The sequence below is a fragment of the Chenopodium album genome, chromosome 17 (assembly GCF_948465745.1).
Source record: "Chenopodium album chromosome 17, dcCheAlbu1.1, whole genome shotgun sequence".
NCBI classification, from domain to species: domain Eukaryota; kingdom Viridiplantae; phylum Streptophyta; class Magnoliopsida; order Caryophyllales; family Amaranthaceae; genus Chenopodium; species Chenopodium album.
The window spans coordinates 17,872,242-17,944,330 of NC_137850.1; the positions used below are offsets into that span (position 1 = coordinate 17,872,242).

At 37.9% G+C, this 72,089-nt stretch overlaps 2 pseudogenes; one reads left to right on the plus strand and one right to left on the minus strand.

The window, feature by feature from the left end:
- The first annotated feature begins 18,230 nt into the window (after nt 1–18,230).
- Nucleotides 18,231–20,212, plus strand: LOC145588720 (epoxide hydrolase 3-like; annotated as a pseudogene).
- Nucleotides 20,213–20,479: 267 nt separating this feature from the next.
- On the minus strand, nt 20,480–41,619 carry LOC145587657 (lanC-like protein GCL2; annotated as a pseudogene).
- Nucleotides 41,620–72,089: the final 30,470 nt, after the last annotated feature.

Below are 72,089 nucleotides of genomic sequence, written 5' to 3' on the forward strand. Positions count from 1 at the left end.
AAATCTTATTCTTTTGAGCACCATAAACGACGCTCATCACTACTAATAAATCAACAAGTGGTATGCTCATAAGAGAGGTTAGGTGAGGACCATTTGGAGAAGGTGGGACCAAACTTGCTCCCCACTCCTCTCCCACAGTCGGCCAACACATAACCCTCAAGCCCATTATTTTGCGCCACGTGGCACCCCACCACTTGGGCACCAAGGCACCCAAGGTGGGCTGCTAGCCGCTGCTTTACCCTTCGGGCCAGCAGGCCACACACCAAGTGTGCGGGCTGCTTGTGCCGATGCCTGCTGCTAGCATGCCACGTACCTTATGCGGGCTGCTAGTTACAGCCTGCGAGCATGCCTCATACTTTGTGCGGGCTGCAAGCCGCAGCTTGCTGGCATGCCATGCACCTTGTGCGAGCTACCTGCCTCGGCCAGCTGCTAGCATGCCTCGCACATGATGCGGGCTGCTAGCTGGCCTTGCTAGCCAAGGTGCGCTAGCACGCATTGCTAGCCACCTCGCTAGGCCATATGCCCTTAGTACTCGGTTTTCTTTGGGCATTCCGATGTTAGGGGTATTTTGGTTATTTTGTTGATTTATTAGTAATTTTCTTGTCTCGTCTTTCATTATTTTCGACTCGACTTTCGACGCTCGGTTTCGACGCTCTAAGCTCGAATTTTCGACGTCTAAATATTAACTACTCGGGCGACTCATTAATTTCTTCCGATTTAATTCATCACATCGATTCGTTAGTTGTTTGGGTGTGACCCGAAGGGTTCATTCAAGATTAGGCTATAATATTAATTAGACATTAATATTACTGATCGGAAGCGGCCTTCACCTAAGCATTCTGATCACTTGACCTCACTGAATAATTAGCTTTCTATTAATTCCAAACCCTCTATCGGAATAATACACTTGTTTGAAGGACACCATTCCTTTTAAGGTGATCTTCTAGGTTGGAGGTACCATCATAGGTCCCTACCAACACATTTTTAACCTTAACCGGCTGTTCGGCCTCGGTTATCTCCTTAGAGAATGCAGAGGGTTGTTCTCTAAGGTTTTGTAGCCGAAGCTGCCAGTCCATAAGCTGATAATTGTATGCCACCTATCCTCCAAAGAAGGTAGGCTGGATGTAGGGCAAAGCAGGGGGCCTGTATAATGGCTGGGCCACATACTGTGCCGAGTTGATTACATGGGGTCCCGTGTGAACGGAAGGGCCGCCTGACGGAGTCCCATGTACAGATTGCGAATTCCTCACCGAGGTATTCTTGAAGCTATCTTGATAAGTCGACGTGGATGCCGACTTAGACAGCTGCTAGTTCTTCTTTTTCACAATGTAATGTCGAGCATCAGATAGGACTTTTTGCTTCCGTTCAGCTGCACATGCCGAATGGCCTTTCTCTTTGTCGTTTCTGGGAAACGGAGTGTGGTTAGATCAATCTAGGGTCGAGCCTTCTCCTTCGTAGCAGGGTGAGGAGTGGGCTGTCGGTCCCTGACTAACTTTGCTTTCTTAGCCTGAGCTGGTTTTTTGGTCGACTGTTCCTTCCTAGGGTGATTAATTCCTTGATTTCACCCTTGAAACTTGTCATGAATTTCATGAGCTCGTCTCGGGTGACTGGGGCTGATCCTGCTGTCTGTGTCTGATCAGACAGCTGTCTAGGGGGCTTGCTTGTACCCGCCTGGTCAATGTTCCGGTCCCATTTCTCTTTGTTACGGATGCGCCTTGAGATGAATGACCCATCATAGGCCACATAGGTTTTGACTTCACAGTCGTCACCAGAGTCATGGTCATGAATGGACCTCTTCATCAACCGTAGGCCGGTTGTTCTTTGGAAGTGGTACAGGTTCTTGTGAAACCATCTTTGAGGTACTCTCCCCACAGATGGCGCCAAATGTTTTGGATGTTTTGTGTCCCTTGGGAGAGTTACAACTCGAAGACTGGGTCTAATGAAGCCGTTGTACCTGCAAAAGAACAGAGCTCCGGATGTTCGGAGGTCCGCCTCCGAAGATTAAGTTAGTACGGATTCAGAGTAAAACGTGCGGAAAGTAAATATCTTCTCGGATTCCGAGATCAGGTGTTCTCTGTTTTCGAGAGCAATAATTGATGGAATGATTTAGACCTACCCCAATGAATGGGGGAATCTCCTTATTTAAAGGGTCCTAGAAAGGTGTGCCTTGTCCTAGGGTTTGATGACCTAGGATTTAGGGCAGCGCCGTTTTGCGGCTCCCTTGGGATTTGGGCCTTGAAGGTCGCCGTTCCCAGAGGCCATATTTTCGTGACACGTGTCAATTATCTAGGAAGTCCATTTGGACACCTCTTTTAGTGATACGTGTTGCGCTCTCATTAGGCCACTTGGCGGGGTAGAAATGCCCAAATTAGTAGGTGTCTTTCGATGTTCCTATATCGATCCGTTATAAGATTGCATATTTGTCTTCAATTTGTATCGACAACTGTTGGGATTATTCGTAGCGTAAGTACTTCTGTTACCGTTTCAAGCAAAACAAATGTCCTTGTCTTATTATGCATACCATCACCCACTTATCGGTCGTGTAGGACATGCTCTTACTCATTTGCGTTTGTGTGCACCAAGCTTCATCAATAACGGATTCACAATAATCATTTCATCAATCTCCATGTTTTCGTAACAATAGAACATTTGAAAGGTCCTAATACAGTAGTACTTTGGTTTTTAATAAATGTACCACTTACTTAAAAAAGGGACATTACACAACATGAAAATGTGCCTTCATTCATGTGAGATTAAAGGGTACCACTGCACTAGATTAATATAGTTTAGGGTACCGCTGGTACTTATTAGACTGTAGTGGTATATATATGTCTAACTTTTTTCAAGAGGAGAAATTCATTCGGTTTAGTGAATACCGGGCCCATAGACGAAAATATGGCGGGTAAAGGCACTATATTTCCCCCCATCAACAAAGACTACCCTTCGTTATATATACCCCGAGAAAGAGGGAAAAAGGGACAAACATAATTAACAAGCTCCTTCTAAATTCCCAAATTACCGTAAACTATAAATCTCAATGTCAACTATGTCTTCAGCCTCTTCTGGAAGCCGGTTAATTCGGCATCCGTATGCTTCTCCGGATATCTTGTGGATATCAGCCAAAATTTGTAACTGCTTGGGGGATGACTCAACCTTCATGGAGTTTTTCATCTCAATGTCGGAGATGAATCTGAAGAGACTGTATTACAAATGTGGCCAATGCGGGTACTGGGAATGGGCTCTAGAATCAAACCTCGTCAAGGATGGTCCACCTAACAACATTGGTGGCGTTGTCCATAGGGTGGAGATGTTAGAGAAACAACACGTAAACATCGTTAAAATCGAGCTTACAATCTTAGTAATTATTGTATTCCTTTATTTTAAATATTAAAGTAGTAGGAGACTTTATGTTAAACTCGTAGTAGGTTTGTATTGGATATTGTAAAAATTATGAAGTTTTTAATTGTCGACTTCATGCGCGCTAATTTGTTAGTTAGTTTAAAGTTGGCATGGGACAAAGGATTTAGTACCAGCTTAATGGCAGAACAGGACATTTGTAATGGTACATTCACAGAGAGGTTAATGTGCCACTGGGAATGAAAATAGTACATAAGCATTAATAAAACCGCAGGGGTGATGTACAACCTAAAATTGGATGATACATAAAACAAAGTTACCTGACTAACAACGAACTACATTTAAAAGACAAACTAAATAAAGAACCTTCCAAAGTAATTAGTATCAAAAAGCAGTAACATTAACTTCAAAAGCAGGATGATGGAACACAGTACTGCATAACTAGAAAATGCAGGACATATCAGCAATCAGTCGTCGTCCAACCCGAAATCATGGTATCCATTCCAATGATCCACGTATGAGTCACCGTAATCAGGCTCATGTCCGTCCCAAAAGTCTCCGGAATCTGGATTGACCTTGTTATCGAACCTTTGCTTCGCCGCGGTCAACCTATTAACATACCATTGTGGGTAGTCGTCGTACTCAAATAGCTCCCTAGTAATGAGATCCAAGTGTTGCATCTCATCGTACCCATTTTCAGCCAACACCTTGCTTCTAAAATACATGCATTGCTCCTCACTCGAATGGATCATATCATTAGGATCCTCATGAAAGAAATTCATCCACTCTACAGTGACATGAACCACGTCTTTGTCATAGTGGGATGTGAAATCATGGCCAAGTAGTAGAAGACAAAAATTTTCATCTTCCTTACAGTGGTTGTTCAGCATGTACTCCAGATTTGCACACTAATCATAGTAGCAAATAAACAACTCCCAAAACCTAAGCCAATGCCTGTAGTAGTACGAAGATCGCACGCAATCTATCATTCTTTCATAGAATTCTCGAAGGTTAACACTTATCGCAATCTTGGGAGCATCCATAAGGTAGTGCATGAAACAATATGCCTCTTTTCGAAAGTTTCCGAGACCTCCTATTTTAAACGGCGTTAGGAAAGGGTACTCGGGATGGAAATCAATCCCACTTATGGGATTTTGAAGCCCACCACGAGCAATCGTCGCCGATTGGTGCGAGAACATCATCCCTTTACCTCTTTTAGGGAGGTAAAAGTCTCGAATGATGCCGTTTGGATCGTGATACCCATTGTTTTTCATAAACTCCAACCGCTTCATTAGTCCCCTTGGGGTCTTATGATGCACTACTTTCTTGTCATCCCTCACTCTCTTTTCAGCGACCACCCTCTTGCTCCTATTTCCCACCATATTTTTATTTTTTGGAAAAATACTAGTATATACACTGAGTTACCAAGGCATGAATGAACTAAATAGTCCTCTGTCAACGTTTGTTATACTCTAAAGCGACAATAAATTATCCCCTAACTACTTTCTCAATTTAAACATTTTCTATCTTTCCCCAGTGGAAGAGTAATTATACCACTAGGCTACAAAAAAAATAAAATGGTAGAAGTAATTTTATTTGATTATACAAAAGTGTACCACTAGATTCCACACACTGACCACGCAATAAATTGTTCAATTAGCAAAAGGGTAAGTCAGAATTCGGTAGTTGGATAATAACTGCAAAAAATAACACCCCTTAATGTTGTAATTTTAGTCTCAAAGTCAAAGCGGATAAGATTAGATACATAATCTTACAGTAGTACTTTAAAATCCCTTTGGTCTATATAATATTTAGGATGGTACATATTTAAATCGTCCTAGAGCACTTGTGTTTGTTATGACAAGACAGCTCTGTCCCCCAGTGCCTGATAGATGAACCTCTGCTACGTAGAGGTGGGTAAAAAGTTGACCGTAATTCGAGGTTAATAAAAACATACCGGGGGGTTGGCCAAGGTAAATCCATGTTCCAGTGATGCATATATATAACACAAAGTTGTACTTATGTTCTAGTGGTACATATATATTCCATAGAAATGCCAGTGTGTTAGTTTTGACATCACAACAGGGCAAACAAGTGCTCATGGTCTATTTCTCTTACGAAGGGGGTGAAACTTGAGGACAGTAAATCATTGTAAATTAAATCCCCATGGTTTTCAAAATTTAAGTTTTCCCTCCATTTTTTTTAAAGGATATCATTTGAGTAAATCCCCTACAACAAACAACACAAGCTACCTTCAACCTCTAGCTCTCCAAAATCGCCTTCACTACAATGCCCACATTTCGAGTTCCTATCATAAACCACAAGATAATAGTCCATCCACGCCAACCTATTATGTACTTTCAAAAAGTAGAGAGGGATTTCAATGAAATTAACCTGAATTTGGTCAAATAATTCAAGACCACCGAACACTTCTTAAATGACGTGTACCACCCTATGGCAAACCTTAGAGCTAGGCTGCTATAAATAATGTGTGCCCCTACCGATTTCATGGTGTTAGAAGAAGGCAACCCTGTTCTAGCTCATCTTCCTTTACTAGAGGATTTGGTAGGTTGCTATAATGAGGGGGCAGTGGTGGCCATATTTTGGATGCTATAGGCATTCTACTCATCTTCTTCTGGGGATACAATACCAACTGAATTGGCTGAGTTAATTGACATGAAGCCCACACTCAACTACGACTCCGAACCAATCTTTAGTTTCCCCATGGCTGGGCGGTACATCTTTGTTGGTTCGTACACGGACACCCTCCACCTTATGAGGGTATGTGATCCTCATACCCATATTAGTCTGCAAGTGTCGGGCAAAACCATAACCCCCATTATGGATAAAATACTCCCTATTCGTAAACTATACCACATTGTGAGTTATAGAGGACAGTATCTAGTTGGTAGGCGTCACTACAAAGTGATCGATCAAGGCACGAGCGTTATTTGTTGGAATTCTAGGGGATGCACAACGGAGTCATTTTTTGGGCACTTCACTACGCTGTATCAGATTTATAGGCCAATTTTGATTATCATATTAGAAGCCCGTATCCGGAGCCACATTGCAAAAAAATTGGCTTTTCAGTGATCTTCTAGGGTCTTATGATGTGGAGTGTTGTGGTCCTGATGGAAACCCGGGAGGGGTGTTATTGTTCTAAAAGGCTACTGCTATCACGCCAAACTTCCTGCAGAGGGTTATTGTCCGCAATGGAATTGTTTTGGATGTTGTATTCGAGGTGTGTTGGTGTCTCGGATTTATATAATTGAGTTGAAATTTTAATGTTATTATTTACAACTTTGTTTTGTGATTTTGAAGGCAAAGATCCCCATGGATTGGCCACAATCCCAGTTCCGCAGCCACATGAGTACAACAATGACCCAAACTCATCAGACGAGGAGGCCGAGCCTGGTAGCTTCTACTTCAAATCAGGATTGGGTTTTCATGGATCGAACCACCACATCGGCCATGGGAAACCTTTGATGATGATGAAGAAGGACCTACACATGGAGGAATTGAGGGTTGTCCGTGTTCTTCCTCCTAATTAATGTCCATGTTTGATTGTAGTTTAGGTTGTGTTGGTAAGACTTATATTTTACGCTATTTATTATGTCATCGTATTGAACTTTTTATTTTGATGTTTAATATCTATGACTTATGGATTGTAATGTGTAATTTCTTCTTGTGATCATGGTAATTGGATTTCTGTTGATTTAGTATATCATCTACCTGGACTCCGTTTACTATCAAAACCTAACATTTGGCACTTGCATTGTACCATTTATAACTAAATTTTACCAAAAAGCATGACGGCGTACATTTGGCACTTGTAATGTACCATTGGAAACAAATTTATACCAATAGCATTCAAAATCTGCCTTTGCTATTTTCAGTGTAATAAAAACATAATTAATCTACCTTTGCTATTTGCACTGAAATAAAAGCATTAATAATCTACCTTTGGTACTTGCACTTTACTAAAAGCATTAATAATCTACCTTTTCGTACTTCCACTATACCAATGGAAACAATAATGTACCAATATCATTACATGTCTCCCTGTGGTAATTTAAATGTACCACTTTATATCAAATTGCACCAATGTTAATCTTATTATACTTTAAATTATACCAGTGTAAAATAATTCGTACCAATGGCAAGTTAATTTGGCCACTTTATGACCCAAAAAGAACCTGTTTTATGATAAACCTTTAAAGAAGAAACAATCACATGTAGCTTAATCTACAACAGTTGCAAAATACTTGACATATATTTACATGACGGAAACAGATATGTGCACTAATAATCCATCAGACCAATACCACCTTGAGTTAATACTAATAGACCACGCCACCGGCGTTTTATAGTTTAACCCTACAAAAATTACAACATCATAAGTTTAACCTCTCAAAACATAAGAGCATCATCCCCTGCAATCTAAGATGACTTCAGCATCTCTGATTCCGCGTTTCCATCCTAGAACCTGCAGTCATATCCCCCAGGCCCTCTTTCAGCTCGTTAAATTCACACTACACGTCGTCCAAAAACAAATTCTCCCGAGCATTAGAGATCTTCCCTTGTAATGTAAGATGACACCCAATAAAAACTTTTCACAAAACTTCACATAAAACACATATATTAAACTACACGACTTACCACACTAAACCTAGTGGTGAATCTTCTAGAAAAGAACTTGATACATGCCAGCATCAAGACACCACAATATGCGTTGCACCATTGGAGGACCAAAATCAACATACAAATAAATCATAACTTTCACACTATCGACCAAATACAGACACAAGTGCTTACTTATCCCGGGACTCTAAGATCTCAACAGTGCATCTTGTCCACGATTTGAGCTGACCTGTCTTCCACTGTGGATCACAAATTTGAAAATGTACGTCAAGACCACTAACCTGTAAATTTGTAAAACAACTACCATTAACCAATACAATACCATCAAATAGCATGTGCAATTATCATGAGACACATTATTATTAGTACCAGAAGATTAAAGACTTGGTCATGTGTGCTAAATGGGTCTGGGTATATAAAATCTGTTATCCACAACTTTTTACCCTTCATATCTAAAGCCAAGCACCACCAATGGGAGTCGTCCGGGGAACCCTTGGGAACTTCCAGCACAGGAATAAAGACCTAATGCGATGTGAATGCCATAATAAAGTTTAGAGTAAGTACTTAAAACAAAGTTGAAGCTACATAATCAAATTATAAGAGCAAATAAGTTACCGATCAAATCTGCGATAACTTATAGCTTAGAAGAAGTTTGCACTACTTGTCAGCAGTATATTCTTCTTTCCCTTCATTTAACATTAGTCGATTCTACAAAATTTAAAAAACCGTTAAAAGTGGATTCATATGTAGTGGCTGCTATGTATGATTAACCACAACGCGAACAATAAAACACGTACTGCAAAGCTTGGATCAAGCAAGATACGCTTGCTTTTGTTGACAAAGTCTCTGGTGCCCCATTGCTTGGTGTATAACACACTGGCCATTCTTACATAATCAGTAGGAACCCGCGATTTATAGTGCACCACTTCATAGCAATCCCTCTGACTGGCTTCTTGGTGGTCACATTTTATCCACACATTACCAAGGCTACGAACCAGAAACATAACATCAAATATACAGATAAACATATAAAAATTTTAAAGTAACACCTCCTATTAAGAATAGGAACATCAATAACATAATTTCAACATCATTAAGGGGTACTTAATTACCTAAGTGAATCCTTCAGGTCCTTCCACCGCTTAACAAACTGGATCAATCGTGCCTCAAGCGACGTATGCCTTCCGGCCATTGACGTGTTGTTGAACATGGCTGAATGTGTAGGTTTGATCACCCTTTTATCCCCAGTTCCCTCCCCAATCTCAGTAGACTCATCTTCCTCATCAGATGAAGTATAGGTTGCCAAACTACACTCAGCATCAACCAAAACAGTTGTTCTCCTCATCCCAACCAAACCCACAACTATTTGAGGTCCAGGATCTATGTAATCATTTTACTCATCTTCCAATTCCATCTCGGAACAGCTTTGGAACTTTGGAACAACACCTTAATCGACCTTTGCCTCAACAACACCCCCTTTGGCTTCTGCCCCAACCTCCTTCACCGGAGGCCCCCTCTTTACAAACTTTGGATCAATTGAAATCGTTCCAATAACAGTATCCAGGTCATACTCACTTGAAACTGATTCACCATCATTTGCTTGCAAACCCTTCTCATTCAAAGAATTATCTACCACCTCTGCTGCCGCTTCAACATTTTTAGTCAAAGGGTTCACCGACCCCTCCTTTGCAGCCCCATTCTCTATACCAACAACTTGTACTTGCCTGACAACTTCATTGGACATGTTTTCTTTTCTTGCACTTTCGGCGTTGTCAATACACATAGAAAAAATCCCATTGAACTTTTTGAATAGCTCATCAACCTTGCTGTCTATAATAGACAACAGCTTTGGAGTAACCCTTTCAATCACCTATCAAGGAACGTAATAAAAAAAAAAGGGCAAGACTCAAACTTTGCATTCACATATCAAAACTTATCTACAAGTCATATCCAAATAATTTACAAATAACAAGCATTAGTAAGTCATACCTGCTTAGTAACCTGGTTCAAATGACTACCATCTGATGGGACATCCTGAATGTCCAATGGGTATTTTTCTCCATAAGCAATATCCAGCGACTTTAAAACAAAACCACACAATGTTAAGACTCTTAATTTAACTTGCTGCTGGAATAGTAAATCTAAACACTAAAAAGATATAACTGACCGGGAGCCGCCCATAGTCCCTCGTTTGTTTTTTGTCATTAGCAACAACTTCATTTATTTTTTACTAACACAAGCCTTCAACCTTGGTCTCAAATCCCATGACACAGGGACGCGACTAAGGTGATCAAGATAAAAAATCTGTAAAGTACACAAAGATGAACAATATTTCAATCAATCCAAGACACCTTTTAGAAATGCAAAACAAAATTACATAACCAAGTAAGGACTAACAACTCAATTTAAACAACACACATTACTTACTAAGACGAACAAAATGCATCTGCCGGATCCTGCAATATATCCCTCTTCAACAAATTTCTTCTGGAAATTCCTTACAGTAGTACACATCCAAATCTGCACAAAAGTGCACCAATCATACTCCTCTGTTTCATCATAAACAAGTAAAGCTGGATATAGCTTCACTCCTAGATTACTTGTGTTTGTCGTAGCACACAACAAGTAACCCAAAACCACAATAAGAAAAGCAACCTTGAAATTAGCCTTCTCTGTATCTTACAGAGGCATCACATACCCTTCTGTATCCCTACGAATCAATGCAGCCAACGCATTGGCAAGTGAAACGCTTTCTCCCTTAGCATACAACCCCCTTAATCTTCTCGACTCTGCTTGCTTCTCCATATTATCCTCAGGAATAGTAGTAAGGATCGCCTTGGACCCCATTGGAATCCCAAGACACATTGGATTGCAATAGCACTCAAGGGTAACACATACTCATGTCCAATGTTATGGAATCATCAGCCATCACCCTTGTCAACAATCAATATGAAAATTTACGGGGCAAAGTCGTTAGCGGAATGCTTAACAAACCTCCAAAACCCATCTCCGTCATAACCTTTCTTCCTAGAAGAGTCAAACAACTTTACCAAACTTGCAACAGCCTTCACACCATTCAGGTTAGGGGCCTACACAGGTTAAAAAACCAATCACCTCAATACAACCATTAACCACAACCATTCACTAATTTATACATTAATTAATTTAAACATTCACTAATTATAACCAAATCAAAGCAAACAATTAGCTCAATACAACTATTAACCACAACCACAACATACTAGTTACCACACACACAAAATATGATAATACCTTCCGCGTTCTTTGTGATTGGGTTTTAACCACAACCCCTTTCTCGATCACCATCTCTCCCTTGCTCTTCTTTACATGCTCATAACATAACATTACAAATATTAAATCGTTGATATACTCAATATCACCAATTCAAGCTAAACTTACCATGAACATGATAGCCATACCTTTTGCTTTTGCTTCCCTTTACTTTTACTAAAAGGACCTCCCTTCTGCTTTCCACTTCCAATTTTGTCTTGCAACAACTTCACCAGCAAATTCTCCCACCCCTCTTTTCTTGAATCTTCCTCCTACGCCTTATCTGACATTAAGGAATGCATATAGGTGCATAGCTGCTATATGCATGCTAAGCATATAGGAGGGCAAAAGCAGAAAAAACCATTCTTTGGTGGAATTAAAAAATAGGTGACTTGCACGTGACCCCGTTATTTTTTGAATTGTAACGGATCCTCGTTTTTGGCAATTTGAATATTGAATTGTTTTATTTTGTCTTTCATAGTTAGTCAAATATTATTTTCTCTCTGTTCATTTTTCTTCTTCATCTCTCCTCTCTTATCATCTCCTCTGTCTGTCTTGTCATCTTCTCCAGTCCGTTGAAGGGTGATCGTTGGGTTTTGGTGCTAAATTTGCCGGCAGCGAAGTTTGGTTGTTTCCGGACAAAGAAATTCCCAAGTCAGAATTTATTTGCATTGTTTTGTTGAAAGGTATGAGTAAAATTTTATTACTTGAATGACGAAGGATTATATGTGTTTGTAGATGTAATTGGAGTGGTTATTTAGTAGGAATTTATATGAAATTGCAAAGGTATAAGTAAATTAGGGTTACGGGGAAGTATAACTGATTCGATTTAGGGTTTATGTTAAATGTATTGAAATCACGGTTTTGTGCGGGGTGAGATTGTTGAATTTTTGTTTTATATTGAAATTAAGGTATTGTGCGACTTAAATTTAGCGAATTATTTTAGTTGGCTTGTGTTTTGAAGTTATGGTTTTATGCGAGTTGAATGTAGTGAGTTTTTGGTTTATGATTTCTGTATGATTTGAGGGTTAATGTAATTGTCTATAGTGTGGTTTGATTTCCGTATGATTTGAATTTAGTTTATGCAACTGTGGGAAGTGATTGTGTGAATTTAGTTCTATTGGGGGTAATATTTTATCAATTTTGTTGGATTGTGAATAAGTTTTGCTTTGTTAAACATATGAAAGTTTGGTTTTGGAGAGGAATTGATATTGTTTAGTCATAAGGATAGTCCCTGTAATTGTAATCATTATATTGTGTGCATGTATAATTTTATGATTAAGTGAAAATGATAGATTGAACTAAGTGAGAGAAATACTCATTGATTTATACATGTAATCAGATTTGAATGTGGATATAATATATGTTTTGCTTCTTTAAGTGTTTAGGTTGGTGTGTTTTTGGAAGTTCATTAATCTTAGTTATGGAGACAATGCAGGATTCACAAAAATGAAGAGGAAGCAGGGATCTGATTTGGTAAGTTACATTTTGAAATATCACATAGTTGTAATAAAATGTTTGTCTAGTTTAGTTCATTAAACAAGAACTTGTATGTGTCGAAGTAGTGGAAAATAGTAACAGTACCTTGCATATGGCTTAATCACGTATACACCTATTTAACAGTATATTCAATTATTCATCTAGTTAATATTCTATTCATTTGTTATTGACTCAAACTCGCTACATGTAGCACCGTGTAACAGTAGAAAATATTCTACTGTTAGAAAATATAGAAATGGTCTAATCCAAGACTAATATCACATGTCAGCTTTTACGTGCTAGTATGTAAAAGTATATGATATTTAATGAGGATTATAGCAGAGTACATATTATATACACTACCATAATATCAGAAGTAGAAATAGAATATCCTAGCTCTTCATATTACAAATTTACAATCATAATAATTATAATACTAGCAGCTAATTACAAACGAAACTTAATGCAAAAATTAAAAAAAAAAATAAAAAAATAAAAAAATGTAGCTGTATCTACCTAAACCTATTAGCCTAAAAATTGTGTAAAAACTTATTATTTGATAAGTAATGTTAATATTAATCCAATGTAATTAACCAATGTTGGGATAATGATAATCATCAAATAAACAATTAAACTATCAATGTGTGCTAAAATATTGAAATCCAAATAAATATCCACAAGTAATAAACAATTACTTTAATGGTGGATATGAGACGAGGTGGTAACATAATATGATTGTAGGAGATATACTTATATCACATTAAATAGATATCATATAATCCTAATTCACATTCTAGGATTTATAAAAGTTATACAGTAGATAAATCGCAAAATTAGTTTTGTATTATATGAATATAGGCTATAACGCACTACTACTCAAAACAAAACAATAATATAAAGTTTCAATATGTATTAAAACTAAACATAAATAAATCAAAGCATAAAAGTCACACTTGGTGTAGAGAGTAGGTGTGCCTTGTAGGTGATATTACTTACGAAGTTTTCAAAACCAAAAATTAAAATTAATCTAAGTGGAGAGTATGTAATTATTTGGGAATTAGAGCAAAGCAAAGTATTTTTAACACTATATCACTATAAAGATATAAATAAACGTATACATGAATCATATGAGATACAATTCATACAAATCTAATCTATACATGGGTTCTAATTTATACATATCCAGAACAAGAGATAATCTTTTAACACATTTATTAATTTATTTATTTTCTATTGCTCACAAGAACCACAAATGCATTAAGTAAAAATAAAAATATGCAATAGTAGATAAAATCAAGTTAATGGCAGACCATGGATGAATTTTCGTGCAAACATAGTAAACAAGCAAAATCCATTTATTTATTTTAAGGCATCTGAACTCCACAAAATAACTAATCAATTATATACAATTTGCAGCAAATCACAATAAAAGAATGAAAAGGAATTAGGGCATACAATTAACTTAATCAATTAAAAGAAAATATAGGGATCCAACCAAAGCAGTTAACAGATGCCCAAAAAAAGAAAACATATATATATATATATATATATATATATATATATATATATATATATATATATATATATATATATATATATATATATATATATTCGGATACAAGTACATATTCATCAAAAACAACAAAAAAAAAATGTAGTACATAATCATTTGATACGAAGAGGATTTTGATATCATTTGATACCATTAATTTCATTACTCCCTCCGTGTTACATTTTAACCAAACATGCATGCCAAGACACGACTTTAACCATTAATTTATCTAATCATTTGTTAATAAAATTATAGGAAAATTCATATTATGAAAGTAAATATTATAACAAATCCAACAATGTATTATACAATATCATTTGTTTTTAATATATTAGTGAATTAATCAAGTCAAAACCATTATGTGAATAGTGAAAAAAGTCAAATTGTAACACTTATTAAAACACGGAGGAAGTATACCACTTTAATCTCTAAGATAGATTCATCTATATAATACGTATACAATTTAACAAAAGCGTACCTGATTACGAATTTACGGCAGATTCCCCTAGTTTGTTATGGTGCTATTAACGTATTATAAAATTAAAGAGAAAGAGGAGAAAGTAGGGGAGGGAATAGATCGATATTCTTATAGAATAATATGTGGGAGTATACATATATTTATACATGGGATACAAATAGGGTTTGCTTGAGGAACAATAGTATCTAGAATATTCCTGAATAATCCTAAGGATAAAATGGGCATCCACTAATACATATATTATATAACAAGAATCAAATATTAACAAAAAAAAAGGGTTAAAAAGGGAAGGGGAGTTTTGGAGGGATAAAACAAATTGATTAAATATGTCAACTTATGGTGATCATTCTCGTTTTTTATCACCCTAGCATAAGTAGAACCCAAAAAAAGCCCATTATGCGTGTAACCTTGTCAGCGAGACAAAATAATACTAGTAACATGGAATCATAACCAACAAGTGTTGGCTCAAGCAGTGAGGAGCTTGATATCCCTTTAGGGAGGTCTCAAGTTCGAACCTTACAGAATGCAAAAGACTCTTGTTGGGAGACTCACACTCCCAGGTGATACAAACTAAAAAAAATAAAAAATCATTACTTCAGAGTGAGACAAAATAATACTGACATCCTATAAAGATAGAGATTTGATTAAGTTTTAACTAGGTTAGGTCACGTGCTGTGCATGGTATATTTTAATTTTCATTATTAAATTAGCATTATATTTAATAAAAAAAATTCTAGAACTATTGTGAACAAATTTTTACCAAAATATAGTTATTTTAGTCTTATTTCATGTCTTTATAAAAATTTAAATATCGAATTTCATGTGAAAGCGTTGTTTAGTACTTTAGTCAAATGAGTATTTTATGACTGCTTTTTAAAACAATCGGTCATAAGCGATCGTTTTTAAAATCATTTCCTAATATTTCATTTTACCGACTGGTTTGACGTGAGAGGTTGTTATATACACCCGGTGTACCATACACCCATAAATATTTGTTTTCATTGTGATGGTTGTTTTTTATTTTGTCATCTATAAAGAGCAATAACTAAGGTTAGTTAGGTATACAGTACACCCGAGTGTATATAACAAATTCTAGTTTGACGCACGTCGTTAATATTGATCGCTAAAAACGCGTTTTCTTGTAGTGGTCTTTGATCGTATGGTAATTTTAAATTTTCAAAGATAAAATTGATGCATCCTTTTTATTTCTTACTTAAAATCAAAGAAGTATTTATATTCATATATAAGCTTTTTTTTCCTAATTGAATAATTATTATTGTAAAGTATATGAACATTATATATTCTTAAAAAATGATTCTCAAAGTTTTCATATTTTAAAGTAATTATATGTTGCCAAATAACATCTTATAGTAGTTGCATATCATCTATCTATAGAATGTAAAAAAATTATACTTATTTTATACCGTTAACTATTACAATTATTGTTGTACATAATACTTTTTTAATTTCCCATAATATAAAAGTTTTATAAAAAGATTCGTTTTTTTTAAAGAAAACAAAAAACTAAAGACACACCTTAAATTGACACGTGTCATTGCTGGTGTGTTTTTTAGTATATACTAGTTCTTTACACGAGCAACGCTCAGATATTCACTGAAAAGAAAATATAAATTACTCTAAGTTTGTACTCCGTATTTGTTTATAGGTTTTGTATACATTGTTTACATAATCAAATTATTATAGATAGATGAGACACGTTAATACATGGAATCTCTATTTTTGTAGTTCGCTGACAAATTATGAATTTATAATTGAGTTATAATCCTTTTTTTTAAAGGGAAATGAACAATTCATTAAATAGATTAATGTAGGAATATTTAAGGGATCATAGAAGGTTTTCTAATATTAATGTATAATTAAAACCTTTTTAGTTTGATGATTTTCTATTTGCAACAATAAATTTTAGTTGAATTGATTTTAGAAATAAGAATGGTAAAAAGTCATTAATTTACTATGACTTTACATTATTCATTATTTTTAATCTTTTGTAATCATTTATCCCACTTTTCTTTTTATTTATAAAGCAAAGAAAAAAAAATTTATTTAAAGTTATTGTTATTGTTCTATTTTTGGGGTGTTTAATTTGTATATTAAAAAAAATTAACTTTAGTTTTTAAGGAAAAAAATGACAAAAAAAAAGGTTTTTGGCGGAATTTTTTTTAATGAGGACGCGACACGTGTACTTTAGGGATAATTCTGATGATTACTTTATTATATAGTATTGATTGATGATTGATAAAATCATTCTGATAGTTTTGGTGGTTAATAATTTCATATAACCTACAGGTTAGAAAGTACTCTCTCCGTGTTTTAATAAGTGTTACACTTACCAAATCCGGCCGTGTTTTAATAAGTGTTACACTTCCTTTTTTGGCAAAAAGCTACATTTAAATACTATATATTTCTCCTCTCATGGTCCCCACCCAAACCCACTACTACTTTTTTATTATATCTTTCCGCTCACATTCATTACTTTTTAATAAACTATTAACCCCACTATCTTTATTTTACAAATTTTTAATACTCCAAGTACCCCACTTACCTCTTATTTTATTTAAGTCAATTGTGAAAGTATAGTCATCCCTATCACTTGCCTAATCAGCATCAGAGAATGCATGTAGTATAGTTGGAGAGTCTCGATAACTAATTACTCCTTTATCTAGAGTACCACTTAAGTAACGTATTAAGCGTTTCATAGCTGACCAATGGTCCAAAGTGGGACGATGCTTGAATTGGGAAAGTTTGTTCATGGAAAAAGCTACATTTTAATGAGATATTGAAGGCCTCCAACTGTTGTCCTGTAGTCTTTAGGTTCATCAAGTACAACCCCGGAGCTAGCGGACAAAATTTACGTGACTATCATAGGAGTAGGAGATGGTTTAGTTTCAAGCATGCCCATTTTTGCAAGTAAGTCAGTGATGTATTGTCTTTGGCTTAAAAATAAACCAGTAGGAGTTGGCATTAGCTACACACCAAGAAAATATGAAAGATCATCCAAATCCTTAAGTGAAAAACATTGAGCAAAGCTTGTGACAAATGAGTTGACAGCCACCAAGTTTGGTCCGGTGATGATGTCGTCCACATATACAATTAAGTATATGAGGTTGCAGGAGTGATGTAAGATGAATAGAGATGCATCTGAAACGCAACGTTTGAACCCATGGCAAAGCAAGACATTTGTGAGTTCAGTGTACCATGCCCATGGTGCTTGTTTGAGGCCATAAATGGCCTTCTTCAGTTTACACACATGAGTAGGAAGTTTGGCATCAATAAATCCAGAAGGTTGAGACATGTAAACGGTATCATGAAGTGTACCTTGAAGATAGGCTTTATTAATATCGAGATGCCAGCCTTGTGAGACCGCGAGGCTTAGTAAAGTACGAATGGTGGCCGGTATGACAAACGGACTAAATGTCTCCGTATAATCAATACCGGGTCTTTGTTGAAAGCCCTTTGCCACTAAGCGAGGTTTGTACCATTCAATTGAACCTTCTTTCTTGTATTTAATTCGAAATACCCATTTACATTTGACAGTATTGTATGTGCTAGTTGAAGAAACCAAATCCGAAGTACCAAGATTGTAAAGTGATGCAAGTTCATCTTCCGTTGCTTGACGCTAAAGTGGATCTTTTAGAGCTTATGCAACAGTAGTTGGTGCAATTGGTTTGTTTTGAGTGGAGGTATGATGTGCATATTTTAGGTTTGGTTTAAAGATATTATTTTTGGACCTAGTTATAATGCCAAGTTGTTGGTTGGTGTCAAGAGTGGGATGTAACTCATGTGAGATAAGAGTGCTTTAGGTGATAATGTTAGTGTATGTAGACAGTGATGTGCTTTCCTCAATAGGAGATGAGTTTAAATTGTCACTAAAATGTGAGTTTTGGGAAATGGGTTGTGAGTTAGTGGAGGCTTCAAAGGTAGAGTGTGCATTGGTGGAATTTGGGAAGAGGGAGTAGCAACGTGTGAGGTGTTCTGATTTGGGGATAATGAGCTGCTATGATTTGGAGTTGGTAGGCCTAATGGATTATTAAGTGCTGGCATGTGTAGTGGATTTTATAAAATGGGTAGACTAATTGAGCACCAAGAATCAGGATGAGGAATGGAGGAGGCAGAATGCTTTTCAGCTAGTTGGGATACACGATTTCCATTTCTTCCTAACACTAGTACTTTTAATTTCATCAAGTTCATTTCTCCAAATCATTTTACAATACCCATGACAGTAAAATTTGTCTCGTCCAAATAAATGGTTAAACTTTCCTAACCGGCAAATTGAGGCCAAACATAGAGGATCAAACAGAGAACATTTGAACTTTTGATCTTCTCATGCTTATTTGTAAAATCTCTAAAGTGCAGGCCTTTTACTTCAGTCCATTTGCAAATAAAGCTAGAAGTTGAATACAGTGAGTACTTTGGAGCTATCATAGTGAGTCTAGTAGCCGTACTACACCCTGAACGATTGTCTGGCTTCATAATCTTAGGAGTTCCTTTCATGCTACCTGGACCAACTACTGTCAATTCAAATCATTTCCCTAAAGGATTCTACGTCATACCGTTGAAGGTAACTAATAATCTATTAAATGTAGCAAAAACAACCATTCTATGCTCAACTATGTGACCGAACATCTTGTATTTCTTGTAACAGGAGCCAGGGCAGAGGCAGATTTTGGTAGGTTTGACGTTAAGACAGTGATAAGAAATATCTACATACTGTTCAGGGAGCGAGCTTCCTCTAGCTGGAGATGATCAGGAAATAATGGACCTAGTTGCTCCAAGTGTTCCACTACCCCCCTAAAACAGGACCTTTCGACTTATGCATGATTATATCAAAAAATCTGGATTCCGTACAGCCATGCAAGTTCCATATAGGTAAATTTGCATAACCATAAAGTTTACCCGTGGTTCTGGCTCTAAAGAGGGCCTTTCAACTTATGCAAGATTGTATGAAATTTCTAAATTCGTTACACCCCTGCAAGTTCCATATAGGTAAATATGCATGACCCTTAAATTATACAGCAAATGATCAGAAATTATTTAGTGATGGATTGAACAGGTATCAAAAACACTAAAAGGTTGGAGCACCATTAGCCTTACACTTATTCAAAAGCATCATACTAGTTTAGTGTTTAAATGTAGGAGCATGCACCAAAGTATTGAAATTCAAAATCCACGAGTTAAAGTTCCAGCATTGCTTATCATGGGCGAAAAAGATTATGTCTTAAAATTCCCAGGCATGGAGGAAAACTTAAAAAGCCAAGCAATTAAGAAGTGTGCCTGACCTGGAGATTGTCTTCATGCCGGAAGAAAGCCATTTTGTTCAAGAACAATTGCCCAACAAGGTTAATGAACACATCATATCCTTCATCAACAAACACACCACCGAGTACAATAATTAGTTTTTCAGATATGCTATATGTACCGTGAATCCATGATGCAGTGCTTAGTAATAGCTATATTACTTCTCTTTGGTTTTGATGTTGTACTGCCTGGTGTTGTAAGCTATGAGACTAAAGAAACATACTGATACGATTGAGAAAGCTTTCCCAGCAACAAAGGCTTTTATTCTATGATGAAACAATTATTTTTCGTGAAAAGTGTATATACCACAGTTATTGCAAATAACAACATCATTAGAGTGAAATCAGGGAAGTAAAGGGAAATACTGATAAAAACAAGTCTGGAAATTTCAAATACAAGAGAACTATACAGGACAAAGGATCTACTTGTTTCTTACAATGGAACAAAAGACTTTAAAGACAACCTGGAAAGCTTGGAAACAGATCTTATTTGCTACAATTACCATCTGAAACATGAGAAAAGCCTAAATTTCATTCACGCCCAGAAGTTCCGAGTTCATACGCGGGGAACCTTGCAGATGTTGGTTCTTTCATATCTAGAAACAGGTAAGCCATACCTCCAATCCCTTCAAACAAAGAGTAAGGATTGTACCCACCGTGCATCTCTCTAGAAGCAATTAGTTTCAAGGCATTATCAAGAAGAAAGGACGCAAAGGCTTTGGCTTTATACAAGTAGCCCAAATTTCCTGTTTACCGGTATAGAGACAGGAAAACATATGCATTAATTTCCACTGATTCCATGGCAAATTCCAACCCTCTTGAACAAACCACGTCTCCAAACCACCTCAACAGCCTCTGAGGCTGCCTCCAGAAATACTTTATCTCCGAATACCTAAATATTTGTAAAATAATTTCATTAATAATCAAGCCTAATATCAACAGAGAAGTTTAAAGAGCACCTAGTATTTTAATAATGTGTTATGGCAGATATATTAAGGAGTAATAATAATAGAAATATTGTTAGAATTTCTGTTAGAGTTTGGTAGTGGAAGAATTAGTTAGTTAGTGGGAAGTTAGTTACTCACAGCTAGCTAAAGTGGGAAATGACGTGGACTCCACTACTATATAAATGTTGTAATAAATTTAGCTATCATCATTAATAAAAAAGAAATCAATTCTTATTCCTCTCAATTTTTGTTCTCTTTCTCTCTCTCTTCTTTCTCTTTTTAGACCTAGAGTCCACCATTAGAGAAGCTTTGAGATTCCTCCCTTATCATTGGTATCAGAGCTTCCTTACTATTTTCTTTCATTAAGAGATTATGGCGCCTCCACCTTTTACCAGAAGAGTAACTGCAATGGAGCAACAACTCAAGAACCTTGAACAGAGAATTTCGGATCAGAATTCCAAATTCGATCAGAAATTCGAAGAAATGATGAAATTGATGCAATCTATTCAAGCTGAGAAGGTTTCAAGTGGTTCGCATTCTTCCTTTGAACCTTCTTCACCTACCTCTTCGTTCAACAGTTTGAGCAGGTCCAATCCCACCAAGACCTTAGGTATGAACCTTAAACTTGAATTTCCAAAGTTAAATGGATCGAATCCAAGAACTTGGGTCAAGAAATGTTGCAAATATTTCACTCTTTGTAAAATTGCTGATGATTAGAAAGTCGATTTAGCTTCTTTGAATATGACTGATAAGGCTGAGAATTGGGTTATGAATTACTTGTCTGTAAGACGATCTGTGGTTGTTGATTGGAATGATTTTGTGGTAGATTTGTATGCTCGTTTTAGGGATAATTCTGCTTTAGATGTGGTTAAGCAGTTTAATCGATTGCAACAAGTGGGATTGATTAAGGATTATATTGATGATTTTGAGAATTTAAGATATGTAATGTTGATGAATAATCACATATTGCCCGATTGTTATATTCTTGAGAGCTTTGTGGGAGGCTTTAGGCCAGTTGTTAAATCGTTTGTTAAAACCTTTAAACCTATGACAATTGCTCAAGCTGTGGAATGTGCAAGATTGCAGGAAGAATCCCTAAATTCTGCTTTTGTTAACTTCAAGCAAACCAAACCCTCTACCTATCCTTCAAAAACACAAACCTCAAACACATTACCCTTAAACACATTAAACCCAAACACTTTACCTCCCCTTTTACCTATACCTAAAACTAAACCTATCTTACCAACTTTAACAAAAACACCTCATAATAACAGTAACTATAGGCATATTCCTGCTGATGTCAGGCAGGAGAAATTGCTAAGGGCCTATGTTACTACTATGACCATCCTATTCTAGGGAACACCAGTGCCAATTTAAGAAACCACGGTTGTTTACAGTAGAGATACCAAATTCTCAAGAGTCTGATGAGGAAGATGAGTTAGATGCAACTAATGAGTCTAGCCCAGAACCTCAGAATTCTATAAATGCCCTTGCTGGAATCAGTCTTTTCACACTATGAGGGTTAAGGAAGGGTAGGGTTAATGGCAAAGATTTGCACATTCTGCTTGATTCTGGTAGTACACATAATTTTGTTGATGTGAATGTGGCAAATAAGTTGGGATGTAGCTTAGATTAGATACCCTTTCAAGCAATATCAGTGGCTGATGGGAATCATATTCCATGTCAACATATGTGTAAGGGATTAACTTGGGAGATGCAGGGACATACTTTTGATGCTGATTTTCTTTTGATTTCCTTAGGTAGCTGTGATATGGTTTTGGGTATTCAATGGTTGAGACTATTGGGGCCTATTCAGTGGGATTTCCTGAAGTTGAGAATGGAATTCAGTTTGCTTGGGAGACAATTTGTTCTTCAAGGAATCCCTTCTCAGAAGTTGTTAGTGATAGAGGGTAACCCTTCTATTAAAATGCTGGATTCTGCAATACAGTTATGTTTGTTACAAGTCACTGAGGCTGCAGGATCAATAATGCACATGGAATAGGAAAATCAAGATATTCTTTTATGTCCTGAATTTATAGCTCTTAAGCAAAAGTATGGGGCAGTCTTTGAAGAACCTACTACATTGCCTCCAAAGAGGGGAGTTTTTTATCATTCTATTCCTCTAATGCCTGGGAGTACTCTAGTGAATATTAGACCTTATAGGTATTCATTAAAGCATAGGGACATCATTGAACAGCTTGTTCAAGGGATGTTGGATAGGGGAATCATTCAAAATAGCTCAAGTCATCCTTTTACTTTACCTGTGGTTTTGGTGGGGAAGAAGGATGGAACTTGGAGATTGTGTGTTGACTAAAGAAATTTGAATAATAGGACTGTCAAGAACAAATTTCCCATACCAGTAATTGATGAACTTATTGATGAGTTGGCTGGAGCTGCTGTTTTTAGTAAATTTGATCTGAGAGCTGGGTATCATCAAATGAGAGTCAATGCAAATGATGTGTTCAAAACAACATTTAAGACTCATACAGAGCATGTTGAATTTTTAGTTATGCCTTTTGGCTTAACTAATGCTCCTGCTTCATTCCAGGGTTGGATGAACCATGTGTTCAGACCATTACTTAGGAAATGAATATTGGTGTTTTTTTTTATGACATTTTAGTGTATAGCAGGTCATTTCATGAACATTGGAAGCACTTGGCTGAAGTTTTTGAACTTATGAAGGAGCATAGCATGTTTGCAAAGGAGAGCAAGTGTATATTTGCTACTTCTAGGGTGGGGTACTTGGGACATTTCATTACTCAACATGGGGTAGAAAATGAACCAAAGAAGGTGTCAGAAGTGAGTTGCTGGCCAGTTCTAGCTAATGTCAAAGATTTGAGAAGCTTCTTAGGCTTGACTAGATATTATAGGAAGTTTGTTAGGAGTTATGCTGTTCTTTGCAAGCCTTTGACAGAGTTACTCAAGAAGAATGGTTTTGTCTGGAGTGATCAAGCTCAGAAAGCCTTTGAAGATCTTAAGTCAGCCTTGGTTTCTGCACATGTCCTAGCTATTCCCAATTTTGAGAAGCAATTTGTCCTTGAAACTGATGCTTCCACGACAGGTATAGGGGGACTTTTGATTCAAGAGGGGCATCCTCTAGCTTATATTAGCGGGTTTTTGAGTCCTAAGTGGCAAAAGTTGTCAGTCTATGACAAGGAACTATTGGCTATAGTGTTTGCTGTGCAAAAATAGGAGCAATATCTTGTGGGAGCCCATTTCATAATCAAGACTGACTAGAAGAGTCTGAAGTGGTTGTTACAGTAGAAGATTTCAACTCCATTCCAGCAATTTTGGTTGTCAAAATTGATGGGATTTGACTATGAAATTCAGTACAAGTATGGGAAGGAGAATGTGGATGTAGATGCTTTGTCCAGGGTCCAGGGGTTTGAAGTTTTATGTGTGGCTGTATCAGTAGTAGATTCAAATTTGGCTTCCTTGATTACTTTAAGTTATTAGTTGGATGATAACTATTCAGCTATTATTCAGCAGTTGTAGAGTCACATTTCAGTCCCTGATTTCAGATGGGAAAACAACTTGCTAAGGAGACAGGGCAAGATTGTTATAGGGGCAGATGTTCAACTAAGGCACAAGATTCTTTCTTGGCATCATGAATCACCTTAAAGTGGCCATAGTGGAAGGGAACTGAACCTGAAGTGAGTTAAGAAGTTGTTATATTGGAGGGGAATTACTAAGGATGTCAGTGCATTTATTAAGAAATGTGTGGTCTATCAAGCATCCAAATATGACACATCAACCTATCCTGGTCACTTGCAACCTTTACCTATTCTAGAAGAAGTATGGTTAAATATCTTAATGGACTTAATTATTGGTCTCCTAAAATCTGCAAGAAAGGATGTCATTTTTGTAGTGGTGGACAGACTTAGCAAATATACTCATTTTATCGCTCTGTCACACCCATTTTCAGCTATTCAAGTGGCTCAATGCTACTTAGATAATGTTTTCAAATTGCATGGGTGGCGTAGATCTATTGTGAGTGATAGATTTTCAATTTTTCTCAGCCAGTTCTGAAAGGGGCTCTTTTCCCTCTATGACACATACCTTCTGCTTTCTATTGCCTACCATCCTTAGACAGATGGATAGACTGAGGTAGTTAATAGGTGCTTAGAAACTTATTTGAGGTGTATGACTGGTGAACAACCTCAAGAGTGGCAAAAGTGGTTGCCTTTGGCAGAATGGTGGTATAATACTCATTTCCATTTTGCTTTACAACTTACCCCTTATGAGGTAGTGAACAATCAACCACCACCCTTACATTTACCTTACCTGGCTAGAGAAACAAATAATGATGAACTTGATAGAAGCTTACAGAGAAGAGAAAGGATGATTTCTGAGCTCAAGTTCCACTTGGGAAGGGCACAGCAAAGAATGAAGACTCAAGCTGATAAACACAGGTCTGAAAGGGTGTTTTAGGTTGGAGATTGGGTCTGGCTTAAGCTACCGGCCTATAGACAGCATACTGTATTGAATAGAAGTAACCAAAAACTTTCTCATTAGTACTATGGGCCATTTCAGATTGTAGCAGCAATTTGGAAGGTTGCCTATAAGCTGAAGCTTCCTAGTGATGCTAAGATTCATGATACCTTTCATGTCTCTAAGCTCAAGGTTTTTAGAGGACAGCTACCTTTGGTTGCTCATATACCACCTGTGTTTCGGGGACACGCAGTTAATTCGGGGGATATTAAGCCTGCTGCTATTTTGGATAGAAAGATGGTTAAGTTCCAAAATAGGGCCCAAGTGCAATATTTGGAGCAATGGGAGGGTTTTCCTTCTTACGAGGCTACTTGGAAACTAGCTGATTATTTGGAGCAACGGTTTCCAGAATTTTGCCAAACTCAGACATGAGGACAAGTCTGTCAGAAGGAGGGAAGCTATGTTATGGCAGAAATATTAAGGAGTAATAATAATAGAAATATTGTTAGAATTTCTGTTAGAGTTTGTTAGTGGAATAATTAGTTAGTTAGTGGGAAGTTAGTTACTCATAGCTGGCCAAAGTGGGAAATGACGTGGACTCCACTACTATATAAATGTTTTAATAAAATTAGCTATCATCATTAATAAAAATGAAATCAATTCTTCTTCCTCTCAATTTTTGTTCTCTTTCTCCCTCTCTTCAGTCTCTCTCTAAACCTAGAGTCCGCCATAGGAGAAGCTTCGAGCTTCCTCCCTTATCATAATGATAAGTTGATAGCTCATGGAAAAGAATAAAAACAAGAAAAAGTACTGCAAGTTATCGCGGATTAGTAATCCACTGGAGATCAAATAAAGATTGGATACGGATGCGGTTTCTTAGTAGAATTTTCAGTTTAAATATCAAATTATTAACTAACCTAACACTCAGGTATCAGATCAGCAAGCACTCCATGTTCTTGAGTCACAAAGAATCTATGTGAGTTTATAGTAGATTCATTTACTCACTAGAAATACAAAAAAAAAAAAAAAAAAAAAAAAAAAAAAAAAAAAAGGTACTTTGGAAAACAAACAGGCTTATAATGTATAACGTAGTATCTTTCTGTAATAATAAGCCAAAGTCAACTACTCCCTCTATCTCTTAATTTTTGCTCCACTTTCCTTTTTGGAGTGTCCCATAAAGACCACTATTTTCCTTCCATAAACAATATTCTGGACCCATCATTATTTTCCTTCATCAACATTACACAACCAATAATTAACAAAGTGAACAAACACCTATAGGGAAAAATAAGGGGACATAGAAAGTAGAAATAGAGGAAAAAGATTCGTAGTTCCCTGAATGAAGTAAAAATTTACAGTTATTGTTCAAGGCATGGGAAACCCACCAATCAACTTATTACGATTATCTTAATAGTATATACAACTAAAACAACCACGTACACCAACATAACAAAAACATCAACCTACCCAAAAAATTAACAAATTTTGTTAACTAACCATACTAGTAAAGCAATCCTCAACAAATGCACGACACGCTATTATTAGAGCAAAAGATGAAGCCAAATCTACCACAGGAGAAATAAGTTGCTTATACATCCGAATCATGCTGTAAAAAGCCTAAAAATATTGTGGAAAGTGTTGTGCATTCAATACTGCAAACATCAACAAAAAAGTGAAATTGGAGTAGCAATTGTTGTGACGGGTTGATTTTGCCTAGTTGGTACTTCGGTTGTGTTTCTATAGTAGATGAAGATATTTCTTTTTGTTCTACGTCAATATACATAGAGAAACTTCCAGCTACTCAATGGAAGTTTAAATCATTTAAGATATGAAGAATGATGATACCAAGAAAGGAATCATAAGATACTCCTAGTAAAAGTATTAGGACGCAAGCACATGTACCTCATATGACTTAACAAGAGTAAGGGGAACACCAGGAATCCCATGACACCAATGTACAAGAACATCTCGTTTGATATCTTCCTCACTGGCCGGATAATCACCACTAGGAAAACGGTTCTGAATCATGCATAAAAGTGTATTTTTAACATCTTCACGTTCATCCAGCTTCAAATCTGTTTCCATCAAAACATGCATTATCCCAGCCAGTCCATAAGCAGCACCCAATACCTCTCACCATACCATTCAAGCACGAGTGGCCAGTTTCCCTTGTTGGGCATATTCCGTCCATCCTCTATGATATCGGTGGCAACTGACCTCCAAAAACAATGTTGTTATCACATATTAACAAACTCTTCCAGAAAAATAGTGCTAGGAATAGGAGTAAATGCACTCTACAAACAAAAGCTTAATATATAAAAGCATTAAATTTCACAGACATGATACAAATAATATACATAAGCCTAAGAAACCATCTATCTATAAGAAAATAAATCAAATTCATCAAGCTTTAATTTTTACCATAAGCTTTGGAGAAATCGTCCCTTCACCGACATGTTTGTTTACAAATAAAGAGGCCCAAATGAACCCAGCGCGACCATACAAAAACTCGTTCGAAATATTCTTGGGAAAATTTATCTGTTCCCATCAACCAATACCTTATAACTAGGACCACAAGTCCAAAGAAACTGTAAAAATGATTACAATAAAGAGTATAACAATCATGATCAAGTTTTTTGTTTTGAATAAACCTGCTTAAACTGAGCCAAATAGTAATTTAGCAACTTCACATCTCCTACATGCTTAGCAACAATAGCTCTGATTGCACTTACTCCAGCCCGGCCACAAATAAATGTCACATCCTTGTTAAACCCCTCATTAACAATCATCATATATAAACAGCTAAATTTTATAAAACAAGAATTAAATCTCTTTATTATAAGCTTGTTTTGGTGGGTAATAGAGAAAAACTTGAACTGATATAGAAGTAGCAATCAATTTGGAGAAGTAAGAATGAGAAGAAACATGATCACAAGACTTGATAATCTCCAAACAAAGAGTGACATCATTGATGTTCTTATTAACTTGGTAAGCTTTGAATAGCAAAAAAGCAGTTCCAAGTGCTCCAACATAGAGAGTGTAATCCGCTAGATTTTGCCCAGTTCTCCTCCACGTCTCCACCACCACCTGCAACAATTTCACAAACAGTTGGTGGGCATTACAACCATGCCCATGACACATACTGAAAACTAAAGCTGTTAAAAACTAACCTGACTCGAAATAACTCGAATCAATGTAAGACGACCCCACCACAAGCCACAACTCGAAACAATGTAAGATGACCCCGCCACAACTACGAGTAGCTAACTAAGGATGTGTCTTTTCCACCCCATTTTTTTTTTAAACTAACCACCCCAAATTTAATTAATCATAACTTATTAGAATTTATTTTAACAGTAAATTATTGTTGAGTAGCCTTATTAATCATGTTTTAAAACATATTGAGAAAATTGTGAAAAAAGGATCTTTTAAGTGGTTGACTTTTTAAAAAAGAAGCTTTTAAGTGAAAACTTGTGAAAGAGTACATTTTAAATTGTATTTTGTTTGTATAGGGTACTTGGGTGAGCTTGCGTAGTAGTCAACTTAAAAGGTCTTTTTTCACAAGTTTTCACTTAAAATGCCTTTTTTCAAAAAGTCGGCCACTTAAAAATTCATTTTTCACAATTTTCTCAACCATATTTTTCCTTAAACAAATTAAAATACTATCTTACTAGTTGAGACAAACACTACAAGGGGAGGGTGAGTTGTATGTGAGTTCTTAGTGGCTACTTTTGCGGAATATAAAAATAGAATGTAAAGGAACTTGTAATGCACACAATGTTTTACGAGAAAACCTTCCAGGGCCCAACTGGAAGTAAAACCTTGATCCTCTAAGGGATTTCCAAAACCAAATCAATCCACTATAATAGGGCTAACATACAAGTTACAACCTATTATACTCAGACCTTTACTCACAAGTTCCAGACTGAACTTGCTACACAGTAGGACCCCCTATCCTACCCAATCTAGGTCCCTGACTTAGATTCACTCATTCTCCTTGAGCACTCTAACTCTCAGCTTCAACCTTGAACCCTACAACACTGTATACAAAGATAAAACACACACACACACCCTTTAACCCAACCAATACAATGATTTAACTCTAGTATACGAAAGGTAAGATACACATGAAGTCCGAAACTAATATGACAAACTTGGCAAACTTACACTTTCAAGCACTCTTTGAATTCTTCACGCATAAACTCATAGAAAATATCAAATGTGATTACTACAATTTATATAAGACTAGCTCACATAGAAAGTAGGGTTTTCAAAAGATAATTATGTTATTTTACCAAAATCACAAAACATAGTTTTAAAGTAAATCTTTTAGAAGAAAATCATTTTAGGTAAACTTAACAAAGATAATTTTGAAAAGAATATTATCTTTTAGAAATCCGGATCTTACAAAATAAAATCTTCTTGGAAAATCTTTTCATAAAAACTTATCTTTTTAAAACTTTCCTATTTTAAGCTTGTCAAGCCTTTTGTCACATTTCTAATAAATCTCATATCTAAACTTTCAAATCCTATTTACAATAGTGAAATAAAAGTATAAACATATTAAAAACTAAATTGCTTCGTCAAATACTGTATTCCAGGTTACTTGGGCTTTATGGAATCCAGGGATAAGTTCCTGATGTCTATTCACTTCCAGTTCTCAACTAGAACTTCACAGGCCAAGTTTCTGTGAAACTTGTTGTCTTCAAAGCAGACCAAGTTGAGCTTCTCAATCTTGCTATCTTCAAGTTCCTGTTAGGGAACTCAGTTCGTTTTTGGTTGGAACTCTTCTCCTATATTTTTTTAACTTTCCTTGAGATCTTTGTGAGTCTTCATAGCTAGGTTACTCTTCCACTTCCAAAGTTAACTTCACCTGTTCTAATCACAACACTTAGAGAACTCTTATTAGTTGAAGTTTGCAAGTTTATATGCATCATCATAAAAACCTTTAAGCTTCAACAATTTCCCCCTTTTTGATGATGACAAACATTAGCAAACTTCTAAGGAAAGTTAATTCATATAGAAGGACATATTTTTGTATATTTAATTTATTGACAGAAAAATAAACACAAGCTATAAAACAGAACAGAACAGAAGAATAGAAACAGAACAAATCAAAACTTAAGCTATAAAACTAAATAAAGCACAACATTAGAGAAACTTCTGATACTCTATAAACTGGAACCCAAAACAACTTCAGCTTTCAAGTTTGCTTCTTCTTTTTCCCCTTTTGGCATTATCAAAAAGTCCTGCAATTGAAGTTATTAAACATCTACCCATAGCCCCACAAGCAATTAATCGAGTGTGGGAAACTGAAGGCAATGCTGCTAACTTCCCTTTAGTTAGTTCCACTTTCCTGCACATGCTTTCATAACATACAAAACAAACATGTATATGCAAAGTTCAAAATATTCATTAAAAACCAAAAGATAATCCTACTAAAGTCGATTACAGGCCAAAATAGTTCAAATTTTCACAAAACAAAAACTGAAAATGTTCATGACTAAAACAGCAGGAAGAAAAGATGAAATTAAGGCTAGGCTAGGTGTTGGGAATATTTTAAGCCGTTAACCCCAAGCCTAAACCCCACTATGATCATACACTTCAGCATGGTGGCGTCCAAAGGGAAGGAAGCTAGAGCAAAAGAGTTGCCAACAAGTTTTAGGAACTTGTAAACCGTTCACAAGGTGAAGGTTACACCCCTTAACGATCCATGAGGTCGTCAACTCCAAAAGGTTTTGGACCAAATAGGGTTCGGGGATGAAGGTACAAATCCAACCCAAAAGAGATTGAACTTGCCCTAAATAGGCCTCTACTTCATTCTTCTCGTATTACTGTGCGCTTTTTGACTAACGTACAAACATTAGATTAATCCTAAACCTGTTTATCTATGTTGGTTGAATTTAATGCACAAGCAAACTATTATTAGCGATCACTTGAATTATAATCATATTAACCTTAAACAAATTTATTAATTATCTTATTAAGCGTGATTACAAGTACAAATTCCCTTTAAACATGCATAAAAGGCGTGATTAAGCAATAACAATAATAATAAATAACAAGCAACATAATAATCAAAAATAATAATTATAATCATAATAACAATCATAATTATCATAATTATCATAATCATGTTAAAGCATAATAATAGCAAGATCCTAGACATGATACTAACAAGATTAATAACAAACCCTAGCATGTCACTAAGCAATAAAAATCAAAGCTTTAAACCTAACATGATACTAGAAAAGAGTAAAAGGCATCCTAAACATGTTACTAGAAAGCAATAATAACATCCTAAGCATGATGCTAGGAATTAATAAATAATAAACATGCTTTCTACAAGAATAGAGCAATAAGACTACATACTTTGATGCCTCATACCTCTTTCTAATAACAAAATACACGCGTTAGTAACTTCAAGGAAAATATAAAATCAAACAATCAAATTAAATAATTGAAAGAAAGATTTGGGACCAAACCCTCAGAAATTATAACCTTTCACGTCTAGGGCGAAGGCAACTTCGAACTCAGCTAGGTGTTTCTAGATCTCGTGTATGCGGAATTATGTTATGAAAAGCTAGAGAGAGAGAGAAAGAGAAGATTGTTGATTGTAGATTGTAGATGATTGATGATTGAAAACGGAGGTTCAGGACCCTATTTATAAGAAAACAGTCCGGAAATAGGTAGAATTTAATAAGGAATAAAACTCCACGCTGTTGCCGCAAAACCGACTCTGTCGCTTGGCGACAAGCTCTGTCGCGTGGCAACAAGGCTTGTCGCGTAGCGACTGTCGTTTGGCGACAGCCTGGATTCCTACGCACTTTTAAACACGGAGTCCACTTATCAATTAAAATTGTCTCGTAAAGTCCGTATGGAAACTGAAATCGTATTTTTCATAAAATAATATTTTATTCCAAATAAAACTTATCAAAATCTAATTATTAAATCTAATTTTATTAGGACTTAAAAGAACCTCCTAGAGAATTCTAGAAGATTATAATTAATTCTAATAACTTTAGGAATAATAATTAACGTTGGGCCCTCCCCTAGATCATCGGGCCACATGTAAAGATCAAACCAGGCCCAGTTTAGTATTTTGGCCATAACTTCCTCATTATTCATCGAAATTGGGCTTATAATATATCGTTGGAAAGCTTTTTGCAAGCCCCATCCAACTACACTATTATTGGACCCTTGTCGTAGACTAACTAATCTGGATTAGCTATTTTCATAAAATAGAGTTGTTTTTCGAAAACTGAAAGAAAGGATTTTAACCGTAACACCTGACCTTTCACACTTTCACTTCGTTCGATTATCATTCGACGCAAAAGGTATTCGTCACTGGGTTTGGTTTTGGGGAGACACAAATGGGTGTCTACACTAGGCTGAGATGGGCTAAATTTATGATAGGCTAGAGAGATATGAACTCCAAAATCTTCTTGTTGTCCTCCTTTGAATGCTTAATGCTTGCCTCTAGTTTATCTTCCAAGTTCTTGATAGCCTTCTAGAACTCCACCTTCTGTTCCCTTAGACTCTTCTCAAGACCCTGTACTCCTCTCTCTAACTTCTGTATTTTCCCGGTAGCCTTTCTAAGTTGTTTCTCAGCAACTTTTGCTCTGTCAACAAGTTCTGCAACCTTCCCTTCCAGCACGTTTTCTTCTTCGTCGTCCTATTTTAGAGGCTTCTCCATACTAGTTGACAGCCTTCTACTTTTTCTCAATGGTTTCCCTAAAGCAGCCCCTTCTTTCTTCTTTCAACTAGTAGTGGATTTATTTTCTTCAACCTTCTGAATCTTCCCATTCACTACTTCTAGGCTTATACCAAGCAGAGTTTCTTCATTTATTACATTTTCTGCCTTCTCTCTCAATCCCCCATATTTTCCTTTGAGATCAACCCCAAGTGTTTCAAAAAACAGTGGACAGAATAGCTTCATAACCCACTTTGTTCTTGCTAAGAACATAGTGATCTAAATGTTGATACATAAGGGAGGGAAAGTTTATTTTGATTTTCTTGCACAAGAAGATGACAGCCATGTCCATCAAACATGCTTCCCCCTTCTTTTGAGTTCTAGGCAGAATAGTCTTTTTCACAAGGTTAAACAGAAGTTTGTTCATGGGGGTCAAATCATTATGACTCATGGTGTTCTTCCCCCTTTTTCCTCCTAGAATTTCAACTATATCACCTCCTAGAAAGTTTCCTACCTTCACAATAGATTTTCCCTTCACATACATCTCATAACCCTCAGTTGGAACTTTAAGATTGTTCCTAGGGTTTTTACATCAAATTCAATTTTAATTTCATTTACTTCACTAGAAATTACCCCTTTTTGTAATTTAAAATTCTTGCAAAATTCATTCATAGCCAATGGATACATGCAATTGTTGGATGCTTTAACTAATAAATGTTCCCAATCTTGAAATTTAATCAAACCTAGGAATTCCAAAAACCTAGATTTCCTACACCAACTTATATCAAGCCAATGACTAACCACATACCATCCTCCTTGAGCCTCAAGCTTTGATTGATCAGCTGTAATCTCCTCCTCTATTGGATCGTCTTCCCCCTCTGATTCTACAATCCCTACGACGAAGTCCTCAACTTCTTTGATGTGTTCCTTTACTGATTTTCCCTTGTCCTTTCTTTCCCTCCATGCTCTCAATCTTTTAAGAATGTTCAAGGTTTCCACTTCTTTAACTATCGAAATCTTCTCTCTAGGGTTTTTGTTTGAAGTGGAGGAGGTTGGTGCAGTTTCGTCTTGGGTTTTCTCTGGTTCTTTGTAGGAGACCATGGTTAGAGGTGAGACGATTTTGGGTTCAGATTTTGGATCGTCTTGAGAGTGTTCGGAAGAGCTAATGGATGTGATAATGGCCATAATTTTCAAGGTTAAGTTTTTTAGAGAAGCTTTGAGAATTTTTGACAGTGAGTAATTTTGATTTGACAGTGATGAGTGAAGGTGGGTAAAGATGCCTTTTTTAATTAATAAAACGGTGCGAAGGAATTGAATGGTTTTACTGTTTAGTCATTAATTGAACAAGTTTAATTCATTTTCAAAATTTAAATAGGATTTTTGCCAAACTTCGTTTTATTTCCAAATTCATTTTATTTCCAAAAGGAATTTAATTACCAAAAACACATATTTGGAACACGCTTTCTACACACATGCAATGTACATTACTATTTACACACGCAATAGAGTGTTTGTGAACTAACCTCTAGGAATTAACCAATGGTGACACTTCAGCTATGTTTAGCACAACATAATTGTGCTAGATGCTCTTTTTGCTCTTTTTACATTATTTCTGATTTTGCCATATCTTGGAACTTCAGAAGCAATCAAGTCAGCTTGATTATCCTAAGTTCCAATCTCAATTTCTTAAACCTTTCTCTGTTCAAGGGCTTGGTTAGAATATCTGCAATTTGATTTTCAGTGGAACAAAATTCTAACTTAATATTCCCTTGCTCCACATTATCTTTTAGAAAGTGATGCCTAATGTGGATATGCTTGACCTTTGAATTTTGAACTGGATCTTTAGAAATACATATAGCACTAGTATTATCACAATAAATAGGGACACATTCAAATAAAATATCAAGATCTCTAACTTGTTGCTTTATCCATAACATTTGAGAATAACAAGCTGCTGCAGCTACATACTCAGCTTCAGCTGTAGACAAAGCAACTGTGTTTTGCTTCTTGGAACCCCAAGAAACAAAACAAGGTCCTAGAAATTGTGCCATACCTGAGGTGCTTTTTATATTAACCAAATCACCGGCATAATTAGTGTTAGTAAAGCCATTTAAATCAAATGAGTCACTTCTAGGATAGAAGAGACCTAAGTCATCAGTTCCTTTCAAGTAACGAAGGATTCTCTTTACTGCTTCTAGGTGAGACTCCTTTGGATTATCTTAGAACCTATCACATAAACCTAGACTAAAAGATATGTCAGGTTTACTAGCTGTTATGTAAAGTAGGGATCCAATCATACCTCGATACATAATTTGATCTATGCAAGTTCTAGATGGATCTTCATCCAATCTTGTAGCTATACCCATAGGGGTTCTATTTGGTTTTGCATTATCAAACTTGTATTTCTTAACCAGTTCCTTAATGAACTTCTGTTGATGGATCAAAATGCCTTCCTCAGTTTCCTTAATTTGCAAACCAAGAAATAAGTTGAATACTCCCATCATGCTCATCTCAAATTCTCCACTCATAAGGTCAGCAAAGTACTTGCATAGAGATTCATTAATTGCACCAAAAATTATATCATCAATATGAATTTGTACAACTAAGATATTAGTTCCATTTGATTTTAAAAACAATGCTTTATCAATTTTACCACGTTTAAAACCATTTTCCAAAAGGAACTTAGATAGTCTTTCATACCATGCTCTGGGAGCTTGATTAAGTCCATAAAGGGCTTTGTCAAGCTTGTAAACATGGTTTGGAAACTTTGTATTCTCAAATCCAGGAGGTTGTTCCACATAGACGTCTTCTTTCAGTAAACCATTTAAAAATGCACATTTTGCGTCCATTTGGTACAACCTAAATTCCATATAAGCAGCAAAAGCAATAAGTAAGCAAATAGCCTCTAACCTGGCTATTGGAGCGAATGCTTCTTCATAGTCGATTCCTTTTTGTTGATTGAAACCTTGTACCACCAATCTTACTTTGTTCCTTAAAATAATACCATGTTTATCTAGTTTGAACCTGAATACCTATTTCAATCCAATTGTCTTTTGATCAACTAGTCTAGGTTCCAGATGCCAAACTTTATTTCTTTCAAATTCGTTTAGCTTAGCTTGCATAGCATTAATCCAGTCAGCGTCAGTTAAAGCTTCAACATAGTTCTTAGGTTCCATCGAAGATATGAATGCATAAAATGCACAGAAGTTCCTAAGCTGAGATTTGGTTTGAGTTCCTTTAGTGATGTCGCTCATGATTGCATCAATTGGATGTGATTTCTGATGATTCTAGGACTTTGGTGCAAAGTCCTTGATTGGATACAACCTTTCTTTATTGTTGTTGACTAGTACTTCTGTTGTAACTTCATCTTGTGATTCAGCTTGAACTTCTTCTAGAACTTCTGGTTGCTCTTGATCTTGATTTTGAGCTGGAGTTCCTTGTGCATCTTCTGTTGTTTGCACTTCATTTGCTTTAGTGTTTAACTCACCTTCATTTTCTACATCCTGCTTATCCAATGATGTTGATTCCTCATCTGAATCATACTTTCGTACAAATCCTATTTCAAAATCATCATCATCCTCTTGTACATCAATCAATTTTTCAGTTTCATCAAAAATTACATGTACAGATTCTTTAACACACATTGTTCTCTTATTATAAACTTTATAGGCTTTACTGTTTGAGGCATATCCTAAGAATACTGCCTCGCCACTACGTTCATCAAACTTTCCCAAGTTTCTTTTACCATTGTTATGAACAAAACATTTACAACCAAAAGATCTAAAGTAAGAAATATTAGGTTTTCCTTTTGATGAGTTCATAGGGAGTCTTATTGGTGATGGCTCTGATTTATACTCTATTTAAGATATAACAAGCTGTATTCACTGCTTCTTCCCGGAAGTTCCTAGGCAGACCACTTGAGATCAGCATTGTCCTGGCCATATCCTCAAGACTTCTGTTCTTGCGTTCGACTACTCTATTATGTTGTGAAGTTCTTAGGGCAGAGAAGTTGTGATCCATTCCATGTTCTGTGCCAAATTCATCAAACTTGGAGTCTATTGCATGATCTGAACTTAGATGCACCAAGGGATTACCTGTTCTTCTCTGTTCTTTCTTCACAAATGCAACAAACTCATCAAAAGTTTCATCTTTTCTAACAAGAAAGAGCACCCAAGTGAACCTGGAGTAATCATCAACAATAACCATTACAAATCTCTTACCACTTCTACTTTGAATTCTCATTGGACCACAAAGATCCATATGAACAAGTTCCAAAGGTCTTTTGGTGCTTACCATTTTCTTTGATTTGAACGAAACTCGAGTCTGTTTAACTCTGACACATGCATGACATACTTTATCATTTAGGAACTTAATACAAGGGAACCCTTCTACTAATTCCTTGGATCTAAGCTTATCAAGCAAAGTAAAACTTGCATGACTAAATCTTTTATGCCATAATAAAGGATCATCCTCAATAACACTAAGACATGTCAAACTACTATTAGAAACCTCGTTGAGATCCATAGTATATGTATTCCCTTAACAAGTTCTTTCTAATATAATGTTCCCAGTGTCATTGTGGATGATTTTGCACTTATTAGAAGTAAAGGTAATAGAGTTACCTTTGTCACTAAACTGTGTAATACTTAACAAGTTGTGTTTGAGACCCTCGACCAAAAATACATTTTCAATAGCATGGGAACTTGACCTTCCTACCTTTCCAATAGCAATTATATCACCTTTCATATTATCACCAAAAGTCACAGTTCCACCATAGTAGGCATCCAGTGAGAGAAATACAGATTTATATCCAGTCATGTGCTTAGAACAACCACTGTCGAGGTACCAAGTGTTGTTCCCCCTCACTAGAACCTGCATGAAGAATCAAACATCAATGTCTTCTTTGGGTTCCTGTGTAACAGATGTTTAACATGATTTTCATTCTTTAAAGTGTTTTTTTCTTTCTTAGGACATTTAGCTTGCTTATGTTCTATCTTACCACAGAAATAGCAGACAATAATATTAGGTAGGTTAACATACTTCTTTTCTTTCTGGAACTTCTTCTTATAGCCTAAGCCTTCAGTCCTCTTGGTTTGGACATTAACAATCCATTCAGGTATACTATACTCAATTGGTTATTTTCCCTTCCTAACTCTTTCAAGTTCCCCTTCAAGATTTGCTTTCTTCACTTTTAATTTTTCTAAAACATATTTTAATTTTTTAAAATTTGGATACTGATCGAGAAGAGAAACTTCAAAGTTAGGAACTACTTCACCAATTTTTAACAAAGACAATTCCACAATCAAAAGAGTGTTTTCATGTTTTAGTCTTTCAAGATTTTCTTTCAGATTTACATTGTCATCAAAAAGAAAAAAAAACCCATTTTGAATATCAAATTTCATATTGTCCATACATTCACTGTGTTCCTTGTAAGTGTCAAGTGCCTTGTCACTTTGTGCTTTAGCTCTATGGAGTTCCTTTAAATTTTCCTGAATATCTAACACAGTATGTATCAAATTTTCTTTAGAAAAATGTCTTAATTCATTACAAGAGTACCATACCTCAGCCTCATATTCTTGTAGCTTGGCCTTTTCATCAGTCTTAGCCATAATACATAGATGAGCCATTTCTTCTGACGGTTGGTCTTCTTCTTCCGAATCTGAGTCTCCCCATGCAGCCATCATAACATTCTACACATTTTATTTTGTGAAGTAAGGCTTATAGACTTTGGACTCCTTGGCTTGATCCGTTCCTTTGAACTTCCCTTTTTCATTCTCCTTTATTGGACAGTCTCTTATGAAGTGATCTTTTGAGCCACACTTGAAACATGTTGTGTCTTTGGAACTTGAAAGTTTGTTGTTTCTATCAAACTTTCTGTTGTTCATCATTTTCTTGAATCTTCTTACTAGCAAAGCCATCTCTTCCTCATCAACTTCAGATTCCTCAGAGTCTTGTACTTTCAAAGCAAGACTCTTGTTCTTGAAACTTTCGGCATTGGAACTTAAGTGTAGTTCATGAGTCATCAATGATCCTGCTAGTTGTTTCATATTAAACTTTGTGAAGTCCTTAGATTCCTGCGTTGTAGTTACCTTGGATCTCCATCGTTCGTCTTGTGGAAGACTCCTTAATATCTTTCTGGCCTGTTCATCTATAGGAATGTGTCTGCCAAGGGAACTCAGTTCATTAATAATATCATTAAATCTTGAAAACATTTCCTCTATGGACTCCTTAGATAGCATTTCAAACCTTTCATACCTAGAGATCAATAGATCAATTTTAGAATGTTTTACCTCATTAGTACCTTCATGAGTAACTTCTAGTGGATCCCAAATCTGTTTAGAAGACTTGCATCCCATGATTCGGTAATATTTAATGGGTCCAAGTCCACAGTGCAAATATTTGATAGCTAAAGCATTTAACTCAAGTTTCTGATAATCTTCTTTATCAAAATCAGAAATAAGTTTAGGAACTACCTTGTTCTTCTCATTGGTTGAGGTTACCTCAAAATCACCAGATTCAATTACACGCCATACCTGCTAATTTTCAGCCTTAATGAATATTTCCATCCTGTTCTTCCAGTAGGTATAAAACTTACCATTGAACATAGGTGGACGTTGGGTAGAATACCCTTCTTCAAGTTTCTCTTTGTAATTCATCTCTCCTCAGGAACTTATTCAGCAAAGTTATTCGCTTACACGTGAGAACCGTGCTCTAATACTAATTGTCACTTGAGACGAATACTACAAGAGGGGGGGGGGGTGAATTGTATGTAAGTTCCTAGTGGCTACTTTTGCGGAACATAAAAACAGAATGTAAAGGAACTTACAATGCACAAAATGTTTTAGGAGGAAAGCTTTCAGGGCCCAACTACAAGTAAAACCTCGACCCTCTAAGGGATTTCCAAAACCAAATCAATACACTATAATAGGGCTAACACACAATTTACAATATATTATACTCAAACCTTTACTCACAAGTTCCAGACTGGACTTGCTACATAGTAGGACCCCCTATCCTACCCAATCTAAGTCCCTGAGTTAGATTCATTCATTCTCCTTGAGCACTCTAACTCTCAGCTTCAACCATGAAGCCTACAACACTCTATGCAAAGATAAAACACACACACACACACCCTTTAACCCAACCAATACAATGATTTAACTCTAGTATACGAAAAGTAAGATACACATGAAGTCCGAAACTAATATGACAAACTAGGCAAACTTACACTTTCAAGCACTCTTCGAATTCTTCACCCATAAACTCACAGAAAATATGAAATGTGTTACTACAATTTATATAAGACTAGCTCATATAGAAAGTAGGGTTTTCAAAAGATAATTATGTTATTGTACCAAAATCACAAAACACGGTTTTAAAGTAAATCTTTTAGAAGAAAATCATTTTAGGTAAACTTAACAATGATAAATTCTGAAAAGAATATTATCTTTTAGAAATCTGGATTTTACAAAATAAAATCTTCTTGGAAAATCTTTTCATAAAAACTTATCTTTTTAAAAGTTTCCTATTTTAAGCTTGCCAAGCCTTTTGTCACATTTCTAATAAATCTCATATCTAAACTTTCAAATCCTATTTACAACAATTAAAGAAAAGTATAAACATATTAAAAACTAAATTGCTTCGTCAAATACTGTATTCCAGGTTACTTGGGCTTTACGCTATCCAGGACTAAGTTCCTGCTGTCTATTCACTTCCAGTTCTCAACTAGAACTTCGCAGGCCAAGTTTCCGTGAAACTTACTGTCTTCAACGCAAACCAAGTTGAGTTTCACAATCTTGCTGTCCTCAAGTTCCTGTTAAGAAACTCAGTTAGTTCCTGGTTGGAAATCTTCTCCTATCTTTTTTAACTTTTCCTGAGATCTCTGTTAGTCTTCATAGCTAGGTTAATCTTCTAATTCCAAAGTCGACTTCACCTGTTCTAATCACAACACTTAGAGAACTCTTATTAGTTGAAGTTTGCTAGTTTATATTCATCATCATCAAAACCTTTAAGGTTCAACATATCTTCATTAATATTTAGTTGCAACAAAGGGTAATATTACAACTAAAATTTGACAGAGGTAATACTTTTTTTTTGGTTCAAACAAGTTGAAATAAGATGAGCATAACATGCCCAACTGACCTGACAATAATTTAGATCACTTGAACCCGAAAAACACACATATTAACCGTATTAAACCCCCGATTTGATAGCAATAGAACGAAGAACACACAAATAAAAAGATAGAGAGAGAAAGGTATAGTTTCTTTGATGTTTAAAGCTAGTCTTTCGAACAACGAAGCAGTTAAGTTGTAATTCATGTAAAGAAGATTCAGAAGTGTATTTCCAGAAAATTCTTGGTTATTGGATGGAGTTGTTGTTAAGGTCTCGGGAACATAATCAGGCAACTCATTTTGGAAATAACGTTTCACCATTTTAACTCTCTACTCTGTGCTCGGTTAGCGTTAATTAGGGGGAGATATCATGTCAGAAACTTTGAGAGAAGAAATATAGCGGTGGTAGCAGTTCCGCATGACACGTTTAGTGGAAGTGCGGAACATACAACTTCTTATGTACTTGATAAAAACTTACTCTGTAGTCTACATATATATTACCAAGCAAACATTGGTGGAGTTAGTGGGGAACTCATCTTGTGACTTTAAGGTCACAACTTTAAATCCCAACAACTACAAAACGCTTGGGAGTAGGGGGATTCTCTTACCTCCTCCTCTAAGCGATGACCTGCGGAGCTGGATTGGCTAAACCTAAAAGAGGTGTCAGCTCAATAGGGTCTTTCTTATTATCTTTAAAAAATAAAATAAAAAAATAAAAAAATAAAAAACCCTACATATATATATTCCGTATATATATTACTAGTTTTATGCCTGTGCGATGCCCGATTGTTTATTGAATTTTAAGAGAAACTTTTTATGTTATTTGTATAGTATTTTCTACTAACTGATTGATAATCACCTAGAATCATACTTGTAAAATAAATAAAAAAAATATAGTATAACCTTTCATAAAGATATGGGTGATTTTAGAAAAGAGTTTAGGCTATTTTGTAGTTCTTGAAAGTGATGCAAGTAGCATGGTCAGAGTAATTAGAATAAATCAATTTGAGGTTGCACCTATTTTCACATTAATAGATGAAGTTTCTACAATAAGTTGTGATTTTAATACTATGGATAAAGTATTGAAACATAAAGTTTTTGTGTTAAAGGAGAGAAAATATAAAGTTTACAGATGAGATTACTAAGTTAGAACTAATGATTCAAAAGCTCTTAATTTTTATATAAATTTAAGGTAATTTAACATTAGGAAACCATAAAATATTAACAATATGAAATACATAAAGCAAGATAATTAGTTGATACTCTTATCTGATAATAGTGCTTTATGTTCAAGTTTTACGTACTATAAGTAATACCAAAGTTTTTTTTAAAAAAAAAAATTCAAAACTAAAATATATGAGTGTTTTGGATAATAAGAAAATAAAGCAAATACATAAAAAGTTGAGTTTGACAGAAGTGACGTAGGGTTGTAACAGTCTGTTATCTAAAGTTGTGATCTCTTTTCGTTTTCTCTTGGTTGCATGTTAAGACTTAAGATACCAGTTATATATACTTATTAACATAATAGCATGTCTCTTTATTTTTTTTTATTTTTCTTATTTGGGGAGGACAATGTGAGTACAATTATACCTCTATATACCCTTTGGATCCGCAACTTGTACATACAACTGTAGACACCTAAAAATGTCTCACCAAAACCAAACCCAATGATGAACAACTTTCATCGCCATTATTGGTTGGGTCAAGTATTTAATCTCGAAAGTGCTTAAAACCTATATTTAGTCAACAAATCAGTCAAGTCATTTATTCAAACTCGGTCCAACTCACATCCTAGCCCAAACCCTTTTAATTCATTTCATGTTATTTACTAATTAAGCCCGATTAATATATAATAAAAACCCTGAAATTATTCCGGAATAGCGGAAACGGCACCTAAAATATCTCGTTCTTAGTTGTTAAGCAAAGATAAAGATGAATCTTGACGGTTTTCAAGAAAACCTGAATACCGTATGTTTTGGGTAATTTTACTCATGCCACGTGGGACGACTGGATCGTGACACGTGTCATACCCCGATTAGTCCAAATTGGACCAATCCCCATTTAACAAGTGTCATTCCCAGAATGTGGGAGAAAACACGGCCTTTAAGGGCCCAAATCCCGAGAAAGCCGTAATTCGGCGTAGCCCAACAGAATATGGTCAAAATGACCTAATCAGGGGCACATTTACCAATGACCCTATAAATAAGGAGATTTTCCCCATTTTGGGGACACCTACAATTAATTACAACATACTCTACATTCTCTTACATCAGAGAAAACACCTGATCTCAGAATCCCAGAAGATCCTCTTTAATTTCCGCACCTTTTTCATTCTCCTAGGCGTTCTAACTTGATCGTTGGAGGCGGAGCTCCTACCACCCGGAGTCTCCGTTGTTTTGCAGGTACAGGCGCAATCAGATCAATCTCTAAGCTGTAACACTTCCGAGGGACAAAAACACCCAAAACATTTGGCGCCGTCTGCGGGGAGAATACCTCAAAGATGGTTCAAGAGTCTGTACCAGCTCCTGACCCCAAGGATCATCAGCTGGAGGTCTTTACAGACCAGGAGGATGATGATCCTCAGGTCGAAACCTACATGGACAAAGATGAGTCATTCATTTCCAAGCGCCTCCATCCTAGAGATACCCTGGAACGAGGTGACAATCAGGTGGGTACAAGCAAGCCCCTGGGCAGCCGGAAGAGGAAATCCAATCGGCAAGAGGTCACGCCCCAGTCACCAGAGATGAGCTCATGAAATTCATGACGAGTTTCAAGGGTGAGATAAAGGACCTAATCGAAAAGAAAACGGCTGGATCCAGTAAGGGTCAGCCGGCCAAATAATCTCCTCGAGCTGCGAGGAAGAAGTTAGTCAGGGACAGGCAACCTACTCCACATCACAAGGATCCTTCTACCCTAGAAGGACACAAGGAAGGTCATCCGTGCTGTTCAGCCGGATGGGAGCGAAAAGACTTACACCGACGCTCGGCATGTCATCGATCGAAACCAGCAGCTGTCTGAGTTGGCCTCTACCTCGAGCTTTCCAGACATCTTCAAAAATACATCCGTAAGGAATACTCTATCCTTACATGATTGGGAATACCGTCCATTCTGGCCCTCAGATGATTGGGAATGCACCGTACGTACCCCCTATGGTCTACGGTCCGTATTCTCCTCATTTCATGCAGCCGACCCTCTTGGGGGGTCAGGCAGCACACAATGTCCAACCTTCAGACTGATAGCTCCGTCTGCTTAAACTTGGTGAACAGACTTCTACGTTAAACAAGGAGATAACTGAGGCGGCACAGCCGGCCAAGGTTTAGAAAAATGTGTTGGTTGGTGACTATGATGGCACCTCCAACCTGGAGGGCCACCTCATGGCCTACTCCAACCTTATGCACATGTAGGGGTTTGAGGACGCTATGTGGCATCACTGCTTCCCGGCCACCTTGAAGGGCATAGCCCAACAATGGTTCGGCAACCTGCCAATCGGGTGCATTGACAGCTTCAGGAAGCTTGCGTTCCTGTTTGACTCCAACTTCTCAATGAACATCCCTGCCAAGAAAACAAGTCTTGACTTGAGTACCATAACGTAGGGAGAGAGAGAAGGGCTTTACTCCTATGTTAGGCGGTTCAATCTAGTGAGAATCCAGATCCAAGGGCTGTCTAACGAGGTAGCCTATACAGACTTCTTCAAGGGTCTGAAGGATGGGTCTACCTTTAAGTTTGACCTTATCCAAAAGAGGGTCTTCACCCTTCAAGAGGCGTTGATAGAAGCGGAGAGCTTTATTCAAGCCACCGACCTCTACTCGTCGAGCCATCAGTCAGACTACAAGAAGTCTAACAAGCAAAAAGAGAGTCGGTCTGCTCAGACGGCTTAGAAAGCTGAAGAGAGAAAAAAGAGAAAAGAAGTTTGGCCAGTTGATGAGCCTGATCAGCCGTCCATAAAGAAAAAGAAAGAATTCAAGCCGTATGTCTCATGGTATGAATCCAATAAAGACTGCTACACCATCTTTACAGAGCTGAAGGACTGGCTGGCCATTGAGAAGCCGAATCCTATGAAGAGTTCCGTTCAGTCGCAGAATAAGAATAAATTTTGTCACTTCCATGAGGAAGTAGGCCATGACACCAACGACTGCTATAGCCTCAAGCGGACGTTGGATCGTCTGGCGGACAAGGGCTTGCTGAAGTCCTATGTTGTGAAGTCCAAAGCGGCTTCTAAGACGAATCTAGGGCAGTCGTCTAAGACTTTCCAACCAACAAGTAGCTCGGACACCGAAAGGGATCCGGTCTACACTATAGCAGGTGGATTCGTATGCGGTGGCCCGACCATCCAAGGCACCAAGGATCATCTGAAGAAGATGATTTACTCGGCTAATGATGGACAAGCGTCTACCAGCGGAACATTCCCAAATGTCCTCATCACATAGAAGGATCGAGGTCAAGTCTGCCGACCGCATGACGACCTAGTCGTCATTGAATGTAAGGTCGCCAACCAAGTGGTTGGCCGAATCCTCATAGACACGGGTAGCTCCTCTGATCTCATCAGCTACAAGTGTCTGTCCAAGTTTAGCTACAAGCTGAACAACCTGCGCGACGTCCTCATCCCACTAATTGGCTTTGGTGGAGGGGTCGTACACCCAGTCGGACAAATTGATCTACCCATTCGGATGAGGCACAAGGGAAAAGGGAGACATATGATCGTCCGATTTCTGGTGGTCAAAGAGTTGATCGCCTATAACATCATTCTTGGTCGACCCACTCTTAACGAGTGCAAGGCCGTCATCATCCCAGCTCTCATTCCTCTCAAGTATGAAAAGGATGATGGCTCTGTTGGCTCACTGAACGGGGATCAAAAGACGGCCAGGGAGTGTTACCTCTCAGACGTCAAACCAACGGCTATTGCAACCAGACAACCGAAGGAGCCAATAGACCTTGACGATGTCAAGGATCCTGATTCACCCCCTCCAGCAGCTTCAAAGATAAGAAAAAATTGATCAGCTGGTGGAGGTGAAGAAGGAGAAGAAATAGCAATCACTGATCGAGGAATGGTATGATGATCTCCGTCCCCAGCCGGCTGGTGAGCACATTAATATTCCTCTAGACGACAGCCGTCTAGAGCGAACTGTTAAGGTGGGGATGGTTGCCTTTGAAAGGTTGGGTGTAGACTTGCACCTTCTGCTGAAAGAATTCAAAGACATTTTTGCCTTTGAAGTGGAAGAGATGTCAGGCATCAGCCCAGATCTTGTTGTCCACAACTCGCCGTGGATCCTAAAAAGAGGCTCATCTGGCAAAAGAAAAGAAATCACGGCGAGGAGAGAAGTCAGGCGGCAGCTGCCGAGGTGAAGAAGCTGTTAGACGCCGGGTTCATTTGGTCATGTAACTTCCCTGATTGGGTTGCGAACGTGGTGCTTGTAAAGAAGCCAAATGGTACCTGGCGCATGTGTGTAGACTACACTGACTTGAACAAGGCATGTCCAAAGGACAGTTACCCGCTTCCAAAGATCGACAGTCTGGTCGACTCTACAGCCGGGCTTGCCTTGATAAGTTTTATGGACGCTTACTCCGGCTTCCATCAGATTCCCCTGTTGAAAAAAGATCAAGAGAAGACGCCCTTCGTCACTGATCAGGGGTTATTATGTTATACTGTGATGCCGTTTGGCTTGAAGAATGCGCCTCCTACTTTCCAACGAATGATTAATATAGTCTTCACTAATTAGGTTGGGAGGAATGTAGAGGCGTACATTGATGACATGATAGTAAAATCCAAGCTACAGGCGGATCACCTTGCTGATCTCCGAGAAACCATCACCACACTCAGGCGGCATAATGTCATGTTAAATCCCAAAAAATGTGTTTTTGGTGTTGAGTCTCGGAAGTTTCTCGGATTCCCGATTGATCAAAGGGGGATAGAGGCTAACCTCGAGAAGATACAGACGGTGATTGACATGAAGTCACCCCACACTATCAAGGAAGCTCAGAGGCTTACAGGTTGTCTGGCTGCGCTTGGGAGATTCCTCAGTCGGAGATTTGAATGGGGAGATGATGCTGAGGCGGTCTTTTAGAAATTGAAAGAACATTTACACTCATTGACAAGGCTTGTTAGCCCTCTGCCAAAGGAGACGCTCTACATGTACCTAGCCGTCTCAGATCATGCCCTCAGCGCCTTTCTCCTTGCTGAGAGAGACGGCATTCAGCTCCCGGTCTATTTCATTAGCCATGTTCTTAGAAATGCTGAACTCTGGTACCCTATGGTTGAAAATTTTGGCCTTGCTCTGTACATGGCTTTAAAGAAGTTGAAACCATACTTCTTGGCACATCCGGTGGTGATCTATAAAGATCAACCCCTCAAGCGGCCAATGACAACCTTAGAGTCATCCGGTAGAATGCTCAAATGGGCTATTGAGATGCAAAGTCTTGAAATCACCTACGAATCAAGAAAGGCAGTGAAGGGTCAGGCGTTTATCGACTTCATTGTCGAAATGACAAGGCCGGTTGCTCCAGACAACCTTGATCAGGTTTGGAAGGTGCATGTAGACGGGAGCTCTACTATGAACGGTTGTGGTGCAAATGTAATCTGTCAATCTTCGGAAGGGGATAAATATGAATATGCACTACGGTTCAAGTTGCAAGCCTCAAACAATGAGGCAGAATATGAAGCCCTGCTAGCCGGCATCTGTACGTGTAAGGCGGCAGGGGCAACAAAAATTGACGCCTGCTCAGATTCTCAGCTGGTCGTTAGCCAATACCATGGGGAGTATGAATCCACCCATCCAGCTATGATCAAATACTTGCAGGCAGTCAAAGCTGAGGCTAGGACACTTGAAGAATTTCATTTAAGTCAAGTGCCGAGGTCAGAGAACAACCAGGTGGATGCTCTGTCAAAATTGGCATCCTCCATCTCCTGTGATACGCCTCGGTCATTCTTCTGGGAAGTTATGGAAAAAAGGAGTATATCTGATGAAGAGCCCATTAGAGTTCTTGACCAAAGCTTTACCTGGATGGATGGCATCCGGGCATATTTGACAGACAACACGCTCCTTGATTCATCCCTAGAGGCGGCCGTACTGAAGAAGCGTGCTGCAAACTTCGAGATGAGGAAAGGAGAACTCTTCAAAGCAGGTTTTTTGAAACCTCTACTGAAGTGTGTTACCCCAGAAAAGGGGAAAGAAGTTCTCGAAGATTTGCATGCGGGATACAGCTCCTCTCACATAGGAGGCAGATCCTTGGCCGTCAGACCTAGGCGGCACTACTTTTGGCCCACTCTTGAGTCAGATGCCATGGAGTTTGTTAAAAAATGTGACAAGTGTCTTTGGCTAGCTAATCCATCATTCGGCTACTGACCTGACGGCAATCCACAGCCCAGTCCCGTTCGCTAAATGGGGCATGGATATTTTAGGTCCTTATACGCCTACACCAGGCGCAAAACGCTATATTTTGGTGGCTGTGGATTATTTCACCAAGTGGGTGGAAACAGAGGTGGTCAAGAACATCAAGAAAAAGGATGTCATCTCTTTCATCTAGAAGAACAATATCACCCTGCTTGGGGTACCTATGTTTATGGTGTTTGATAATGGCCCTCAGTTTGAGACGCCTCAACTCAAAACTTGGTTGGGAGATCAAGGATCTCACATTGTTTTGCATCAGTCGGCCAACCCCAAGCAAACAGCCAAGTTGAAGCCTTCAACAAACTCATCTTAGACGGCATTAAAAAGAAAATTGAAAGAGCCAGTGGTTTATGGGCTGAAGAGTTATTTCATGTCCTATGGGCCATCCAGACAACTGAAAAAAGGGCAACCGGTGAAACCCCATTTCTCATGGTTTACGGTGCTGAAGCCGTCTTGCTCGAGCCGACTCTACAAGTCATACTATACGATGAAGAGGAAAACTGGGAGGCTATGCGGCTAGAATTGGACTCACTCCCGGAGCGCAGGGGCAATGCTGCCCTGCGCCATGAGATTTACCGTCTGAGAATGACTCGTGCCTATAACAAGAAAGTGCACAAACGTCTGAAAAGCATGAGCATATACATCACATTGGGGAGTGGGGGCACAATCAAGCATATGAGATTCATTATCAAGGGAACAAAGCACATCACAAGAAGGCATGGTAAATAATGTAGAATATTGAAATACACCATTAGCATCAACTTAAGTATGTACCTCATTATCATGAGCAATAGGGGAAACAGAATTGAAAACATTTATTCTAGGTTCACTAATGGGAACATGTGACAAATCATGAGAATTCATGCTAATATTAGAAGAATCAACATATTGCACATCAACATTGGAATCATGATTACCCCTATTATAGACATCCCTAGCAAACCAAACATAGAAATCCCAAGCATCATCAATTGACAATGCTCTAAATTCACCATTATGCATGCATTCAACTTCATTCCTAGTTTGCTATTCAAACAAAAATAACAAATCTCACAAGCCTCACAAGGATTACAACGATTATAGTTCAAAACCCTATAAGTCTATGGAAATATTCACAAAAAGGCTCATTATCATGTTAAGGAAATGAGAGACATGCTTTTTTTTTTTTTTTTTTTTTTTTTTTTTTTTTTTTTTTTACAAAACAAACAAAAATCAAATAAAAGAAAAGTATATACAAAAACCTAGACTCAAGAAATCAAAAACACTTAAATATAGACAGCGTTCCCCGGCAACGGCACCATTTTGACATAAGAAAAATGTAGGTCGTTATCTAATCTTCCCTAAAGCCAAACAAATTTATAAACACTTAACAAACCTTAATAGGAGTATAGAGGTAAGTCAAGGGTCGAACCCAAAGGAACGATAATGTTCAAGTACTCTCAATTATGCGCCTAAGCTAGGTCGAAATCGAAGATGAAGAAGGAACACTAACAACTATCAAACTAACAACCAAACAAATAAAACACTTGGAATGGGGATCAACAAGTAATCATGACAATTGCAATAACTTGGGAAGATCATGCCAATCAAAGGTTGTGAAGACTAATGATAAAAGCTATCAATTGGAATCAAAGAGCTATCTCCTAAACGTTAAGCTAGGGTTCCCTATGAATAACAAACTAAGAGAATCACAATCCAAACCAATCGATAATTGCAATCCTAAATCAATTGGTCGTGTCATTAGCAATTACAATGCAATCTAGCATAATTCTCAAGGCCTAATCGAATTACACACATGCAAACCTTCATTAATCACTTTAATCTCAACAATAGATCAACATAATTCCCAAATTAATCACAATCAATCAATCATACAAGTTTCACCCAATTCCTAGCAAAACAACTACTCAAGAATCATCATCTATCAACAAACAACTAAAGAAATCAAGAATCAACAAAATATCAAGAACAAAATCACTAATCAGGAATTAAAAATTAAAATCAAACCAAACAAATATGAAATTAAACAAAGCAATAAGATGAGATAGAGTGAGAAATGCTCATTGATTGATTAAGAAGATTTCCAATACAATTGTCACCATTGAATCTTCAATCTCTCAAACCACCATTGAAATCCTTCACTTTCTCTCTCTAAAACTACTCCTAAACTATCCCTAAAACTAGAGAGAAAAGCTCTCAACCTAAGCTAAGATATGAATTCTAATTCTAATTCTACTTGTTCTCTCTCTAACCCAAAAATGGGTATTTATATTTACAAGGTTAAAAGGGAAAATAAAAGAAAAGAAAATAAAAGAAAAGAAGTGTAAAAGAAAGCAAATAAGAAATGAGAAATAAAAGAAAAATCAAAAAGGAAAATGAAAGTAAATGAAAATATTAAAAGAAAAAGAAAACAAAACAAAAGAAAGTTTCATCAGCTTCGACCTTTGATATTACGGCTGCTCTTATTATGGGAAATAATCCCATGCTACGCACATCATCACCGATCATCACAGCCGTTCGATCACCTCAATTTATCAAAATCAGAGGCTCCAACTTATACCCACTTGTGCGCACGCACAAGTGGGTTTTCACGCACGCACCAAGCTGGTAGATGATGGTGTTTGGTTTAGAGGTGCGTGAGGTGGCTGCTTTGGGAGCTGAACTGGTGGTTGGTATGGTGGCGCAATAAGGGTGGTTAGGTGTGGCTGCAATGAGGTGCGAAGGTGGTGGAGATTGGAGGTAAGTGCGGCTGTAGAAGGTGGTGAAGGAGCTTAATTGTGCAGCTGTTTTGGGGGTGAGGAAGGTGATGAATTGGTGGCTGTTTTGGGGGTGAGAAAGGTGGTGTAATTGGTGCTGCGGGGCTGCTATTTGGTGGCTGATATAAGGCTAAATTTGTGCCAGGTTTGGTGTGCAGGGGGAAGCAGGGGAAGTGACTTGAGGTTGAGGTTGTTGGTGCGGCTCATCGGTGAACTCGAGGTGATGCCCGCGAGGAGGGAAGCCTTCTAAATGTGCAACTTGACTTGATTATTCACCTACAAAACACAAATAAAACTAAGGGAGAAAACATTATAAAACTAAAACTAAAACTACGAATTATCATCTAAAAATATGAAAAACTCGTAAAAACTAATCGAGAACCAAAATGAAATATAAAAATGAAAAACCAAATAAAACTAAGAAAATTTTATGAAAATTATGAAAGAAAATATATAAAATGAACCTAAATCTTATTCTTTTGAGTACCATAAATGACGCTCATCAAGCGCTTGATATTTTCCGCCTGTTTCAGTTCAAATGCTTTAGACTCAAGTTCATTTATTATATTTGAATAGAGAGCAACGACAGCGGAGTCTTGTGCCGCTTTATTGGCTCGCTTTACCTCAGTCTGCTTGCGCTGCCATGGCCTCTTCAGCCCATCTACCCTCAGCAAGGCCTATGGTTACAAGCGGAGTGTTAAAAATCCAAACGGGAAACTACCTGAAAAATTTAGTTTGAAGAGTCATACCTCAGACAGGAGGGTACTGATTCATTCAACATTGAACGTCTCAATGCTTGGGATGGCATCCTTCTCCTTCTTGGGGACTGCCCCAAGCATGGACTTGGCGTGCTGCTGTACATCCGGCCACCGGGGGGAATCTGCATCATAACCAAGATTGGGTGAGTAAGCGGCACCTATCTGCAAGCAGCCCCCTGATGAACCCTCTAATGTCTACTGTGAGTGAGACATCACTCGCATGGACAAGGCAGCTCAAACGGTGACCTGAAAGGACTAGCCATACCTTGCTCAATTATTTGCAGGCTGTCATCACCCACAACCGGGGCAAAGCTCTGAGCCCCCTTGGGCTTTTCAGACGTCTGCGGCGCCAAAATCGCGCCAAACTTCTTGCCTAGGTCAATTCCTAGGTTGATGTTCTTCCCCCCAATGGCCAAGCGGGGCTTCCCAACCGACAATTCGGGAACCGTCTGAATAGACGACACCTTTTGAGACTTGGATGGGCTTTCAGCCGCCTCATCCGTCTTTCGTTTGAAGAGGTTCTGTAAAGAGCGCGGAGCCTCCTACAAGATACATAACTCATTGAGCATACAGCGGCATTGAGCCGCCTCTACTAGAAGAGTAAAAAAGAACAGGTCAGACGGTTGATACCTGACCCTTGGAGGCAAATTCCTTTTTTTGCTTTTTCACCTTGTCCTTACGGATCTTGATAGCAGACCTTCTGGGGGTCTTCTCCTCAGAAACCATCTCTCTGGCTATTTCTGCAAACAAAACATCTATTAGAACAAAAATAAACTCAAGAGCACAGCATAGTCACAGCCGGTACAAGTTACACATAAGTCTGTTAAACATTGAACTAAGACCGCAGGCGGACAGAAATGCCTCGTCTCTCAACCAGACATGCCGGGGAATCCAGTTTTTAGGGAAGCTAATAGCTTCCCCGGTTGAAAGGTAATTAGTTGTAAGCCCAAAGAAACACGGTTCTATGATTGTCTCATAGTCCTAATCCGGGATGGCAGGGAACTTGCAATTCTTCCCTAAAAGATCCGACTTCCTATTATACCGTCTGTACTCACGGTTTCCTCTCGTCTTGGAAGAAGACACCAAGTAAAAGCGCTCCTTCCAGTTGTCCCACTTAGACACTTTGTCTAAGGTCATTTGGTATTATGGGGTACGTGGTAAGAGTGTACCACACTCTCCACCCGCCTAGGCTTCGGCTTAGATAGTGCATGTGTGTAAAAGCCTCCCATCCGGGGTGTAGCCCTTGCCATTCACATGCAGCTATATACCCCAATATGTTGACCCAAGAATTTGGGGTCAACTGCCAAGCACCCAGGACATACCCCCGGAGAATGGCCTTAATTGCGTCATGGAGAGGGAAGCGGAGACCGGCTAGGAACGCCGCCTCGTAGCAACCAATGTACCGGTTGGCGTTCCGCTATTCATCTTCCCAACCAATAGTGCCCAGCTCAGGCGGAACCCGGAAGTCAAACCCGTCTCCTAGGGGATGCTTGAGCTTAAAATTCTCTAAATCCTTCTATATTGCAACCTTGTCTTTGGCTGACACATGAACCTCAGCCGGATTATTTTTCTCTTTCCAATTCTTTCTCTCTTTATCTTCGCTGTTCTCATCATCACTGCTGTCCTCAGAGCTGGACTCAGACGTGTGGTTCTCCCCTTCTCTTTTTTGGGAAACCTCTTCACCGTCTGACCCTAAGGTAGTTGGGCTTTCTGATAGGTCCTAATTTGTACATATTTTAGGTGCTTATCTACACTCAATTGTTTTTATTATTTGATTTTCTATGTGATTGCAGGTGGTTGAAGTTGCCATCCACGATCATCTACTCACCAAGAAAGCATCACAAGCAACATAGACAGAATGGTCCGCAAGCAGGTTGCGGCAAATTCATCTTCTACGCAGCCTAGTTGCGGCAGCATTCTTCTTGTGCATCAAAATCAGTTTAGCCCGCAACCTGGTCACGGCCAACGATGCTACACCGCAGCCACATTGCGGCATAAGGTTCGTAAAGTAATAAAAAAAAAGGGGAAGAACCAAAGCACAGAAAAACTTACAGACGACTCAAGGACTCCTCGTCACTTGGAAATAGCTCGATCATGACAGCTCGAAAGAAGATCACATTGTTCGTATTACTGCTTCAACCGTCCCTTTTGCACAGATTCTTATTCGATCATTCTCAAATTACCAAAATATGAACCTAGGATTCGTAAACTCTGTTCCATTGAAAGCATAGGACGAAACTTGACGAGAATCGAAGAGAGTGGTTAATTTGGTTTTGGATCCTTTTTATTGGTTGCAAATTAAGGTTAATGTTTATGGGTATTAATTTATTGCTACATTGGCAGATTTTCGAGAAGCAAGGCCTGGATATGATTATATAGATTTTGGGCCAATTGAGATACTTTTATGTGACACTATTCCCGTGTTCCATTGATTCTTGAAGACCCTTTTGATTAAGCAGTTTGGTTTGACGACTGGTGAATGATGACTCTTCTAGTATTGGTGTTGCAATCATAAGGGTTGTTACACCCTCCCTTCCATACTCTGTTGAGACTCTGTGAGTATCTTAGCTTCCCTCTTTAATTAATCATACTCTACTATTATTGCATTGTGGACACTGCAAATTTTAAGTGTGGGGGAGAGTTTTATTATTCTTTGGACATTTTAGGCTTTGTCATCTTAGTGTCATCTTGAACCTTTATTCCAAAATGTGAAACAAGTGATTTTCGGAAAAAAAAAAAAACATTTTCTATTTTCTTTTCATGAATTGATTGGCATTAGCTTGAGTAATTCGATAAGTAGCGTAAATCCTTTTGATAACAATTGTTTGTGGTTAGATGGTATCGCTTTCCTCTTGTGCGATAAGTACCTATTGGAGGGCCACGAACCTCGTAAGACTCAAATCAAATACCCTCATTCTTGATCGCCCCAATTGAGACTTGCATTTTAGCTTCCTGAGATCGATTGCCGAATTGTTTGGGAAATATGATTGAGGCATATTTTTGTTATTTAGAGCTTTCAGAGTCATCTTTAGGAATTTTTCTTTATATGTTACATCCTTCTCTTGATAGCCCCTTTCAGCCTTATTTCTTTCTTGACTACCCTTGTGTTACAACATTATGGTTTCGTAATGCATTGTTTGGATAAGAAGAGTATTTTGTTAAGGCATGTTGATTTGTATGATGAGCTAGTTGAAGGAAGGTGGTATAAAAAAAATAAAAAAAATAAAAAAAATAAAAAGAAAAAGAGAAAAAAAAAGGAAAATATTCAAAAAAATATTTTTTAAAAAAAACAAGTATTGAAAAAATGATGGGAAATAAAGAGGGGTGAATGTTAATGTTGAATCAATGGAGTTGATAAGGAAGAGTAATGCATTCATTGTTGGCGGTGTGATGTTTGATGTCATTAATTTCATTGTTGATGTTTCTTTACTCCTTGCATATTACATTCAAGGATGTTAAATATGAGTTTTATTGGATTGATTTTAACCACCACATTCCCAAATTTACATCTCTCTCACCCTATCACCCAAGCTTACCCTTTTAAAGTCCTCTTGATTTTCCTTGCAATTTGGTCCTTCTACTGGTGGAGGGCAAGATTTTGTGCAAGTCTTGACGAAGGTCATCAAATCGAAGTGAGGTATGAGCTAATATGGTTGAGCATCCTTAGGGAAGGTTCAAGCTTGAGGAAAGGAAGCGGCAAGATTGGTTGGTTATTGAAGGGTGCTACAATTTATCGTTTCATCCATGTCATTGATCAGTGATACATAAATTAAATTTTGATTTAAAATGATTTTGGTTTTTAATTAAGTCACTTGGTTGAACAAATTGGTTTGGAAGTTCTTGAGTCAGCTTTGTAGGTATGCCTTCTGAAAACCTTCACGAGACCATACTCGTCCACTAGGGTAGCCTAGGGGTTTAAAGGGCTTGTTGCACATGCTAAGTGCAATCGTGATTCCTACGATAGTGAGTATTAGGATTTATTGCTTTCTAGGTTAGTTTTGTTTTTCTTTTGTTTACTCGAGGGCGAGTAAAGGTTAAGTGTGGGGGAATTTGATAGGTCCTAATTTGTACATATTTTAGGTGCTTATCTACACTCAATTGTTTATGGATTTAGAAGTCTAAGTTGTATTTTTACATTATTTGCTTAGGTTATGCTCTACTACTCTCCGTTTGTGTGTTTTGATGAATTTCAGGTGATTTAGATGCAAATGGATTATGGTTAGCTAATCTTGAGTATAATAATAATAAAGTATGAAGCTACGTTGCTCTAGGATCTCATATCATGTCTTCGAGATGAAATAAGGATAGAAAGAAGCAAGGACGTTGATGAAAGACTTGGCAAATATGAGTCCCGTCCACTATTTTGATCATAACTTTTGATCTACAAATGATATTGGAGTGATTCAAATTGCATTGGAAATTAGACTTCAAGATCTTTCCAACGATATATTACACGCCTCAAACAAAGATCTGGAGCTCAAGTTATGACCGTTTTAAGAAGAGCTACGCGTGCAGCAGCGAGATACACGAACGTGCCCTATGCTTACACGCCCGTGTGTGGACAATTCTTGGACGATTTAGCCCGAATTAGTTTCCTAATTCTATCCTAATTCCTAGCTTTATTATAAATACTCCTTGGCTTTATTATCCCATAACCCCCCATTAGTTTAGAACCCTAGTTTTCTCTCTAGTTTTATTTTATTAATTCAAGTATTATATTTTCTTCATCTCTTTCATTTATTTTATTTCTTTTATTATGTCAGAGTAGATTATTATTCTAGGGTTAGGTTTAACCCTAGCCATGATTGATACTTGATTTATTCTTTGAAATTCTCAATTAATTGTTATATTGTTCATGCTTAATTAATTGTGCTTATGCCAATACTAGATTAGAGATAATTGGTATTGTTATTATTCCTTTGTTTTAATCGCAACGAAAGTTGGGTTTTAACGGAATCGAATAGATTAATTAAGGGTTTGAAGTTCATCATGAAAATAGTTGAATGGATGATTAGGAAGTTAGAGTAATGTACTTAATGTCTCTAATTTGCATGATTCCATGAAAATAGGCTTGATTGCGATTAGAGAAGCCATTGATAACTCGAAAGAGACCTTTGGTATTATATCTAGGGATTACTTTTCCTTGTGAACATATAATTAATTGGTTGGGGTAAGAATTCGTCTTGCATTGATTATGCTAGTGGTGATACTTAATTCTAGATGTTTTTATTATTTGATTTTCTTGTTTTAGTAGTATAATATTTTGATATTTTCAACCCTATTTTGATTGACTCGACTAATTTTAATTCATAGTAACCAATATTGATACTACCTTCTCTGTGGGATCGACCCTGACTTACCCTACTACATAATTAGGAGGTTTAGTTAGGTATTATTTTTGTTAGGTGTGCGACCGCCTATCACTTTCCTCGGACCTAGCATTGGAGGCAGCCTCTTCACCGCCTTCATCATCTTCATCAACAAAAATCACGTCACTTGGGGTCCTGGGAACCCCAGACGGGGAATATTTTCCTGAGCTAGTTTGCCTTGCTTCCCCCTCAACCGGGGTAACCTCATCAGACGGCACTTCCAACGTACTGTCTTCGCTTCGCCGTCTGATGGTTGTTTGCTTGGTTCTAGCCATTGTATCCTGCACAGACACAGAGACGATCGGTTAGGAGGAAGTACAAAATTGCTCCATGCACCCAGAGCTGGCACCCCTAGTCTTGACTCAGCCGTACTAGAAGACTGGCTGACTACCGTCCTAGGCTGTGCCGTGGGTGTTGGTGCTGAATCCATTTATTTGAACGAAAGTATGCAAACAGAAAAATTAAGAATGAGCTGAAAGGGGTAGAGACGGGTACCTTTGAATCTGGCTCTGGAAAGGGTCAAGCGTTGACCGGCTGCTGTAGACGGGTTGAAAGCAGGCTTTGCTTGTATGAGGTACAAGCGGTTGCTAAACCAGCTGGGGCAGACGGGTAAGGGACGGAGTTTGTGTTTGACACATACGGTGATCAGAGTTTCTCTCTCTAGACTTCTCTTGACTTTCTCTCTCTAAAAAGTTTTGGAAACATCCAAAACAAGGGAGGGAAAAACATGTATTTATAGAGGGGTACAGGGGCATTTTTGTGATTCCCCTCGGAATGTGAAAAGTTAAAATTTCACAGAAAAAAATAAAAAAAAATAATAATATTATTATTATTTTAGCTGAGTGACACGTGTCACAAATGCCACGTGGCACGCCACGTCACATCTATGAGGGACAAATGTTTTGGGTAATTTTACCCATACCACGTGGGCCAACCGGATCGGGACACATGTCATACCACGATTAGTCCCAACTGGACCAATCCCCATTTGACACGTGTCATTCCCAGAATCTGGGAGATAAAACGGCCTTTAAGGGCCCAAATCCCAAGAAAGCCGTAATTCAGCGTAGCCCAACAGAATTAGGTCAGAGTGACCTAATCAGGGGCAAATTTACGAATGACCCTATAAATAGGGAGATTTCCCCCATTTTGGGGATACGTACAATTAATTACAGCATACCCTACATTCTCTTACATCAGAGAAAATACCTTATCTCAGAATCCGAGAAGATCCTCTTTACTTTCCGCACCTTTTTCATTCTCTTACGCGTTCTAACTTGATCGTCGGAGGCGGAGCTCCTACCACCTGGAGTCTGCGTTGTCAGTTCAGTCTCTGAGCTGTAACTCTCCCGAGGAACAAAAACACCCAAAAAACCGTGTCACGACATACATATCGTGTCACGGTATCCCGCGCCTTGTTGCGACACACATACCGTGACATGGTTTTTTTTTTTAGTGTTTTTCCGCGGCGCCTTTTTCGCTTCTAGGTTTCCGTGCTTCACCCCTCATACATTCTCTATAAATACAAGGCTGATTTCCTTAATTTTGGGGCACCAACATTCATTCTCTTTTCTCTCTTTAGCCTAAATACTAGCCTCCCTATTCTCTCACTATACTTCCCCTAAGCACTCCAAAGAGTCCATACTTGACCCAAGGTTCCATCCTTAAACCAAGGCGTGAAAGGTATAATTGACTGATGGTTTGGACCAAATCAATTCTACTCTTTATTTAGTTTAATTTCAGTTTGATTTATATTTTTATTGAAGTTAAAACAATTTATTCATGATGTAGCAATTTAAAGAATCGCAGAACGTGAGTAATTAATTCACTTAATTACTCTTTTTATTATTCTTGTTGCTAGTATCATGATTAGATTTATTATATATTATTTTATTAGACTAACATTGTTATTGTTAAATTGCTTCCAATATTAATATTGATTTTATTGTTATTATTGATCACAATATTGCATGTTTAAAGGAACATATAATTGAAAATCACGACTATTAAGATAATTTGGAAAACCGGTTTAGGTTCCTTTTTAATCTTGTTGTTTAATCAAGTGATCACAATATTCTAGAATTATATGTTTTATTAATATTCAACCAATTTAACCGAATAATAGTTTGGAGAAAATTAAATCTTTGTTTGCATGGCTTTGAGATCGCAAGAATCACTTTTCACTATAAGAATCGAGTATAGGCCAATACAGGCGAATGTGACTCCATGACCCACTTCGTACCATCATCCCCGATCCTCCTTTCGTGGTTCCGAACCATATGGAGTTAGTAATCTCATTGATTATGAATAACCTTCACGAGACAGTCGTTGTTGCCTATCATTGTCCCTTAATAGTGGTTACCTTAAATGATCCGTGTGTGGCTCACTATGCCGCTAGATGGGATCCGGGTAGTGCTAATGAACGTATAAGTATGAGTTTATTCCCTCAAAGCTTTCAAACTTTGGCGGACCTTGATCTTTAATAATGTTTTAAGTAACTTTACCCATGCCACGTGGCCAATCATGTCCTGACACGTATCATACTCTTGTTGGTCCGAATTGGACCAATCTCCATTTGACACGTATCCTTCCTAAAACATGGGAGAAAAAGGCGGCCTTCAAGGGCCCAAATCTCGAGAAAGCCATAATACAGCGCAGCCCAGCAGAATTAGGTCAGAGTGACCTAATTAGGGGCACATTTCCCAATGACCCTATAAATAGGGAGATTCCCCCCATTTTTGGGGCATCTACAATTTATTACAGCATACCCTACTTCTCTTACAATAGAGAGCAACTGATCTCGGAATCCGAGAAGATTTCATTTTATTTTCCGCACCTTCTCCTACTCATATTCAAGTACTAACTTGACCGTCGGAGGCGGAGCTCCCATCACCCGGAGTCTCCGTTGTTTTGCAAGTACAAGCCGTATGCAACCAGTCTTCGAGCCGTAACTTTCCCGAGGGACAAAAACACCCAAAACATATGGCTCTGTCTGTGGGGAGAGTACCTCAAGGATGGTTTAAGATTTTGTACCACCTCCTGACCCCAAGGCTAACCAGCCGGAGGTCTTTACAGACAATGAGGATGATGATCCTCAGGTCGAAACATACATTGCCAAGGATGGCTTTCGCATTACTAAGCGCATCCGTCCTAGAGACACTCTTGAACGAGGTGAAAGTCAAGCGGGTACCAGTAGGCCCCCTAGTCAGCCGGAAGGGGAAACCCAGTCGGCAAAAGGTCAGGCACAGCCGGCCAAGGTTAAGAATGTGTTGGTAGGTGCCTATGATGGTACCACCAACTCGGAGGACAACCTCATGGCCTATTCCAACCTCATGCACATGCAGGGGTTGGAGGATGCTATGTGGTGCCGGTGCTTCCCGGCTACATTGAAGGGCATTGTCCAACAATGGTTTGGAAACCTGCCAGCCGGATGCATTGACAGCTTCAGGAAGCTTGTCTTCCTGTTTGCCTCCAACTTCTCGATGAACATCCCCGCCAAGAAAACAAGTCTCGACTTGAGCACCATCCGGCAGGGAGATAGAGAACGACTTCGCTCCTATGTTAGACGGTTCAACCTAGTGAGAATTTAAATCCAGGGGCTGTCTGACGAGGTAGCCTATACAGACTTCTTCAAGGGTCTGAAGGACGGGTCGACCTTTAAGTTCGAACTTGTTCGAAAGAGGGTTTTCACCCTTCAAAACATTGATAGAGGCGGAGAGCTTTATTAGATCCACCGACCTCTGCTTGTCCAACCATCAGTAGGACTCCAAGAAGTCCGACAAGCGAAAAGAGAGTCAGTCTGCTCAGCCGGCTCAGAAAGTTGAAGAGAGCAAAAAGAGAAAAGAAGTTTGGGCGGTTGAGGAACCTGACCAGCCGTGCAAAAAGAAAAAGAATGAATTCAAACCGTATGTCTCATGGTATAAATTCAATAAAGACTGTTACACCATCTTTACACAAGTGAAGGACCGGCTGACCATTGAGAAGCTGAATCCTATGAAGAGTTCCGTTCAGTCGCGGAACAAGAATAAATTCTGCCGCTACATTCTTTCTTTTTATTTTTACCGGCTGTCGGACGAAGAAGTCTGTTGAGAGTGAGATTTCACTCACAACAGCCATCCCAACTCAGGCGGAGATTCGAAGGCATTGTATTTACCTTTAAGAGCTTGTGGGATTGCACATCCCACAGGCGCAGAGAGGCCGGATGGGACCATATCAAAGCCCGGTCCAAAGCCTCCGATGGTAACATTTCTCCCCTCGATGCGGAGGCGGTTCCTTTTAGAAGAGCCTTCCGAGCCCGTCTTACCTGAAGCCGCTTTGGCGGACTTCATATGCTTGGTTGGGGTGGAGGCGGTCTCATCCCGTCCCCATTTGAATAGGTTCTTAGTAAAGGACCTAGGTGCCTCTCCACCCTTCAATTAAAGAAGTATTAAATATACAACCGGCGATGCCTGTTGGAAAAACAGTGCAAGGAGCTAGACGGTTCTTTACCTCAGCCTTCAGCTTGGCGGCCTTAGCCTCCTCCAGGTCTCTCCGGATTTGTGCAGAGGACCACTTGGGAGTCTTCTCATCAGCTACCATGTTCAAAGCTTCTTCTGCAAAAATAATGAACACATGATTAGTGCAAGATCATCATTGGCTAACAATAGTACAAGCGGAATTAAACCGGATGTATATCAAACATACTCTTTGGACACATCGTGCTAAGCCCACAGGCGGATATGAACGCCTCATCTCTAAACCATGCACACATGGGAATCCAATTATTAGGGACCTTTATTACGTCCCCGGTTGAGAGTATCTCCGGATGAAGCTCAAAAAATTTGGTTTCCATGATAGCGTCATAGTCATCCCCTGGGATTCGGGGAAGGGCACATTTGCGACCTAGTAGGTCGAGCTTTTTGTTATACCGGCGTAGCTCCCGGTTCTCTCGATGGGTAGGGGCAGACAGCAAGTAGAAACAGGTCTTCCAACCGTCATATTTGGACACCTTGTCCAATGTCATTTGATAATGAGGGAGGGTGGTCAAGGTGTACCATGCCCATCAACCTCCTGGGTTACGGCTGAGATAGTGCATATGTGCAAAAGCCTCCCATCTGTCATTCAAGTTTTGCATCTCACAGGCGGCAACATATCACAGAATGTTAGCCCATGAATTTGCGGAGAGCTAGCAAACACCCAGGCCATAACCCTGAGTATGGCTCTCACAGCATGGTGAAGCGGGAACCGAAGGCCTGCCAGGAATGCCGCCTCATAACATCCAAAGTAGGCATTGGCATTCTCCTGGTCATCTTTCCAAGAGATGGTGCCTGGCTCAAGCGGCCCCTAGATAGTATATCCATTCCCCAGGGTGCGCTTCTTTACAAAGCTTTCAATGCCCTTTAGCATTGTCCGTCTGTCTTTGGCGGAGATGTGGATCTTAGAGGGATCATCCTTTGCTTCCCATTTTTTTCCTCTCTTCGGCCTCACTATCCTCAAGCGGGGAAAGAGGGGCATCACTATCATCCTCAGGGCTAGACCCTGAGGCGGAGCTTTCACCGTCTCCCTCGTCGCCGGCTGACCCCGATGCAAATTCTTTCCCGTCTCTATCTTCGGGGCCAGCTTCCTCAAGGTCCATCTGGGAGACGGCTCCCTCTCCGTCTCTACCCTCATCGTATAAGAATTTGTCACTTGGGGTTCTAGGAATCCCAGAAAAGGAAAAAATTCCTTTGAGCTTTCATTGCTCTTTGACCCCTCAACCGGAGTTACCTCATTAGACGACACTTCCAAATTATCGTCTCTTTGACGTCGTCTAGAGGCTGTCTGTTTAGTTCTAGCCATCGTGTCCTGCACAGACACATAGATGGTCAGTTGAGGAGTACAAAATTGCTCCATACACCTAGAGCCGGCACTCCCAGTCCTAGACTCAGCCGTATCAGGAAACCGGCTGACTACTGACCTAGGTCGTGCCGTGTGTGTTGGTGATGAGTCTATTTATTGAATGAATTGAAGCAAATTTAAATGAACGGAAGGGGGTAGAGGCGGTACCTTACGTTTGTCTCTGAAAGGGGCACAAACGATGATGACCGACGGGTGCTGCTGTAGTTAACTTTGCTTGCTTGGGGCACAGGCAGTTGTAAATCGGTTGAGGCAAGCGAAAAACGAGCAGAGCTTGTGTTCACAGACGACATACTCTCTCTCTCTAGAATTGGTGATTTTCTCTCTCTATAATGTTTTGGAAACGTCCAAAATGAGGGGGGTAAATTGTGTATTTAAAGAGGAGTAAAAAACAGGGGCATCCTGGTAATTTTCCCGGAATGTTAAAGGTTAAACTTTCACAGTAAAAAAACCAAAAACAGGGGCATCCTATGGCTGAGTGACTTGTGTCACATATGCCATGTGGCGCGCCACGTCACATCTGTGAGGGGCAAATGTTTTGGGTAATTTTACCCATGCCACGTGGGCCAATCATGTCCTGACACGTGTCATACTCTGGTTGGTCCGAATTGGACCAATCTCCATTTGACACGTGTCCTTCCTAAAACCTGGGAGAAAAAGGCGGCCTTCAAGGGCCTAAATCCCAGCAGAATTACGTCAGGGTGACCTAATCAAGGTCATGTTTCCCAATGCCCCTATAAATAGGGAGATTCCCCCCATTTTTGGGGCATCTACAATTTATTACAGCATACCCTACATTCTCTTACATTAGAGAGCACCTGATCACAGAATTCGAGAAGATTTCATTTCATTTTCCGCACCTTCTCCTACTCATATTTAAGTACTAACTTGACCGTCGGAGGCGGAGCTCCCATCACCCGGAGTCTCCGTTGTTTTCAGGTACAGGCCACGTGCAACCAGTCTTCGAGCCATAACTCTCCCGAGGGACAAAAACACCCAAAACAAATAATATTTCCCGTTTTTGGCTTCAAAAAAAAAAAATTTAATTCTTGGGTTGTGGGGATCCATGATTAATATGAAGGGGTAATTTATTTTTGTTAATTGTCAATGCTTGATTAATTTCCTATTGATTGATTTAATGCTATGCAAGTAGATTATGCTTGGTTTGATTATATGAATTAAGCAATATTGATTCGAGATTCGAGAGATGAGAATTGATGTTTAGGCTTAGTTACAATAGACATGTTAATTTATAAATGGTTAAGTCAAGATTCGAGAAATGCGATTTAATACCGGTAGATTAATTCTGTGATTGTAATACATAGAGAAAGCCCTTTATGATCTGATTAATTGATGCATTGATGATTGATTATTGTGTTTTACCCTGGACCATTATTTATTTGTAAACCTATGCCCTACGCTTTTATTAATTGATTTCTCCCTACTTTTATTCTCTTTATTTTAATTCCCTTCATAACAAATTGGTTACTTAATAATTTAGATTATATTAATTAATTAGGAACAGAAAGACTTGTTTCCGTGTGGATTCGACTCTACTTCCCTATCTACTTTAGTTAAAGAATTTAGGTAATACTTTTGATTAGGTGATACGACTTTAGCCTGTCAACTACAAAAAAAAATATATTCAAATACATCTAATATCCAATTGTCGCCTACGTGGCATGACACTTGGCGAACAATAGAAACGCCAAGTGTCACTGTCTTGTGACCTGGCTTAAAGTTTCGCTTTATATATTAGTTATATGATTTGCAGTAATCTATAGAATATTCCCTCCAATTTTTTTAGTGCTCCACTTGCCCAAAACGGCAGTTTTTATAAGCACCCCATTCCTAAAAGTGGAAATCCCACTCACATTATAGATTATTTCTCTCTCTTTCTTTTAATCCCACTATCAATTTTATAATATTTTCTCCCTCTCACATTTTTTTTATATTTCTCTTTCTTACTTTTCCAAATATTTTATTCCTAAACCCACCAATATATTATTCAGGAGGTTTTGTGTGTGGCCAGCTAACACACGATAAACTCCTGACCATGTAACCCTTGACTGACTGAGTAACCCCTGACCAAGTAACTCTTGACCGACCGATCGAGTAACCCCAGGCCAAGAGTTACCCCTAACCGACCTAGTAACCCTAGACCACGTAACCTCTGATTGATTGAGTGAGTAACCCCTGACGGACCGAGTAACCCCTAATCAAGTAACCCCGACCATTCTTTCAAAAAAAAAATGTGGTCGGCCACACGGTGTGGCCAGACACATATGAAATTTTGTGTATATTATTTTATTTTTTTGCCTAAAACTATGTTCCCAAAGGTATAGGGCACTTAAGAAAAACGGAGGGAGTACTTAGTATTTAAAAACTAAAACCGGAAAAGATATACTCCCTCAGCTCTGTGTTTAAATAAAGGAAGCAAAAAACCACCTTTTATAACAACTTTTTTATAGTAAAACACCTTATAAAAATTTTCTTGTGAAAACACACCTAAAACCACTCTAAATTTTTATTTCTTTTTTTATTTATTTATTTTTTTTTGCGAAGTAACACCTTAACCCGATTTTCGGTGTTTGACCTGGTTTCTGGTGTTAACTTTACACGTGTAGGTCGCGTGATCTCATAAAACCGTCTTCCTTTATAATTTTTTTCTCTTTTCCCTCACCAACACCACCTCACCGCCACCACAACCACGACCACCTCACCGCCATCACCGATTCACTACCACCCTCACCAACACCATTTCACCCAATAAATCTACTCTCGTAAAAATTCAACCCCCATAAATTCATCCCCATCAACCCAAAACCCCCCCACCTCTTCACACCCTTCCTTCATTGAAGCCCAATAATTTAAGCACATACAAAAAAAAAAAAAAAAAAAAAAAAAAGAATCAAAGACCACATTGGTGTACATTGGCCCCTCGAAATTACTCCTAATTCTATCATTGGTGGGCAAAAATGAAGAACCCTAATTTTCAATTACTAACACTAATTTATGAAAATTCGAAACCCAACATTATATACAAGAAATTTCAGTAATCAAAACAACTTAGCTTACTCGAAATTAGGTTACTTGCAGCAATTCACGCTTAAAAATGTAGTTTCCTTTATCAATGACGAATAATTGGGGATTTGTTGGAGAAGAAGGTAGGAGAGAGAAAGTTGAATCGGAGAAATAGAGGGTAAATTGGGGGGAAAAAAAAGAAAAGGGAGAACTGACCGGAACACGTGCTTATCACGTGCAAGTTAATGCCTTAAAACCAAGTCAAAGGAGGGAAACCAGGGTAAGGTGTTCATTCGCAAAAAAAAAAAAAAAAAAAAAAAAAAAAAAAAAAAAAAAAAAAAAATTATAAGGTGTTTTTTTATAAAAGAAGTTGTTATAAAAGGTGGTTTTTTTTGCAATTTTTCCTTAAATTAATGAAACTTTTCACTTTCCAGGCGTGTTTTAATAAATGAAACTTTTTTTTAAACACAAACTATTGGGTGCGTCCAGCCGCACCCAACAGTTTGTGAGGTTGTATTGATATTCCTCCTTTCTTCATTATTTCACTTCTTCTCTCTTAAATTTGCAGAACCTAACAAACCTGCACCTGAAAAACTCCATTGCACCACCAATGGCGTTGGATTTACGATTGAATCGGACCATCAGATTTGCAATTAAATCGCACCACCAGGCACTTATTGAATTCAAATCAATTAATACGATTCAAGGCAAATCCGATAAATATGTGTCAAAGTCAATCACTCAAATCCATCTAATTACCAATCTTTCCTAACAATTTTCAAATAGAGCAAACCACAAGAGCGTATAAAATTCAAGACTAGTGCTCACATAGTCTTCTCTCGTTTATGTGGCGGGTAAAAGATATACTCAATCGTTCTCCTACCACCCTTTTATGTGAACAATGCCTTCCCAAACTCACACACTCGTGTGTTTAAAAAGACAAGCACTCAACCTAATAGTTGACTCAAAATATGTCAAATCATTCTTTGCATTGATAGAAAACTAATTTCACATTCATATACTAGTAGAATATTGCAATTAGCCACTAGTTCAAAACCGGCTTATCCCACCGGTTTTGAACCGATGGTTATTTGAGCGATGGCAATTCCGGGTTTTTTTGCCACCGGTTCAAAATCGGTGGGAAAAGTGCAAAATAGCACCGGTTAACCGATGGAAATACTAAGTTATTAGCACCAATTAACCGGTGGCAATACTGTCCCAAAAAATTAAAAAAAGTTTTTTCTTTTTTTCATTTTTTTCACTTAAAAATCAGGACACTTAAATATAATCATAATATACATAAATTACATAATATACATAAACTAAATCTGCAAAATTACATACATAAATTAAATTTGCAAAATTACATACATAAATATACATAAATCTGCAAAATTAGATACATAAATATACATAAATTAAATCTGCAAAATTAGAAAAAAAAAAAAAAAAAAAAACCACCCACGAACCACCAACCGTCACCCCACACCACCAGCTCACCTCACACAACCAGCCCAAACCCTCAGCAGACCCACCGAAACCGCATCTAACCCCACCTACTAGACCAACCCTCACTCATCCTACGCCACCAGCCTCTAACCAAGATCCACCCACCGTAAAACCATCACCCAAACCTTGACCGAAACCACAACCAAACCAAAACCCTAGCCAACGCCACACCCACCACAACAGCAACCAAAACCCTACCCACCGCCAGAACCACCACGATAGTAGAACTAAAAAACAAATGAAAAATTTAAAAAAAAAACAAAAAAATACCTTAATAACCGAAATTGGTTTGAATTTCATCTTGAATTTGGTTTAATAAGGCCAAATTCGACCATGAAAATTTAGATCTAGAGTTTTCATGGTCGAATTTAATCTTAAAAACCATTAATTTTTTAACACCACCAACCAATGAAACCGCCGGCAATAAAGAGAAGAGGAAATGGAACAAACCGCCAACGATGAAGAGAAGAGGAAAGAGAACAAACCACCGCGTCACCAGCGAGTCAGCGCACAAGAGAGTAGTGGCGGTGATGGTAGTGGCCTTTGAGGGGAAAGAAGAGGAGGGCGATGAGAGAGAAGGGTGAGACGAGCAGGAGAGAGAGAGCATGAGAAAGAAGGGAGCAGGAGAGAGAAGGAGGAGAGGGGAGAGACGAGGGAGGCTATAAAGAGGGGAGAGTTAGGGTTAGGGTTTATAAAGAGGGGGTGTTTTTTTTTAACAAAGCCATCGGTTTAAAACCGGTGGGATTAATATTTTCCCCACCGGTTCGGTTTGAACCGGTGGCAATACCCTTCCCTCAAAATATCGCCCATTTTTCCCCATTTTTTCCCCACCGGTTTTTAAAAATCGGTGGCCATTGCTCGGTGTCAATCTCTATTTTTCTACCAGTGATACAACTCTATGCACAAAAAACGGAGGGTATTCAAAGCTTGTAATGTAAGGCTTAGATAAAGTGTAGGAAATATTTTAGAAAATGTGAGAGTAAAGCCATGCTTTAGGGAGCCAAATCCTAATAAAACCAAAGTCAAAAATAAATAATGACCAAATCATCTCCAACACAACTCAACTCTACCAAAATTCACCAACCAACCAATCTTATATTTCACAATTTTCCAACACTTACAATTAATCACTCATAAAAATAAGACATCATGAAACTAGAGTGATACCAACTTTGAACTCTTCTTTTCTTTTAAACTTAATTTTTTTATTTTTTTATATTTCCTTTCTTTTCTTTTGAGCAACCTTCATTAGAACACTTGAACATTGAAACTATTTTTCTTTTTGCTCTTTTTTTTTTCTTTCTTTCAGCTTACGTTACAATTTTTTCAACTTTGAACAACAATTTCTCAATTTTTTTCCCAATCAACATATTCGAACAAATAACTCCTCATACTCTCCTACATTGTGTAAATTATATGCACACTACAACTTCCCCAATTCACCAAATAATAACTCCCCCTAGCAAAGTTTAGGACTAGTAACCAATGAGGCTTAAATAGGCTGTAATGTAGCTAAATAAACAATAAAAGGGCGCAAACAACAACATGGGCAACAAGAAGGGAACAAATGTATCTAATATCATTTAAACGTCACTTAAAAGAACAAACGCCTTCATCCTCCTCATTGTGCATAAGAATGAGTCATACAAACATTACTCAAAGTTAAAAACCAATACTGAACTTCATTGACATACCAGGAACTAACACACATTCCTCACCAAATCAACTAATCAAGCACTATATTCACAAGTAGTTAGGCAGAATCAACGCACGTTAAGGTTCTAAGGCAATCAAACATCAAGACATGATAAACTAATCCACAATATTTATCATCAATAACCAAGAATCAAAACAATTTCGAAAAATTTTCATCAAGGGGCACAAGGAAGCATGATTCATAATTCATTGGAACGTATTTTTAGATTTTTTTTTAATTTTTTTATAAAAAAATAAAAACTAACCTAGAGAGAAATAAGATCTATACTAAAAAAGAAATAAAACTAAACTAAGCACACCAAAGAAAATAAGAAAGAAAAGGGAAGAAAGAGTACATATATGTACAAGAAATCCCACCCAAGCTAAATCAGACAATGTCCTCATTAGCTTAAATAGAAGTTAGTAATCCAAGTAACTACCCCTCATCATCAAACTTGTATCCACTACAATCCCAAGCATTGCCATGCATTACCTTGGTACAATTTTGAATAAGAAGGAAACAAAATGTTAGTAAGAAAAAAAAGCAAAACTGAGTCAGGTTCACTATTTTGCTCATAACGTTTTTTATACAAATGATAATGCAGTTATTCTAATTGCATTGGAAAGTAGATTTGAAGAGCTTTCCAATGATAGGTCACACACAAAATTTCGTTAAGAAACACAAAAGTTATGGGGTTTTGAAGTTGGCTAGTTTTGTTGCCATGCTCTCGCGCCCGATAGGGCGAGCTTAGCCCGATCGAGTACGAGTGCAATCCAGCGTATTCTTCTCCTTTTAAATCAGCCTTTAGATCAAAATATACACAAAAAGAAACTCCCACAAGCATAAGATACACTCTCCTTCCCTCTCTAAAACAAAACACAAAAAAACCACACAAAAATAAATAAAAAAAAAAACCTAAATATAAAGCAAGAAAATACGGGTTGCCTCCCTCAAAGTGCTAGTTTATCAAGGTCCCACTCGACCATACTCCTTCTCTCAATATAAAGAATTCAATGCCTTGAGTAATTTATCAAACGCTCCTGCAAACATTTCATTAAGCACTGGATAGGGCTTAATTGCAAGCACACTTATCTTTAGATAGAAAAAATTAGGAGCAGATAAAGAGAACTCAAGGTAAAAGGAAAAATCAAAAGAAAGAGATGAAAATACACCACAACCTTCTACTCCCTCTGCTAAAAATTTACAATTAATAGAACGAACATGGAGGTAGTCATTGTCTTTATCATCAAATAATGACTTGAATATTTTACCCTCACGAATAACCTCATCATCACCAAAGGAATTATCAACCACCGTTTCTACAACTAATGATTTTTCAATCACTGATTTGTCAACCAATGATTTTTCAACCACATATTCTATAACCGATGGTTTTTCATCCTCAATAACATTGGTATTATTATAGTGTCCATAGACTCTTTCATCAAGAGCCTTCCAATAACTCTCATTTGCAACTACTCATCTCCAAATATGATCATAAGTATATGGAAAGACTCTAAAATCATCAAGAGCACGCACGAACAACTCACTATAAGGGCATTCAGGATTTTCATGATAAAGAAGATATTGACAACAACAATAGTCAGGTGCTACATAAAACGAATATAATTCTTGTAGTGGCGTAAGCATGGATATTTTCAACAGGGGAGAAAAATAATAATCTATACTCTAATAACAACTAGAAATAAAAATAAAACCGTGTCCTCGGCAACGGCGCCAATTTTAACAGGCTAAAGTCGTATTACCTAATCTAAAGTAATTCCTAAAACCACTAACTAAAATAGATAGGGAAGTAGGGTCAAATCCACAAGGAAACAATGTTTTTTTATTCCTAATAAATTATTATAATCTAAATTATCAAGTAACAAATATGATTTTAAGTGAATTAATCTAAGGGAACAAAATAAACTAAGCAAATAAGATTAAGAGAATATCAATGAAATAAAAGCCTATAGAATAGGTTCACCAATAATTATACTCCAGATGAATGACAACAATCAATTATCAATGCATAAATTAACCAGATTATAAAGGACTTTCGCTACGTATTATAATCACAAAAATAATGTATCGGTATTAAATCGCATCACTCGAATCTTGACTTAACCATTTATAAATTAATTCCACCTATTGAAACTAGGCCTTAATATTAATTCTCATCTCTCGAATCTCGAATCAATATTGTATAACTCATACAATTAAATTAGCGCTAATCTAATTGCATAGCAGTATAACAATCAATAGGAAATTAACCCAAAACACTAACAATAGACAATAATAAATCATCCTTTCACATTATTCATGGATCCCTACGAGCCCTATAAATAAACAAATCGCACATAATTAAATCTAATCTAATCAAAGCAATTAAATTAAGCATGATTAAAAGCAATAAGTAA